The sequence below is a fragment of the Rhyacophila brunnea genome, unplaced genomic scaffold (genome assembly GCF_057557595.1).
Source record: "Rhyacophila brunnea isolate RB1 unplaced genomic scaffold, BYU_Rbru_1.0 scaffold_18, whole genome shotgun sequence".
NCBI classification, from domain to species: Eukaryota; Metazoa; Arthropoda; class Insecta; order Trichoptera; family Rhyacophilidae; genus Rhyacophila; species Rhyacophila brunnea.
Genome location: NW_028232837.1, coordinates 1,777,793 through 1,838,740, shown reverse-complemented (window position 1 = coordinate 1,838,740; position 60,948 = coordinate 1,777,793). Strand labels below are relative to the sequence as shown.

At 33.8% G+C, this 60,948-nt stretch overlaps 2 protein-coding genes across 2 annotated transcripts; both read right to left on the bottom strand.

Moving 5' to 3' along the window:
- Positions 1-229: 229 nt before the first annotated feature.
- On the bottom strand, positions 230-41,642 carry LOC147073100 (trypsin-1-like). Its single transcript, XM_085945194.1, has 7 exons — positions 41,260-41,642; positions 15,381-15,486; positions 13,344-13,506; positions 11,987-12,192; positions 9,620-9,825; positions 8,384-8,441; positions 230-2,366 (listed from the first exon to the last, which is right to left on the bottom strand). Exons 1-7 carry the CDS (start codon positions 41,332-41,334, stop codon positions 2,245-2,247), a joined length of 936 nt encoding a protein of 311 aa, XP_085801320.1. The 5' UTR covers positions 41,335-41,642; the 3' UTR covers positions 230-2,244.
- Positions 41,643-54,517: 12,875 nt separating this feature from the next.
- LOC147073099 (uncharacterized) lies at positions 54,518-54,940 on the bottom strand. The gene has a single exon (XM_085945602.1). The coding sequence runs from the start codon at positions 54,938-54,940 to the stop codon at positions 54,518-54,520; it is 423 nt and encodes a 140-aa protein (XP_085801728.1).
- Between the last annotated feature and the right edge of the window lie 6,008 nt (positions 54,941-60,948).

Genomic DNA, 60,948 nt, shown 5'->3' with positions numbered 1-60,948 from the left:
TTTGAGATTTTTTTTTTGATGTATATCAAATTGCAAGCTTCGTATTTTTCCGCTAGGTTCTCTGCTGGTATGCCTCTCCCCCTTAAAGTGAACAAATTTTCAATGTGGATTCTAATCAGTACGTAAGTATTACTTTTTGGATGTCTAGCACAATCCCAACCAGCAATTCCCCAATAATGATTTCTCTTAAAAACCACGAACGTCCTATATTTGTATTGTTCAATATATAACAAAATACTGTGATTCTTGGTAGAGTGTGTGATATCTTGACTTGTTTGACATGTACTCGAAACGATAATTAAGTAATATTAAATTTCTAAAATTCTAGTGATGAATGTGAAATAAATGTGTGGTTTTAGGAAAGGGTTCTGTGTTGTTTTATTTTATTTATTCATGCATTTACCATTTTCATAAAAAAAACGATTTTTTATTTTCTTTTTTTATATCTCGGGTAAGTATATTATTAAATAAATGTAATTTTTGAAAAATGCTATTTTCTACGATAAAATATCTTTAAGTACGATTCATAATATTACATAATCACTTCGTAATTAAATAAAAATAATTATTATTATAAATAAGTACATCATAAATACATAATATATTGCATCAGTAAAAATATTAAAATACTCTAAAAATATTTGTAGTTAATTTAATTACTGACCTATCTAATCAATTAGCGAAGGAAGTATGGCGTATTACCACGATCACTCTATAACTTTCTAGACCAGTGGTTCTCATGTGCGGCCACCAACATCATTTTCAGTATTTAATTTAATTAACTGGGCTAACGTTAAATATGCGTTATTGGAAATGAGTCATGACCAAGTACTTAAAAACCTAATACCACAGTTGAAAAATTTTAGTCGAAGTTATACGTTGACCAAGAATCAAGTCAATTCAAAGAATTGGCAACAATTGCTTTATTAAAACACAATAACTGCTGACCTGTTAATTGTTTTTTAATTACCACATTTAAATAGCATGTTAATTATGTATAATGGCCAGGTAACGCAAACAGCACTAAATGAGTTAATATTGTCGATTTTTCCTACTACTGTAGACTGTGAAAAATCATTCAGTGTAATGCACTTCATAAAAAGCAAATATCGAAGCCAGTTGACAGATGTAAACTTAGAAGCAGCCATGCGGCTCGCATTGGAAATAAATGAGTATTGAGTAATTTCCATTTGCATCATTTTTAAATAAATAGATAATATGTACTAAACTGTTTAAATGTTTTTTTATTAAATGGACTATTTACAAAATAATTTGATCCATTTATTTAGTGGATAAAATTTAGCTTTAATTTTTTCAATCACAACAAAAGCGAAATTTGCTGCGGCCACCAGACGTTTTTATAGAACTGTCAATGTCAATTGTGAGGCCACAGTTAAATTTCACGTGAGAAACACTGTTCTAGACTCTAGAGTGGTAACAATAGGTATACTGTCACGTGGACGATGACGAAGAATAAGAAAAAAAGATAATATTTTTAATATAAGGACACACAAGCAGTGTACTTAGAATTATTGTCTTTTAAATCCTTTTAAATTATCGTAGTTAGATTACTGCAATATGAAGAGGGTTTTTGAAGATGGACGTTTTATGTAACATAATAACTCAATTGTGTTAAAAAAAATATGCTATCCCATATCTGTGCACCAACCCATCGAATGGATGTAGATGTGACTATAATTTACATATTTAATATTAATATTGTTCGACTTTTAAGTCACCTCGACATCACCTAGCGACATCTAATGTAACTAAGTTGAACAAGCATTATTGACTTTTAATTTCTGATGTAGGTACATATTATTAATTTATTGGATGTATATTTTATTTAAATAATTGAGGGTCTAAAAATCAACGGTTTTCCACCGAGATAGCAGTTTTATCATCAACTAAAATGAATTAAAGTATTTTATTTCCAATTCACAGATCACATTCCATGAAATCATGTGTATAAAACTCATTATAATAACAATGTGTGTAATTTGAATGCGAATAGTTATCAGACCCACAATTATATAATTAATATGTATACATAGCAACTACATAATATCATATAATATAATAAATATAAAGTTTACACGAATATATATTGATATTTTACTGACCAATTGCAACCAGAATTTACTAAGTAAAAGCAAACCCAGTTGAGACTTCATGAAAGTTTTTTTTTGACTTATAGTAGTTTATAGTAAATCTAAATTTTAAAATATCGTTAAATTATTGGTGTCAGCCGGTACAAAAGCAACTGTCAGCTGTATTTTCGAGGATCCATGGAAGGTATCTGGTGACTCTGGAGTACACTCCCGGATAACCTTTTCTCGCGCACCCGTTCCCCCATGAGACCACTCCTGGAAACATGAAAATAGCATATTATGACATAACATATCATTATTATGATAATATTGTTTGGTTACTTCTTAATAATTAGGTAGATAATGAATAAAACGTTTTATCTTGTCGTTTTCGTTCATTCGATTTATTTAAGGCGAATCCTCTATCTACCAGAGGCACCTAGCGGAAAAATATGAAGCTTGCGATTTGAGACATTTTTTGATGTAATAAATTAATAAATATGTACTTATCTGAAAACAAAGTTTAAAAAAAACTTACATGTTTAAAATAATGTTATAAATCTTATTATTACATATTATTTTATGGTCATATTTATTAATAAAATTTAGTTTATTAAGTTTTCTATAATGTCATAAGAGATTTTTGGCTAATTTATAGTTTTAATATTTTTTATATTTAAAAAAAAACATCGACTTTTATAAAAATATAAATGTGTATAGCTTGTACCCTTGTACGGTAATCCTTTTTATTTATTTTTAATGTTGTCAGATACATATTTAAAACTAACACAAATTTTAAAATATCAAAAAAATGTCTCGAATTGCAAGCTTCGAATTTTTCCGCTAGGTGCCTCTGGTAGGTAGAGGCCTTAAATTATATAAACTCATACTTTGACTCATTTTCTTCAAAATGGCCTCTGCAAAGAACCCTAAATTTAATGTCGAGGAAAGAATGAGGAAGAACCCAACCGAAGGGTAACAACCCAAAATTATATTACGATAATAAACAACCGTGAAAATCTCAAATAGACATGAAATTAGTAAACATTGACATAACATTAGAAAATTGCCCTCGCCTCCTCGCTGACCATCTATCAGTGACGAGGGGTGGAGGTAGGCTGTTAAGATCCGACATAAACAGTGCACACTAAACTTTGTCAGTCATAGTTATTTGTTTTCTTTGATCTTCGAATACAATTTGAAGATGGTACTGGTTAGTTTTTAAAATTAAATTAAACCCTGCGAAAATCATGTCATAATAGATTATAGTCATAAAATACTGGTATATCCATAAAATATCTAAAATTATACAATTAAATCATACATAACTTTGAATATTTTATAGATAGAATATTATTTTATATCCATTATAGTTCTCTTTGCCTCTAAATTTTGCCTAAGCCAAACAACAATAGTTTTGGTATACTTTTAGAGATACGCCAAAACTGTGCACACTTTTTCAGCCATACTTTATTTTTATTAATCGTTATCGTTGAATTACGAATACATAAAATTACATCTGATATTGGATAGGTTTTTTCAGATTCATTAAATAATAGATAAAAAATATTCTTCTATCTATAAGATGATGTATGATTTAATGGCATAATTTTAAATATTTTTATACGCAAACGAATATTTTTTTACTATTATTTATACACGTACAGTTTTACTGGATTTTAAAAACTAATCAACACTATCTACAATTTATTTGTAGTCTTATTTCATTGAAAACAAATACGTGTGAGTGAAAAAGTTTAAGGCTGCGCGCACACGGCAAAGCGAAGTTTCGGATTCATCCGCCAAACGACGTTTACGTTTTGTTTGCGAGCCGATTGCGTTTTAAATGCGTGTCAAATGCGTCAATATTTTGACGATGCTGTCCAAGAGAAAACACGGTTTTCAAGGGGATTCATAAACGCCTTTTTTTGAAACTGCACCCTGCTGCGAGAGTATTTATCTTTCATTACAGTGGCGTACAAGGGTAAATAAATCAATATAAAATCAGTACATAATATTGCATTATACCTACATTTATTTTCCCACTATTGCTTCTTTTGGAGCTGGACTGTTTTATATCGAAAGCGTTTTGAAAATTACCTATTGTTGAGCCTATTATATACCATCATCATCAATACTATCGACCGAGGGTACTTGATGGAGTTTGAATTTAAATTCTAATTGATTTAAGTTTTGTACTATTATTATTTATTAATAAAATAAAAAAAGATTATAAGTTAATACACGAAGAAAGGGTAAAAACCTTATTACCTAGATACCTACTAAGTAAAGGATTAAGTACAAAAACATAATATTTTGAATAATTTGAATATTTGCAGTATTTCTAAAAACCTGTTGTAAATACTATTAAATACATTCGGTAGGTAAGCAGTTTTACAAAATATAATAAAAAGTTGTGACACAGCACAGCTATGAGAAGAAGTATTCCACGAGAAGAAAGGCTCGCCATATCTTTACGTTAAACTAAACTATTATTATTTATTTTGTAGTATGTACTTATTTAATTAATTTTTTTATTAGTTGACACTGTCATCTTCTATAGATACACTAATAATAATATATTGAAGTGAGAATAATGAATACCTACCTACTACTATTGATTAATACTACTACTAACACGAAATTACCTGATATAGTCTCATTACAATAGCTATCTTTTTAATATGTAGCTATTGAATTCTAAGCAATAATATTCTATTGGAAATATGAACAGATTTTAAGGGGAGATATTTCAAATGTTTATGAATAATATGTTTTAAATGTTTATTTAATAAAAGATACAATAGGTATAATAATATATTACATTGTTCTAACAAATTATATACAAAAAACCTATAAAATATTTTAATTAAATTATATCTGTTTTCCCCATTGCATTAACACCACTGTGAAATTCTTGATGACACTAATTAAGAAAGAAGGAAGATTTTTTAAATTTTTTCGGACTAAAGTAATAAATTATGTCATACAATATGTGCCTTATTGTGTTCGACAAACAAGAATTTATTTATTGCACTATCCGAAGAATTAAAAAAAAACTTTTTTTGTCGCCAGTGGCGAACTAAGAAAAATAAAATATAAAAATATAATATGTAAACATTACCTACATAATTATTAAGTATTTCTTTTTTACCATTTTACCTATATTTATTTTTTCCACTATTGCTTGATTTGGAATAGAATTCTGTTATATTATATCGAAAGCGTTTTTTAATTTGATGATATTTTCATAGTGTAGAAATTATTTTTAATGACTTTCATGCGGATTTTTGTTAGCTATACGCAAATGCAGACATAGTCCAAATAAGCATTAAGCATTCAAGTGAATTTTTCTGGTTGCAAACAATTCATCATGACTTCGACAACAATAACAATACAGAACATGATAAAACAGAACAGCCAGGTTTTCTCCAGGTGTTCTGTTTTGTCACTGTCCTGTTTTGTCATGGAACCATTTTTTTAATGAAAAATACCCACTCATCCGGTCATGAGTTTGTCATTGGTAAATAAAATTTATTAGGCCTTTCAGTGGGTCTATTCTATGCTTATCGACCGCTAAAGTGATAAAGTGAAAAATATTATCAAACTTAGGGTAGGTTTGTATCAAAATATTAGCACTTATTGTAACAATTACACGAAGCCGGTTTTTATTGTTGCAATAAGTGCTATATTTTAACAGCACCTATCTTGCTGCTGTTAAAATATCGCACTTATTGCAACAATAAAAACCGGCTTCGTGTAATTGTTACAATAAGTGCTAATATTTTGATACAACCCTACCCTAAGTTTGATACTATTTATCAATTTAGTGTTCGATAAGTATAGAATAGACCCACTGAACATAATTATGTGGTTAATCAGTAATATTTCTTAATACGCGCCCCCATAAATTTCAGCTTTCAAAAGTTCAGTCCTGGCAGATTTCTTGAAACGGCTTTGTTTTAAAAAAATACCAAATACCTACCATTTTTGTTTTTTCGCTAACCCTTTTATAGAAAGTTCTTTTACTTAAACTAAATAACAATTAGTTTAGTTCAGACTACGTTGTGATTAAGACGTTATGGATTGTGACACGGATTCATTTATTGTGGCGATCAAAAACCACCCATGTCTTTGGAACTATAAGTGTGCAGACTATAGCAATAAAATAATTAAACAAAATGCGTGGGTGAGTTTGTGTAAAGAAATTATACAGGATTTCGAGGAGAAGGAAAAAAAAGAGAAAACTGCAATTGGTAAGTGTTTGTTTGAAAAGTGGTAAGTGTTTGAAAGGGTAATATTACAAGACACCTGCATTAAAATTTACATATTAAAAAGATAGCTATTGTAATGAGACTAAATCAGGTAATTTCGTGTTAGTAGTAGTATTAATCAATAGTAGTAGGTAGGTATTCATTATTCTCACTTCAATATATTATTATTAGTACCCGTTTCCATTTTAGTGTATCTATAGAAGATGACAGTGTCAACTAATAAAAAAATTAATTAAATAAGTACATACTACAAAATAAATAATAATAGTTTAGCTTAACGTAAAGATATGGCGAGCCTTTCTTCTCGTGGAATACTTCTTCTCATAGCTGTGCTGTGTCACAACTTTTTATTATATTTTGTAAAACTGCTTACCTACCGAATGTATTTAATAGTATTTACAACAGGTTTTTAGAAATACTGCAAATATTCAAATTATTCAAAATATTATGTTTTTGTACTTAATCCTTTACTTAGTAGGTATCTAGGTAATAAGGTTTTTACCCTTTCTTCGTGTATTAACTTATAATCTTTTTTTATTTTATTAATAAATAATAATAGTACAAAACTTAAATCAATTAGAATTTAAATTCAAACTCCATCAAGTACCCTCGGTCGATAGTATTGATGATGATGGTATATAATAGGCTCAACAATAGGTAATTTTCAAAACGCTTTCGATATAAAACAGTCCAGCTCCAAAAGAAGCAATAGTGGGAAAATAAATGTAGGTATAATGCAATATTATGTACTGATTTTATATTGATTTATTTACCCTTGTACGCCACTGTAATGAAAGATAAATACTCTCGCAGCAGGGTGCAGTTTCAAAAAAAGGCGTTTATGAATCCCCTTGAAAACCGTGTTTTCTCTTGGACAGCATCGTCGAAATATTGACGCATTTGACACGCATTTAAAACGCAATCGGCTCGCAAACAAAACGCAAACGTCGTTTGGCGGATGAATCCGAAACTTCGCTTTGCCGTGTGCGCGCAGCCTAATGTGCACTATTTATGTCGGATCTTAGCAGCCTACCTGCACCATTCGCCACTGTAAATCTATACCCTAAAATGTTATGTAATTTTATTTATTTAAATTATAATTGGGAATCACTGATCTATCACATCCTAGAGCGGAATGCAGAAACATTTGTCATAACTAAAATTTCCTTAGCAGAAAACACTATGCAGAAACATTGTCTTTAGTTAAGATCATTTCTATTGAAAATAATACCATATTTAAAAATTATCTTTCCTATAGTTTAGGTAAATTATTTTATAATTGATTGTTAAACGGTGACAAAAATATGACAACTGCATTTTATAAATGCAATAACTATAAATACATATTAATATTTAATTATAATACTCTTATGTTTCCGTTATAAGTCATTATACGTGATTTCACAGGCACCGCAAGATATTTTTTTTAACATGGTAACACTAGCGTCAAGTGTCATTCTTCACCTGGCATTTTGTATTTCTGCGGGCTGGCGTATAAAAGTAAAATAATATTCTCCAAGTACATGCCAAACGAATTAACACTATCAATATCCATATTGAGATACATTGTTAAATGAATTTGAGTGTATGGACTGTTTTATAGACATGCGAATTTATTTTGACAGCAGCTGTCAGTGGTAAATGGTAATACAGAAGGGGGAGTGTTCATAACAAAAGTAGTCCATCGTTAAGGATTCCTTAACTCTATACTCAGGATTGTCTATAGTTAAATCATGCTTTTCGGCGACTTATCCTTAGGATCGAAATCTTAGATTGTGCATTCCGCTCCTAGCTTTGACGTTGACGCCTTGACGATTGGTTTCCTTCGATGTTCTTCAGTGCTATGACCAGCATGTATAATTTGCATGTTACATCGCGCATTAGGGCTTTAGGCTGTTCTTGTATTGATGGTCAATATTTATCTCATGCAAATCAGAATATTTGAAAAACGTTATGTTTATTAACGTACAACATGCTTACACAATGGAATAATGTTCAAATTGATTGACAAATATTTACCGATGACTTCGTATTTATGGTCAGCTCTTTCGCTCGCCAGGGGTCCTCCACTATCACCCTGAAAATTAAAATTATCACTATTAATAAAATCATCTTCCTGTTTCGTTTTCGTTTCACAGAGATCGAGGGATATTGCAGGGCATTGTATAAATTAATTTTAAAACATTTTTTTTAAATTTACTGAAAAGCAGACTTTTACAAATGGTCTCCGCCAACACTATAGTATCGTTTAAAGATGACTGTCAACAATACAACAAGTTCATAATTAGTTATATTATTACGTTTATAATTAGTTATATTGTTTACATGGTATAATTCCGTTATAATGGTTTTGAAACAAAGTTACTTTTGTTAATTCTACTGTATTGAGTTATTTACGTTGACAGCTGTTTTTGGCTATAAACCTATTGCTTATAGCTCATAACATGACAGCTCGAGCAATTTTCTATTTAACACACCTGCGAAGCTTTTCTATATTATACAAAGCGGCTATCGACGGTAGTTTATCACATTTTTGTATTGAGGCTGTTAATTGTTACAATAAGTTACCCGTCTAAACTGTCAAAAAGTTTTAACAGTCCCTCTCTTGACTGTGTTATTTTTTAGAGCTAGACAGACAGTTTTAACAGTTTAGACGGTTAACTTACTGTAAAAATTAACCGCCTCAATACATAAATATGATAAAGTGATAATAATTGTCACTTTAGCCGTCGAAAGCCGCCTTGTGTATAGAATAGCTTCGCTGGTGGAACTGTCGTTAAAAGTGTTATTTCATACTTAACCATAGAATACATAAAATATTTTCGATTTAAGTGTTAACCTGCAGTAAAAGCTACAACTGCAGGTAAGGTATCCATGGCTAGGCTCAAAGCGGAGTGCATGGATATGGGGAATGTCTGCTGAAGATGTGTGGAGGATTCGCGCCAATGTATTAGGCTAGGTAGGTACATAGTTTTCCCCCTTATTTTTAACACTACAATTGGCTACGAGGCCTAATTACGACAATGAAACAATAACAAAAACATCCAAGCTTGGGAAAATGATAAATTTGATACCGCCATGCTTAGAATTAGAGCCCTGGTATGAGAAACCAGTGCCTCACGAATTGGATTAAAAGTATAACCTATAGACATACGGTGTTCAGTTACGCCGACTATCTTTAGCTAGCTGCAACGTTACATACGAACGGTATGGGAAATGTAGTCCGCGTAGTGTGAATACCAAGCTGTAACGTACTTGACAAGAATCTTTTCCGCCGGTCTCAGGATATCCTGCGCAGAGCATGTTTTCGGAGATCATGCTCTCTTTGTAGCTGGTATTCTTGCATTCGTCGTTGGTCATCACCGGTAGATCGACTTCTTGGAGTATACAGGAAGGTTTTCCGTCTTCTTTCAGAGTACCCCATCCAGCCACAGTTCCTACTGAACCTACGTACAGGACTTCTGAAATATAAACAAATAGTTTTTAGTATATCCACTCTGTAATATTTTAAAAAAATCTGCTCATCGTTGAGTGAGACAGACATGATTTCACAACGTTTAGTGTAAACGTATTGCCATATAAAATATAGTGGTGTTAGGGATTGCAATACCGAATGAAAAGACCAATACCGGTATTTCAGTATTTCCTATTGAATACCGGTATTTGTATTCGGCATTCTACTAATAAATAGTATATATTATGTAAAAAAACTCTTTAAAATATTAATATTTTATAGCATGTGTCATTGCTGGTCACCAAGGACGATGAAGGGCCACGGAAGCAAACCAGACATCGCGTAACCCGACAAAAATACAGTCCTGTTAAGCCCTTTATGTTAATTAATACAATGTTTCCACTTTCAATACCGGATATTTCGGTTTTGTCTGATTTTTAAAACCGGTATTTTAGTATGGAAAAATACTGGGACACCGGTTTTGAAAGGCCGGTATTGCAATGCCTAAGTTGTGTGTCGAAAGGTATTTTGACGTGTGGTTTTCAAATATTCATTTTGTTTTACTCAACCGGCTTAGGCAGGATTATTGTACCTTGATTTAGGTATAGTACATTTACTTGTTGAAATATCATGGCTAGTTAGGAAAAGCTATAAAATCACCTGATTATCGTGAACATGAATACTTGAGATAGCAAGGAATTCTTTTCTCAAAATCCGACGCCACCTTCGCAATCGAAGCCTTAACATAGAACTTAAATTGGGTATGGTTCGCTATTATGTTCTATAAATTTAATCCGTCTCTATGGTATGGACTAGTATGAAGGTATGGCTGTGATTGACATCTCCAATCGAATGGGAAAGAATCGAGAAGTTATATGGAGTGGATATTAACACCAGGAAACAACACTACCTACCCACCTCGTCCACATTATTGGAGGAAAAACAATACCATTCCCCTACTTGTCTTACAAGAAAAGATCAATGATAAACGTAACAGAGAACGACGCCGCACTCCGTAGCTTAAAGTACTCACGCACATTCTTACTATTGGTACACACGTTGATCATGTTCGAATGAGCGTAAAACCATCGAGCAAGAACGTGCGTGAGTACTTAGCTTAAGAACCTCCATGATCGGTACGAGTGCAGCTTCAGTGACTGCTCAATAGCAGATGATTAAGGAAAGGTGGTGTTCTACCACCATCAGAGGATGGCACGATAAGAAAAAGAAGCAGCGAGAATTAATTATATCGACTTATTGAAGATATGAATTGAATAACAACTACCTAATTCTACATATATATTTTAACACTACAACATACTATGAAGCCCAATGAAAGTAGTGTAATTAAGCCTCAATTACATTGAGCTTCTTTACGAGCTGTTTATTGGCGAATTTACAATCTGCCTGTAAAGTCGCCCAGTGTAATCATCGAATAAGCTGATAAGCAGGTTGTAAACACTCTACCGAGAAAAGTTGAAAGCCGGTCAACTTTACACGCTACACGCCGGCGTGTGGGCCTACTGCGTCTGCGCTGTAGAGCGCAGTACCAACCTCCCGGTAAAAAAACGAACTACGTTCCGTCAAAATAGTCGCTGGCTTGTGACTTCTCAGCGAACGGAAAGTTTTGTGTGTAATCATCAAATCGCAGTAGCTGAATCGCCCGCTTTTAAATTCGCCAATAAACAGCTCGTAAAGAAGCTCAATGTAATTGAGGCTTTAGTTATAGAAAAGAAACAATCACAAATACCCTGGCTTTGATTAAATCACATTTATTAAAATATATATTGTGACCTCAACGAGATCGAACCCGGAGATCCCAGATGAATAGCCAGCGCCTTACGCAATAGACTACGAGGGCCATGAAGTTTTATAGTATATATTACTATATATGATGAATGTAACGTCGATTACTAAATAATACACATAGGAGGATCGGAGATTGTAAATGATGCAATATCATTTTTAGATGATTAGTAGATGATAATGTAACTTTGGGCTCAATGTTATGATGTTGCTCGCACGCGATTATAAAACGCTACGAAAGAGATAGAAATATATTTTGTTGCATTCACTGCAATAATTAGTTTACTCATGCGCCTGAATGCATTTCCGTCTGACTTTTTGTTATACTTTAAATAAGCCAATTGAAATAAAAATTCGCTTACCTTGGTCCGTGGGCAGACAAATTGGATGTAGTTGTTCACTCAGTGGCACCCGCTCGTTCATTCTCAGCAGGGCGATGTCATTGTCGAAGTTACTGAAGCTAAAGTCATGGGTGATGGCCCTGATGACGAACCTTGTCTCCGGAAGGCTCGTTTCGTTGCAACGGTCGTGCTCGCCGAACGTCACTCGGATCATGAACCACATAAAACTGGAAAAAATAATGTTATCCAATCAATCTTTGGGCGACCATATCATTCGGTTACTGGACATCAGCGATGATTCCAAAAGTAGCTAGTCACTCTAGAAACGTCAACACTCCATCTTTTTACAGGGATGGGATGCGCCAGGCTATATTTCGGGATACTCCTACTTGGTACGAGGTGCCTCTTCGATACTCTTCCGAGACAAAGAGATGGATGCAGGCAGCTTTCACCTGAATCAACGTGCGCTTCCGCACTTAATGAGAAGCAGTATATGAGGAAGCAAGTCACCCATTTAATTTTATGTTTATGGCGATAAAAATCTAGCAGCAGAACAGATGGGGTGCCTCCAGAAAAGGCAGACACATTTGTTCTTTCTAATCATGAAGTGGAAAATAAAGATAACTGCTTTGACTCATGATGGCCATACAAGTTATTCTTGAGTGGTAATTTGTGGTTCGTGAGCTGCGAGTGTAAATATCTCTTCACCAAGTATCTTTTCGTTCTCATTATTATTTCTTTGCGCTTCTACCATGCGCCGTTTTGGGTAGGTGCTCCAAAGACATTCAATTCATATCATATTGTTAAAAACTACATAAAACTGGCGAAACCTATTGCACCTAGCAGTGGCGAAGGGTGGAGGTAGGCTGTTAAGATCCTAAGAAAGTTTAATGTGCACTTTTATGTCGGATCTTAACAGCCTACATCCACTCTCCGCTACTGGCACCCAGTGAAATTTCCGATTAAAATTGGTGGGTTTTATTATATTGACAACGAATATTATGATAATTTACATCAGTGTATGAAGGCCGATTATATTCAGGTCGGGGCACAAAGCTGCAAATTTTTAACGTAGTGCTAGTTGTCGCTTATTTAAAAAATGCAATATGGTTAACTATTAATATTCAATCAAAATCTTCATTTACTGTGAACAGGTTACTGCATTGCATTCGAAGATAATAAATAACTAGCACTACCATCGTAACTCAATATCCAGTGCTCTAGCCTAACTATATCCTCTGGGAATGTCCTAAAAGATGTACAAAAGGAAAGATCTAATAAATTCAGTCCATCCAGCCTTAGGACCCATCGGACTGTCGGACTAATCCTAGTCGGTTTGACCACTTTTAGTTTTATCGCCTGTTGCAATGTTCCTCACCCTTTGACGCAGTGAGCAGCTGTCAAAACATATCGATCGCTGATAAGGGCTCCACCGCAGTAGAATTTGTTGAAGTACGTCAGCCTCGCCATCCAGGGAAATTCGTGAGGAGCAGCATCCTGACCTCCCACCACGCGACCAGCCTCGTTTCTTTCACCGCAAGCTGAAATAGACATAGTTAAAATGTTAGAAGTTTGTTTATTAACTGAACATATACACATTAACAGATCAGTTGATAACTATTTCGGTATCACACCATTGTCAATAGGTACCTACTAGTTATAATTCGTTAATTTTAACATAGAAAGACGTTGAGTTCATGGTTTATAAACAGCGGCTTAAGCGTCGTAGGTCCCAGGTTCGAATCCTGGGTATGTCAAGTACACATATTGTTTTTCAATTTTGTGTATGAGTCAGAGTATGGACCTAATAGGTGAGCAAGTGGCTGACATCCATTTCTCGTTAAAACAACATCTGGCCATACAAACCTCCACTCTGTGGAGACCCATATGATCCTATTATGATCGGACATGGTCATAAGAAAAAAAAGAAGAATAATAGGTATACACTTTTTTTTCGACCATGTCCGATCCTAATAAGATCATATGGGCCTCCACAGAATGGAGTTTTGTATTAACAGATTTTGTTTTTACGAGAAATGGATGTACTTGTTCAACCTATTAGGTCCATACTCTGACTCATACACAAATTGAAAACAATATGTGTACTTGGCAGACCCAGGATTCCTACAACCCACGACGCTATTATAGTCCGACGCTTAAGCCGCGCGGCCATCGTGGGTATTATTAACTTTTATATTTATTTTAGAAAATTATAGAAAATCACATAAAAATATAAATATTGGAAGCATTCAGAATGATAACAATGTAGATATTTTAATGATTATCATATTATATTTGTTTTGTACTAATTTTTAATTTAATTTAAAATAAATGAATGATAAACGACGTACTAACCGAGTATGAAATAAATGTCGTTTCTCAAATAAATACCACGTACTTTTTTAAATTGTATCAATTGAACGACTTATTATTAAATTACTTTTATCAAATGTTATGATCGAGAAATAAATGTTCGAAACTTTGAGTTTGAAACGAAAAAAGAAACTTTCCACCCTTGATCTGATATTTAAACTTTCGAAATACCCTGGTACTTTACCTGTAAAAAGAATATTAGGCATCTCCACAATCTTTTCGCTTCTCAACTCTACCCGTAACGGAATCTACGAAATTCACCGGGGGAAAAATAAAATGAATTTGATCTCAAACGGATTCGAATAGCAGAAAATTTGGGTTGGATGTGTTAAAAAAAGAAATAAACATAAAACTCGAGAATTATCGAGAATGCCGATAAATCAATAAAAGAAACTGAATACGTGCATTATCGAATCTCGAGAAACTAAAATAAACTTGTTTTAATACTTTTCTGCGTTTTATGAATCGGTTTGATGGTTTCGATCAATTTTCCTTGGTACAATTTGCAAGGTTGGTTGGTACACATTTTCGATACAATTTCAAGAAAAATCTTATACAGATAATTACAACATATCACAGTCTCTTCTTGGTCGTACACTCATGGCAGAGGATCGTGACCACTTTTTTATTTTGCCACCCTTTGAGCAGAATGAATGGTACCCCCCCCCCCCCAGTCAGCTCTTTCACTTGGTCGCTCCAGCGCGCAGGCGCTCTTCTTCCGCGTCGTTTTCCCTGGAGGCCACTCAAAACCACTTGTCTGGTCCGCGCCGGACAATATGTCCAAAAAAACTGCAGAATGCGTCTAAGACATACTGTCGAGAGCCGTTCCTTTATCTGCAGTCTGTGGATGATTGACTGATTCGTCCTGTGTTTCGTCCAAGAGATACGAAGCATTCGGTGCCAGCGCCACATCTCAAAGGCATCGATTGCTTTCCGTTCCCTTGCCTTCAGGGTCCATAACTCGACTCCGTAGTAATTTTAATGATTTTGCTTTTACAAACCATGTACCTATTAGTAAATTTTGAGGAAATATTATACTTACTACACGAGCAAGACGCCGGGGGCGAATCATGAAGTGGAGGTCTGTTTCCCCATACTCCTCCCAGGAATGTTCTAAGGGGACCGTTGCCACTGCCCCATGGTGTCGCCTGAAAATTTTAAAATAATATATGAGTATTTTTTTAAAATTAACATGACTATTTGAAACTGGAGCTTGTGTGTCTGTGATGATCTTCTTTTTAACTTCAATCGTCTTCTTGTGTATGAATTATGAGAAGATAAAATACCACACTTGAGTAGTAATAAAGCGTACGTTTCTATTTTAAAATTTCTGCTTCGATGCGATAGACCTTAGGGACAAAGCACACTACACCACCAGCATTGCCAACTTAACATTTTCCAGACCTAGCATTTTTCGATAGGCATCATGCATTAAACAGCTTTAAATGGGATGAAAATAAGCTAAACTTTTGATTTATTTATTCTGATATTTAATGAAGGTAGGTCGGTACTTGAGAAATAAAACAATACAATGAAACAATAGGAGTATTCTTGGCATTATAGTGATATATTGATATAATATATTATAATTTAATATGTGCTTAGGCATGTGGCATCGGATTGACGATTATCGGGGATCCACTTTCTGGTATTATCTAATTATTAATTATCGTAGGTAAATCTATCGTTTTTCCTGTCCAATAGCTTGTTTTCGTACCCCGTCTGGCATGATTTTGTCACCGACCGCGTGGTGTACAATGTTGCCTGTACACCACATATGCCACTTAAGGTGTGCTTTGACCATTAGACTAGTTTAGTGATTCCCAGTCAGTAAGATTTATTTCTAAGGCTTTGTAATTATTAAGCATAACTATTATTGGTTTGCCTTCGCCGGAACCTTAAATATTTTGGGCATATTATAGCCTGCGGAGAAAATGACAATTTGGGATATTTTGTCACCAAGGTTGTACAACAAAGGTCAAACAGGATGAGGAAGAACTCCTTTCAGATGGGCGAATCAAATCAAGAATATCACTGGTTTTCCATTGAAACATGTCATGTGTGCCGTTGAATGTCGGTAAGGATAGATTCAAGCCGTGGAAAAAACAAAATAATCCAGCCCATGAAACTTAGTCAAGAGATCCAAAATGAAGAAGAAAAAGATAATATTAAACAACATATTGCAACATTTCACTATTTAGCAATAAGTAGGTTTTTTATAAAATCAATAAACATGCATGTCGAAACAATTGACTACTTGAAACTTATAGAGGTACAAACTATTTTTAAATGAATTTATGGTAAATAGAATATTCTACTTTTTCATACATATTACCATAAAGTTTTTCAAACATGGCGTACTATGGTATGCCTGTACCTGCATTGTACATATCGAGTTTAATTAATAAGAGTATATTTTTCCAGTCATAAACATAAAATCATCACATAATATAACGAGTGCCTTATTAAACTTAATTAAATATGTTATTACAGAACAATAATTTTATGATTACTTTATAAACAAATAAACATAGAATTTGCATAAATAAGAATAAATTATATTATACAATAACTTTTTATTCTTTTCGTCCCATCCCAAAACGGAGATCGACCACCATCAGTGCAATCTTTGCTTTACCATCTGCTATCCAGAACAGTTTGGTGGAGGTACTCTCGTATGAATGACAGAAGTTATCAAGTCACGAAATGCGGCGTCGTCCTCTGCTACGCTTAAGGTTCAAATACATTATGATGCGCACGTCGCGTACTGTCATGCTATCATGGCGACAAATTTAGTCTATGATTTCGTCATTCTTCAGAATATTATGTTGAACGATCACTATCTCTATAAATTCAATGACGGAGAGTGCCAACTCTAATGTATTAGTATTTTGAAAATTATTATTCATTATTCATGCTAATAATTACAATGCATTTTAACAGTTTTTACGTGTGCGTACGTTAAAATTACTTGCGATATTGCATCCATAGATAATATTTTGAAAAGAACCCAACCTGCAGACCGTAGATAATAGACAACATTCTTATAGAAAATACATAATGCCAACTGCTAAAAACAAAAAACACCAGATTGACTTTCATACGGGTGTCGGTGCAGTGCGGTACGCGTGAGGTGACCTCATTGTTCTTCTGGTGATTTCGGCAGATTTTGCTAACTGACAATGTTCGTTTAAACCGTTGAAAGGTTCAAAATGTGCTACGGAATGGAAGCATTAGTCTGATAACATTTTAAATACCAAGAAAAACGACATTTTTCCCCGTAGCGGCAGTTTAATGTGACAGCATGTGATAGTACGCGACGTGCATAATAATGTATAACAGCATTACCGTTGACTTTTGTATGGATGACAAGTTGTGAAATGCTGTACTTTTGTCATGTCATATCGTGGCCGAGGTACTGTAGGTTTCTGACTTTGATACTCACTACGTCTTCCGAATCTGGAATGCCCGTATTGGGGTCGCAGTCTTAAACCATATATTTTAAAGTCACTCCAAACGAGCCCACACTTAACACTCTGGGAATTGCAGGATGGAGAAGACGGTGCCCCGTTGGTTGTAAGGCAGTTTGTCGCAGGACACCTCACGTAGCAGGCGGTATCCATCTGGAACCTCCAGCCTTACGTGGACGTCTTCTAGAATCTGATCGTTCAGTGTTTAAGCAATCGAACTCAAGGATCAAATGATTGGCGTAAACGTGCTTCACGCACTGTACTGTATATTCTGTTTCGGATTCTGTCAATTCTACAGGCTCCGTGCTCTTAAACAGGGCTCCGCAAGTGGCGATACCAGGAATCGTGCTAAGTTTCTCCGCGTACGCCTCTTGCTTCGATATCTGCTGAGGTTTGGGTAAATTGTTCTAAGTAATCATCATTCCTTCTGTGTTGTTCTTCTGGGTATTCTCCTCGGCCGCTGTTTTCTGGGCTGTGATCGGCACTGTTTTGATATCGAAGACGACCGATGGGTCATTAATAATGTGCTCCTTGAGTGCCCGTTCCAATGCGGTAATGGATATCTGAGGAATTTCTACCACGTAATTGTTTATTAGTGACTTTTATTCGCCTTCTAAAATAGAGCTGTAGTAGGTGGCGCGATCTCTAACTTCATCGTCCGTGTCCATCTGATAGCGGGCGAGCAAGACTCTAATGTTTGCAGAACTTCTTATTTCCCATTCTAGTCCAAAGAATTTTGAGGATGCGTGTATACAGCCATATCTGGAACTCATCTCAACTCTCAGTGACGTCTCATGGTTTATCTCCATACCATAGAAAAGGATCCCCATGCCATAGGAAGGGGGCAAAAATTCACAACGGATTTGCTCGAATAGTAAAAAAAATCACCTGCGCCACTATTTTCCTCAAGAAATATTTACATTTTAATATGCATGGCTATGCGATCCAATTTGATGTAATATGATGATTGATGTAATAAATGATATTCATGTGTAGAATTTTATTTTATAATCATTTTAAGTGGTTTCCTGACTAAAATGGCTATTTATACAATATGGCGAAGGGTTGCATGTTATTTTTCTACTACAAAAAGAGGTCGCGATCAATGATGAGTGCTTCATAATATTATGATGATGAGAGCCGACAACTCAATAAATCAACTGGATTAATTTATCGCTGAAAATAGACAAAATCACCTTAACTCGGGGGTTCCGCGGAAACCATTTAAGGAAAACTACTGTCGAAAATCACACTGCCGTTAACCTTAGCGATAGATAGGGGGGCCGCCATACATCCTGGCCAGGATGTGGGGCCATGATCTCAGATCTAAGTTAAGGTCGCGATCGTTGAAAGGCACTCCTTGCTTTCACTTTCAGTGTTGTTTTAATTTCCTGGGACTGGTCCCATTTCTCATTGACTCATGTTTCTAATTATTTATAGTGGGTCACATGTTCAATCATTAAAAATACTGGTTTAGAATAATCGCTCTAATACTCAATGTCTTTATATTTGATTGTATATAATAGCAATAAAAGTAATAATTCGTTTTGTGTTCGTTGCGGTCGATCTTGTATTTATGGTTGTTGATTTTGGTTGCTATGGTTTTCTACTCTTATATTTTCCGCCTGTCGTCAGTGTTGCCATCTCTGTTGCCAAACAGGTATTCTTTATCGTTTTTATGGTGTGGATACTTTGGCCATAAAAAAATATAATCTTGATACTATATACCTACTTGATACACCAAAAGAGAAAACAATAATTTGGGAATACTCATCGTTAAACGAAAAAATCGAGGTTCAACGTGGAAGAGAAAAGTCGCCATACAGACGGTGGAAGGTGGTGCAGAGATTGCTGAAGAGACATAGTTAGGGCATTCAAAAGGTGACTCATTGATATTAATATTAACAAAAATGAAAAATAATATTAACAAACACCAACAACTGGTGGAGCCAAGGCCTGAACAAAAACGATTCATAAGTGCGAGTGAGAAAGTATTCGGCACTCTTATAATCTCTGTGACACGCGCTAGAGTAAGATAAAAGGTTTACAGATGTGTGAGATGTTTTGCTGTGGTGTCGCCGCCAAATCGTAGTTTGTTGTTTAACTAAGCATCGATAACCTGCGAGCGCGTGTTGCTAAAATTGATATTTTTGTGTTAAACATAAAGTCAATGGTAAATATGTTTAGTTAATTAAGTAGAAAAGATGGTTCTGTGTGTTGTATTAAAATGTGCTAACCGTACTGATAAGCAAGAAGATGGTACTTATTATGTTTCATAGGCAAGTTGGTACATATTTGTGATAATTTATTTGTATATTATTATATATTTTAATATCAGTGACCTAGTGCTTCTTTAAAATAACTTAAATTATGGATATCTTTACCTAATGGTTGTATTTTGACCGCTTAAAAATACTATATAACGTAAAAAAATAGAAAATTAGATTTTAATTCTGAGCGTCTAGTGCGAGCACTTTGGGCGAGCACTAGTGAAATGGTCTCAAACATTTTTGCACGAATGCGTTCGCTCGCCCACAAACCAAACGCACGGCACGCAGCTTCATTTAGCAATGCAACGGGTGGCGTCTAGATGTATCTATAGTCTAAGGGTGGAACCCAAAACAGCGAGTAAGCACATACAGTACACTCTCAGTAATCCGCCGCTCGATTATCCGACAACTACTATAATCCGCCGTTATTTTTACTAGTAAAAAGCACAAAATCAAACTCTATAATTCACCGGTATTCGATTGTCAAATTCAGTAGTCCGTCGCGTACAAGTATACAACGCAGATGAGACGGGTTTATTTTGGAAACTTCTTCGTAAAACGTACGTTCATCGCGAAGCAAGTGATGTACCAGGGAGGAAAGTGCCCAAGGATCGCATCACAATAATTATGTTGTGCTCCAATGCAACTGGGATATACAAACTGAAGCTTTTGGTCATAGGGAAAGCCAGGAATCCTAAGCCATTCAAGAATATCTGCCTCACTGAACAACTGGTTGTGTGTGATTTACTGTTTAATATTTAGTTAATAAACTTAGTTTATATTGTATAATTTAACAAATACTTGATTTAAATTATAAATAAAACCGTAATTTGCTAGTACAAATTTAAAAAAAAAATATTTTTACGAAATACCTGTTTTAATTTTTACCATATTTTGTATGTATGCACTATAATCCGCCGCTTTCTCTCATTGGACACTTGTCTGATTTTTGGGATGGCGAATTACTGAGAGTGTACTGCACCTCCAAAGAGGTGGTGCAGTTGCTGTTTTAAACACTTTTATTTTGTTAACTGTCAATAATTCATGGTGGAATGCATTGTATTGTTGTTTAATTTAATAAAACGCATTTTTTTGTGGTACTTATTCCACTTTTAATCAATAAATTAAGAACGGTTTCGTCCACCTCAGAGGGTAATTTTCAACTGAATACTTTTTTTTTTGGGTAATGTCAATGACATTATTAATGGACGACGCACTCAATACAGTAGCTAGCAAGTAAATTCGCGCATTCGCATGTATAGGTAGACGTCACGCAATATCATTATGCGATATCACGCATCGGGAATTTATAGCAATATGACCTTTATTGTAATGGCGTTAGAGCAGTGTTTCTAACGTCAATGTTCATTTGAGCGAACCCGTTCGAACCGAACCATTCGGCAGACCCAACAAAAAGCATCAGGAATTTATAGCAATATCACCTTTATTGTAATGGCGTTAGAACAGATTATGCCATTCGGCAGACCCGACAATAAAGTGAGTGTCATTTTCTTTTCCAGATGATTCGTCCATATTAATGTCATTGGGTAATGTTTGTTTAATGGGTAAATTTTATTGTCGTCTTAGTTCAATAAAAACAAAACGTATGACTGACAAAGTTTAGTGTGCACTATTTATGTCGGATCTTAACAGCCTACCTCCACCCTTCGCCGCTGTATTATATCATGTAAGTTTAGATTTTTTATCATTGTTATTTTGTTTTATTTTTTTATTAATATTGTTGTTAACCTATTTATTATTTCCCCATGTATTCTTTATATAATATAATAATATGATCTTTATTAATTAAAATAAAATTGAATGCCTACCAAGATTAGTATAATAATATAGTATTTGAACTGTATTCTTCATTCGTATGTAAATTTATTAACAGCTCGCATTCTAGTATTCGCAAAATTTTAAATTAACTTGATGTCACAAAAATCCAGGCGTCTAATTTATATTATAGCAACGATATTGATCTTGTTAAATTTACTACATGTGAAATATAATACTATATGACGTGAAGTATAAATCGTAATACATTATAAAAACACAGTGTTGGCATATTTTGCTCGGAGGAACATCGCAAAAACTGGTTGGAATATTATAACTGTGCATTGTTTCAAGTGAGTTTCGTGAAATTTACAGTAATTTCATCCTTATTATTATACTATCGGAACGTCGCAATATATTTTTTTATTACATTTAGTCCGTGACACAAAAAAAAATAAGAAAAAAAACTGTTTTGGACACGGAAAATAAAGTCAATAAATATTTTTTTTGTGTTTGAAAAATCGAAAAATTATTATAAAACACTGGTTTAACGGGCAAATAAGAATAAATCATGAACATCTGTCTATCTATAACATATAAGAATTGGTAACGATTTACATAAGATTTCGATACAATATAAAGTTAAGACTCAGCTGAACAGGAACAAGGTCATTCATAGTTTAGTCAGAAATAAACCTCAGCGTTGAAAGGACGTCATTTTAATTCAGTCTAACCTCAAAAACCTCTAACCATCGGGGATTTATTTTAAGAAACGCAATAATTATTAATTACAATTCTCGGTCGAACGAATATCATTATTATTATTCCCTTCAAACATAACATGTATGCGACGTAACCTGAAGCCCGCCGAACGAATACAGGGCTGTCAAAAAATTTAAAGTTAAAAATAGCTTACTGTACAGATGGAATAATTACATACTTCCAAGCGTCAAACGGCATACAACATTCATCTAAAATAATTATGAAAAGACTAGCTGATTATGTTATGTTATTTTTGTATTGTTCTTATTTTTTTGCTTATCAAAATATTTCACACATTATCTGATGATGTGTATTTTGGATATATCGTAATATGTATCTGGTCTCATTAAAATTGCTATTAAGTTGATATAACATAGGAAAATCTGTAAATCATTAAAATGTTCATTTCGTTATAGTTTTTAATTAAACCGGTGCAATTACATATTAGATTTAAACACTGTTGTACTGTGTGACTTTTATAATATCAGATAAAACTGTAGGATGTCAGCAAAAGAGTAAACAAAACCCAGCTCATGGGATAACCGAATGGTAAGCAACTGTATATATTATATTTTCCCGCCAAATTGCACACAATTAAAAACAATTTATCATAAAAACAAGTAAGACGTCTTCGACAGCCCTGGGTGATTGATTCGATAAAGTCGGCAGTTTTTTTTGTCTTGTTCTCTGCGATCGCTAGCTTTGAATAAAAAAAATCTATGGGTGACCATTTTTTATGAGTATAAATTATTTCTTGCATTGGCTTTTATTAATTAATAATTATTGTACCTACCAACTAAAAGTAAAGTTGCGTTACTTGTTTGTAAAAGTGTCAGACTAAATTAATTAAACTAATCGGGTAAGTAATAAAAAGTCATTAATTGAGTTAGCATTTACTTGGTAGAATTCCATTTTAAAAGAAATGAAAATATAATTAATTATATTTTCATTTCTTTTAATAAAAAGTCACTTTCTTTTATAATAAACAGACATCACTATATTAATTTTTTTTTTAAATATGCATTAGAATTAAACAATATGTACCCATTTTTTTTTTTAAATAGTTATGTAATAGGTCTTACATATTCAAAATAAATACTATTCATTAATAATGTTTTTTGGATAGCACATGAAATAAAGATGTAGGTAGATATGTATTTCAACATCATCTCGGACAATTTCAGGTTAAAACGTTATTAATATATTATTATTAAGTTTATATCGTGGCTATCCATCATATTGGTTGCAATGTTTTCCACCAAACACCTGATTAACAAATTGAATTTAGTAACATTTACGTATATTAGAAGATATCATTTTTTGGTCACCCCATATTTTATACACTTTGACAGTGTTATGATTTAAATTAAATAAGAGATCATTATTATTACTTTAGACCAAAGCATTGTCGGCGACCTTTGCATATTACCAGTAGAGCAACAATTCCGGACCACATGTAAAAAAATCATATTTTCAATTCTCAAGGGCAATTCTGTAGAGCGTCCCCTTAAGTTAAAATGTTTAATAATATTTATTTATTATTAACCATGTAAGTGTTACGCCGAATGTGCGAAATTGACTATTACATGAAATGAGCAAAATTTTGCCTAAATCATGAAAAATGCAAGCCCGTTGTCTTATTCATGAATTAGGCAAAATATCTGCTGAGTGCGTGAATTCGGCAGTAATTTTTCTGCCTAGTTGATGCATTGGGCAAATTAGATAGTAGCGCTACGGTGGTGTTTTTTGCAACTAAACCAAATGTGTTAAATGCTCATGCATTGGTCTAAATAGATGGTCGCGCTCCGGTGGTGTTTTTTGCAACTAATCAAACTAACCAAATGTGTCAAATGCCATTGATTATATAAAAATATACCAATCAATAACTACAATGACGTTCATATCCATTTACTATGCCCAAAAAAATCTAGAACTATAATATGATAACGGAAGAATTTTATTAAAAGGTATTTTCGCGATTTGATTCGTGCTTCGGTATCAATCGGGCAATGGTCGATTGTTTGTTTGAGATAGTATGATTTGATAGTTTGTTGACAGTTGTTAGCTAACCTCAAAATGGACATTCAGTTGAATTCAGAAATACAAAACCTAACCTAACCTAATAATAATAATATTATATTATGTCCAATTATAACTAATAAAACCATCCTTATTAAATTTACTTTTTCTATTGTCATGTTGACAGTTTAAGGATTCCATACCCTGGCGAATTCACGCACTCGGCAGATAATTTACCTAATTGATGAATAAGGCAACGAGCTTGAATATTAAATGAATTAGCCAAAATTTTGCTCATTTCATGTAATAGTTAATTTCGCACATTCGGCGTAACATAAGAAAAAATATATTTAAAATAAAACTTTAAACGCAAGTATGAATTAAAATGAAAAATAAATTAATTCAAACACAATAATTATTATGTAGACGTATTCAACTTACTCAATTACTCAATTCAATTACCACTTGAACTGAGTCGAATAGCTACTATAAACTTATCACGTAAACGTGAAGATCGATTGTTTTGACATAAAATAATATGACGTAGTTAGAGCGATACCGAGAGAAAACGATGCAATAGTCTTCATATAAGAGCAATCGGACATGATAATGGTAATGATAATAAAATGTACCCTATGCAATTCGTGAGCAGTAGAAGAAATCGCTATCAGCGCAATTTCACGGTTAAGTTGTTCCACTAATATTTTTTTTTTTGGAATTATTAATAACAAACTATGTCCTTCCTTTTGTTTCATATACCTTGGATCTCTTGTAACTCGACATAATAATATTACAGAAGAAATCAACAAGAGAATCATCTCTGCGAATAAATGCTACTTTGGCCTATTAAGACATTTTAAGTCCCGCATACTATCTCGCCGAACTAAAAGCACTCTTTGCAAGACACTTGTAAAACCAGTGCTCACCTACGCATCGGAAACCTGGACATTAACTCTGCGAAATGAACGAGCCCTGAACATCTTTGAAAGAAAAATTATCCGCCGTATATATGGACCGATCAGGGATGGCACCAATTGGAGGATAAGATATAATGCTGAGCTGTACGGACTGTACGAAGATTGCAGCGCTGTTCAATCAATTAAGATTGGGAGACTGCGATGGCTAGGTAATGTGCACCGTATGAATGACAATGAACCGGCAAAGAGAGTGATGTCCAGCAATCCAATAGGGCGCAGAAGAAGTGGGAGGCCAAAGATTCGATGGTTGGATGGAGCTGCCAGTGTCTGCCGTATTCTGGGGATACCGAATTGGAAAGCGGCCACACTGGATAGGGACAGGTGGAGGGAGTTGTTGGAGGAGGCCATCACCCACACCGAGTTGTCGTGCCCCTGATGATGATGATGATCTCCTTAGTTTTTCGTAAAAGGTGGTTGTTAGTAATTTTGAATAATCGAAAACACCCAGCCTTTGAGAAAAACGCATAAATATTGTGTCCTCACCGGATCGAACCCAGAATTCTCGGGTAGAAGGCCAGCGCCTTACACACTGCACCACGAGAGCCGCCCACTAATATCTATTGTGTTTTATTTTAATTACTGCAATATATTTCTACTAAGAATCAACAGTTAACACAATAAAATAAATTAATATAATATTGAAATCAAGTGAAATAACAAAATATACATTAAACATACATAATGTTTGAAAACACTTTCTTGTCTTCTTTCTTTCAAGTCTTTCTGGGAAAAGTTTTTTCTATTGGTTTTAATATATTTTCTCAGAATTGTTTTCAAAAATTATGTATGTTCAATAATTAGAATGTTACATTCTTAAATCTTGTGAATTATTCGTTGAATAAAAAAATAATTAATTAAAAAAATATAGATTATCAGAAGATTATAAATAAAAAAGGAAAAATCACAACAAAATCAGCATATATTATGAAAAACCAATTGAATAGGTACTGACACCAACAAAAGTTTCTTTCTTTGAGGAAACCCCTTAAGAACTGTGTATACATAACAATAGCATGTAACCATTATCGAGCCGATTCATATAAATATGAGCAGGGTTGACTGCGAGGCACTATTTAAAAAAAATGTGAAGAGTTGGTTATGTGGATTTTCTTACATCCAGTTCTTATAATTGTCGGTAACCATCCACTATACCAAATTATTTTCTCATTTTTAATCCAGATAAATACTTATATATAAAGATACTTCAATTCCCAGACGTCGTCAGGATCTCCGGACATTTTAGTATGAACGTATTTTTTGTATTTATTGAATAATTCACCAGATTTAAAATATTAAATAGGTATAAGGAATGTTACATTTTTAAATCTTCCGAATTATTGAATGAAATAAATATATTCATTAAGTATAAACTTTATCATGACGTGACCCTGTCATGTCCTCAATCCATCAATATTCAACTCTCGATAGCACACCGTACCGTTATTAATAAAATTACGTTAATAATAGGTGGTAATAGTAATTACTGTTAATTAACCTGATATGAAATCGATAATTCATCGGAGCAACGTCGAAAGTGAAATGCATCGTAGTGATGTGAGATGTGACGATCATACTGAATGAAAGTGCTCGAACTAGGCTATCGTCACTTTCGGAACGCAACATTCACCTACTGCCCTCTTTCCATAATAGTGCAACTACCAGTAACGACATGTGTAAGTACAGGTTATTTTTATGTATTTTAATATAATATAATAATTTCCATAGAGGTACTTATAATATAATACATAATTAATGTACACAATGTCTATCGATATCGATACTAGGGATTGCAATACCGAATGAATATATCAATATCGGTATTTCGGTATTTCTTATTGAGTACCGGTATTAATACCGGTATTCTTAAAAACTCATTGTTGGAAAAAAGAAATACCTATCAAGAAATATAAATATTAAAATCTATTTAAAATATTTGTAGTGTTCGATGTGTTCGATGTGTGGGTTATGGTGTTGAGGATGATGATGAGGAAGTCGAAGATGTATGCAAGAGCGAGTTTTATTTGCAGCGTAACGGTCGGTACGATAGTATAAATACAATGACAGTACATATTACGTACTGAGATAGTTACGAGCCAGGTACTTAGACATTTTGATAAATCAGTATTCGTAATTTATACAGTTGAAAGTAATACCTAAACATTATATTCCAATACATAATTATATTGAACGAGTCAGCGGTTTAAATAGGAGTAGCTGTGAATTTTATTTATTATTACAGTCATAATATAATATGATACTATGGCAATGGATATTAGACTAATTTTCCATTGCGATACCGTATTTAATATCGCCAATCAATCTGCTGATACATGTAAACAGTTGTTTACCGGTATATGAGTCCCTAGTAATTTATTATTGCGGTCGAATAATTTGATACTTACATTAAAATATATATTTTTGATCAATAATATACTGACAGCTACATATTATTTTTTTGCAATCTACCTACATGTATTATGTTGACCTATATAAATATGTATAGATCATAATATTTTAGAACTGCTTAGTTTTACAAATAATACTAATGCGGGTATAGAAAAATCTCTCTCAAATTCAACGTTTGTTGGATGTACGATGTACTATCAACGTTGAATCAATAGTTATGCAGTAATTTAATGTATTTGACACGAATGTTTTTTTTTTCAAAATATGTTAATCCATCGCGACAATTCTTTAGGTATATTTGAGGGATTTTGTTTTAATATTATGTAACTTTTCCTGGTTTCAGTCAATATATTTGCAGCATAAAACTTATACACTATAAATTTAATATGCAATATAATCTTAAATAATGAAAAAACTAATATAAATTCATTTTCGAAAACATAAACGTGATGCTTTCTTAATATCGAAAATACCAGTATTTCGGATTTTGAAACCGGTATTTTGGTATCGATAAATAATTGAATACCGGTTTTAAAATACCGGTATTGCAATCCTTAATCGATACGTTGGCAATATTTTTAACAGGAATATTGGACATTTTTAAAATCATGATTTGATTTTACATCACAGAAAATATTGCAGCGAATCATGGCACTTACCTTACGAAGGCTCAGAGCAACCAGAGCAACCGTATACTGAGCTTCAAGAGCAGATGTTTGCGATGGATTCTGGGTGTGAGGTGACTTTAGAACTAACTTTACTTAGTCGTATTTACGAAAGCGAACCAAACAGCCTATCATCACGCTGAGAGTGAAGAGGAGACGTTGGATCTGGTTCGGCCACGTGCTCAGACGCCTGAAAACAACTTCAAAAGGCTTGCCTGTTCTTCAAACCAAATGAATTCCGGCATCCTAGGAGACTGCTAAATACTCTCTATATAGTGTATAAGGCGGAACTACGGGGTGCTGGTACAACCAGGAATGACAGAAGAAGACTGGCGAGCGATAGGGATTCTTTGAATCACCGTGTAGTGTCCATATACTCCACCTAACGGGTGGACATGGCAGAAGAAGAAATAATAGATGAATATTTTTTAAATCGTATAACATATGACTGTTGTTTTAATACATTTTAAAATTCATGTACATGACTTATTCTTCTTTCCTAGGCTTTTCGGGAATACGAACTCCGCGATAAATCCGAAACCTCTAGGAAATAAGGAAGACTGAGACACGATGACCCCAAAAACGAAATAATATAATATTAATACGATATAATATTATAACCTATAGTCCGGGTCAGCAAATCCTGTAAGGATTCCGGAAAAATAATAAATTATTGGTTGTGGTAAATATAAAATCAACTAAAATTAATTGGGCCATTAAGACGCATGTGTCATGCGTTTGTCCTTATTATTTCGCGGTTTGAATCCAAATGTAAACCAGGAAACGGACACACTGCGAATATTTGACCTATTTATTGAGAAAGTGATTACTCCAAAATTTTGTCACAATAATAAAAATCGGATATTATAATCTTTATAGGTGGCAATCCTGTTTCAATTCCTATTTTATTATAAATACCCCTTACTTAATTTTCCTGATCTTTCCCTAGAGCTGGATTTACGATAGGGATAAAGGATCTATCAGTTGCAAAAGATGGTGGTAGGCTGTGAAGATCCGTTATAAATATCAAACGTTAAACTTTTCCATTCATACTTATGTGTAGTATGGGTATGAGTTGGGTATTTCCCGAGAAAATCTCAATCTCGAGATTCGGGATTTTCCGAAATGATGATATTTAGAATTCTCGAGATTCGAAATTTCCAGAAAATAATTCTCGAGAATTCTCGAGATATTGACAAAATTAAAAAAAACGTGTAAAAAATCGTAAAATAAGTATAAAACAGACGAATTCCAATAAAAATGTTTTTTTTTTATTTAAGTCTTGGCTGCGTCTGACAATCGCGTACGCTTTTGAGATACAAAATTCCCTGATGTTGAAAAATTGCGCTCATTTTGAGTCGACGTTGGCTTAATTGTGTTAAATGCCCTGACCAGTATTTGAACGTTTTGTGTTTTCTGTCTACTTTTTTCATAAGGAAAAATTGTTTTTTTTTCATTAATATTTGATAAAAAAGAAATCCCGGATCTCGAGATCCAGGATTTCCCGACATGTTGAAAATTTCAATTCTCGAGATTTGGGATCGAAAATCTCGAAAATTTCTCGATAATTATCATAATTTATATGACCATAAATTATTTTAATCGAAATTTAATGAGGTTGCCAGCAACTTGTTGCCAATGTGGACACCGCTTAATACGTCGTTCATGGGGTCCCAATATGCTTTAGCAAGGGTCTCTTCAAACGTAAAATTTACTATATCTATCCCATATCATCATCATAAGCCGGGGACAATCCACTGCTGGATGAAGGCCTCCCTAAGCTTCTTCCAACTCTCTCGGTCCTGTGTCGTTCGCTGCCACGTATTTCCGCCGAAATTTACCAGTTCATCAATCCAGCGGCTTTTAGGGTGACCCTGTGGCCGTTTCGTGCCCCTTGGGTACCACTGGATGACGGCATTTGTCCAGCGGCCGTCCTTTCGGCGAGCAATGTGCCCCGCCCATCTCCATTTCAGCTGTTTGGCAACGTCTATTACATCGCGTACTCCTGTCTACTTCCTAATCCATTCGTTTCTCTTACGTATATCCCATATATCCCATATACGAAGACGAATACAAAGACTGCAATTTGCTTGTAAAACTTATATAGAAGACATCAAGAGAAGAAGAATAGAAAAAGACTTGAACAAAAATTATCTGTTTATATTTTATTAATAGACAAATACTGCCGAACATTTTATTTTACAAATTAGAATATGATACGTATATTATACGCTATTATAACTTATAAGCATATAATGTATAGAGTATCGAGTTGGAAGAGCTGATTGAACAGCAAACAATCATAAGATACTGTAAGTCCCAAAGACTTCGATGGGCGGGACATGTGGAGAGAATGCCTGAAGTTAGAGCGCCAAGGATCATGACGAAGTGGCTACCCCAAAGGAAGAGACCCAGAGGCCGTCCAAGAAGGAGATGGGCTGACGCCGTAGAAGTGGACTGGCTTCATGTAGGAAGACCCGGTAACTGTAGAAGTGTGGCGAGAGACCGGAGTGAGTGGAGATCGATTGTGAAGGAGGCCAAATCCCACCCCGGGATGTAGCGCCGTGGAAGAAGGAGAATAATAGACTTTTATACTGCCGAACACTTTATTTTACAAATAAGAATATGATACGTATATTATACGCTAATATAACTTATAAGCATATAATGTATAATGTATGCTAATTCTGAACGACTGTTCACTATACAGGTTTATTTTAAACACAAAAAATGATTAAGCAAACCAATTTATTACTTCATCGAAATATGTCAGCTAATGTTTTCTAAAACATATGTGGAGATACACCTACATAATAATATAGCCAGGATCGAATTAATATCAACATCTATGCATAATTAAAGGTACAATGATTCGATATAATACAATAGTTGCATATATTACTGTACAAATTGTTTCTTGTTACTAAGGAAATGGAATTTTCCATAATCTTAACTCGTTTTGAAAAAAAAACTGATTAGTTACTCGTTATGTAATCTATATTTTATTTAAATACAGGGCCGGTCTGTGATTTTTTGGCGCCCCGAGTATATTATGTAATATTACAAGGTATTTTATTCGTCTGTTCAAATTAGGGGACGACAACTTCACGTCCCATGTGGATTCTGTATAAAAATTTGTTTCATCAGCCCTTCTAGTGTATGCTTTTTTATGGTGCCATCCATCAAGGCGATCTTAGATTTGTCATCTGCTACCCGTAACAGTTCAGTTAAGCTGCACTCGTGCCAATCACAGAGGTTCTTAAGCCACGAAATGCGGCATCGTCATCTGCTACGCTTACCATTTATCTTTCCTTGAATGACAAGTTGGGGAATGCTGTAGTTTTGTCCTCTCATAATGTGGCCGAGGTACTGTAGTTGCCTGGTTTTGATACTATGCAGAACTTCTCAGTCCTATCCCATTCGATTGAGAACTAGATCATTATTTGTTACCCGGTCAGTCCAGGGAATTTTGAGGATGCGTCTATACAGTCACATCTCGAAAGCTTCAAGTCTCCGTTACATCTCTTGGTTTAGCGTCCATACTTCCATGCCATAGAAAATAATTGAGAGAACATAACAACGTACCATACGCAATCTCAGACCTAGGTTAAGGTCTCGATTGCTAAGAAGGCAAAGGCGTGGGTCATTTAAATATTATTGTGGACGATTTCGTTTATATTTTTATTCTTTGTATTGTTCATACAACTTTTTCATTGCTATGTATCTAAATTGCGCTGATTAATACAAGAATAATTATTAACAAACTAAGCAGTACGTAATGATTATTTTATTATTTTGATCGGTACCCAGTTAAACTTATTATTTATTTACCCTTTTTAATGTTGGAAAATATTGTAAATATAAAAAACATACTCTAGTTTTATAAGTTTAATTTATTTCTTACTATTTCCACAGTTACAAAAAAATATAATTACCATATTGATAATTAATCTTTAAAAAGGAAAATGTGATCATTTAGTTCATATTTCTCAGATTCAGTGGAAATTGAATGAATTAAAACTTTTTTATACAACTTAGGTATGTTTCTAAATTTAGCATGAAAATTTGATAAATCTCGGCGCCCTGGGCATTTATCCGATTTTTCCAACTAACGCACCGGCCCTGTCAAAATAAAATTGATGCTACACCAAAAATATTAAGATTAGCAAGAATTCTCCAGATTATCAATAAATTCAAAAATGTATCTATATAAAACATTATTGAAACCATAATTAATTCTTGGACGGTTCAGAGACATTAATTACTGTCATCGTTTCCTAGAAGTTATAATTATTAGAGTTTAAAATCTTGCAAAAGATCTTTGGCCCCATCGGGGTAGATAGCATCTGGCGATATCGCCAAAGACATGAACTCTAGAAGCATTTCGATGAGTCTGATATAGTCAGATTTATCAAAGCCACGTGACCATGTTAGTAATGACTAACGAAGAGCGCAGAGAGCCATCAACTGAACAAAAATATCAAAATTTAGAATTAAGGAATATACTTGCAGCCACCAATACCATCCTGGGCATGACCGCCACACCCCGAAGCGAGCCCCAAGGCTATTATCTTAGGTAGGCCCTATTACCTATCGCCAAGGTTAAAGCAGTGTGATGCTCTACAACTAAGCAACAAAGAAGGGTTGAAAATAAATGTAACAAAGACGAAAGTTATGTTCAACTGCTTTGCGGGCCTAAAATAGATCCTCAATAATTCCTTAGAAAAAAGCATTAAAACAGTTTTTATTTTTGTATTTTTTTTTATTTCTCAACATAATCTCCTTGGAGCTCAATACACTTGGTTAGACGTTTCTCAATTTTTTTTAAACCGTCAGAAAAATAAGTTTTCGGAACGTCCTCAAAATAAGCATTTGTCCGATCGATGACTTCTTCATTTGAAAAAAAACGTTGTCCACTTAGCCATTTTTTTAAGTTTGGGAAAAGGAAAAAGTCACTGGGGGCTAAATCTGGCGAATACGGTGGGTGGTCGACCAATTCGAACTTCAATTCTTCAATTTTAGCCATTGATCGTAAACATGTGTGAACACGGGCATTGTTCTGATGAAAGAGGATTTTTTTCCTGTTTAAATGAGGCCGTTTTTCTTCAATTTTGTTTTTTAGCTGGTCCAATAAAGATGCATAATAATCCCCTGTTATTGTTTTTCCTTTTTCCAAATAGTCAACGAAAATAATTTCACGTGCATCCCAAAATACAGTAGCCATAACCTTACCAGCTGATTTTACGGTTTTCGCCTTCTTTGGACATGGTTTGCCTTCGCAATCCACTGCTTTGACTGTTCTTTCGTCTCGGGAGTATAGTGGTGTATCCATGTTTCATCTACAGTCACAAAGCGACGAAAAAATTCATCCGGATTGCGTTGCATGAGCGACAACAGGGCTTTAGAGGCCACCACCCTATTGCGTTTATTGTCGACTGTGCGGCACCTATCTTGCAGAAATATTTTTCATGCCCAATTTGTCATGTAAAATAGAAATGACGCTACCTTTTGAGATCCCTGTAACCTCAGTTATGTCACTCAACTTTAATCTTCGGTCACTTAACACCATATCGTGGATTTTATTGATCATTTCTGGTGTAGTCACCTCTACAGGACGTCCTGAGCGTGGTTCGTGAAGGAGCATATATGCCGTGAACTAAATCCAACTCATTTTTTATTTCCTTTGCTGTTAACCCTTTTATATTAAAATGTTTAATAACAGCTCTAAACTCAATTTTCTCCATTTTCCATTTTTCCATTTTCCACAAGCAAATTTTTTTTTTAAATGTACGAGAAACACACAACAACCCGACCAATCTGATTGAAACTTCGCAGCATACTGAATCGGTAGTGCCGCTGCATGAAAACAAACCGCTTACAGTACTAGTCGCGCCACCTGTCGGCTTTTCTAAGTTTCTTTGTTTTCATGCAGCGGCACTACCGATTCAGTATGCTGCGAAGTTTCAATCAGATTGGTCGGGTTGTTGTTTTTTATTTTCGTACATTTAAAAAAAAAAATTTGCTTGTTTACAAAAATGGAGAAAATTGAGTTTAGAGCTGTTATTAAACATTTTAATATAAAAGGGTTAACAGCAAAGGAAATAAAAAATGAGTTGGATTTAGTTCACGGCATATCTGCTCCTTCACTTGCAACTATTTATAGCTGGTTAAATGAATTTAAACGTGGTCGTACATCAACAAAGGATGAACCACGCTCAGGACGTCCTGTAGAGGTGACTACACCAGAAATGATCAATAAAATCCACGATATGGTGTTAAGTGACCGAAGATTAAAGTTGAGTGAGATAATTGAGGTTACAGGGATCTCAAAAGGTAGCGTCATTTCTATTTTACATGACAAATTGGGCATGAAAAAAGTTTCTGCAAGATGGGTGCCGCGTTTGCTCACAGTCGACAATAAACGCAATAGGGTGGTGGCCTCTAAAGCCCTGTTGTCGCTCATGCAACGCAATCCGGATGATTTTTTTCGTCGCTTTGTGACTGTAGATGAAACATGGATACACCACTATACTCCCGAGACGAAAGAACAGTCAAAGCAGTGGATTGCGAAAGGCGAACCATGTCCAAAGAAGGCGAAAACCGTAAAATCAGCTGGTAAGGTTATGGCTACTGTATTTTGGGATGCACGTGGAATTATTTTCGTTGACTATTTGGAAAAAGGAAAAACAATAACAGGGGATTATTATTCATCTTTATTGGACCAGCTAAAAAACGAAATTGAAGAAAAACGGCCTCATTTAAACAGGAAAAAAATCCTCTTTCATCAGAACAATGCCCGTGTTCACACATGTTTACGATCAATGGCTAAAATTGAAGAATTGAAGTTCGAATTGGTCGACCACCCACCGTATTCGCCAGATTTAGCCCCCAGTGACTTTTTCCTTTTCCCAAACTTAAAAAAATGGCTAAGTGGACAACGTTTTTTTTCAAATGAAGAAGTCATCGATCGGACAAATGCTTATTTTGAGGACCTTCCGAAAACTTATTTTTCTGACGGTTTAAAAAAAATTGAGAAACGTCTAACCAAGTGTATTGAGCTCCAAGGAGATTATGTTGAGAAATAAAAAAAAAATACAAAAATAAAAACTGTTTTAATGCTTTTTTCTAAGGAATTATTGACCCGTGGCATCTTAGGCGGAGGAGTGAAGGGGAGCGATGTAGTTAAAAACTACCACTTCTACCCATTTCACCCAGAGACGTCTGCTGCGGATATGTCTAATTATTTAAAAAAAACTTGAAAATTGTAACGCCGAATTTACAATTGCAAAGCTAAAGTCAAAAGAGGACTACGCATCTTTTAAGATAGGGATCCCTGTTAAACTGAGTACGTTGATTCTAAGGCCTGATAATTGGCCACGTTACTCATTCATTAAAGAATGGGTGTCAAAAATTGAAACACCACGGCTGCCAACCAGCTGATTTAACAATGAAAATAATAATTGCCCAAGGCAATTATTGTTCTACTACCAAAACGTACGTGGCTTAAAGACAAAAGCTGTCGATTTTTTGAGAAATGTTTTGGCTGACGACTATGATGTCATAGGGTTAACTGAAACATGGCTTAATGACAGTGTTTTTAATCGCGAATATTTTGGAAGTGAGTACTTAGTCTTTAGGAGGGATCGAGATTCCGGCGCAGGCCACAGGCAGGGTGGAGGCTGTCTTTTGGGGGTTAGAAGCATGGAGGGGTTGAAGGCCGAACGTGTCCATGCTTTAGAGACTCCAAATGAGGACCTTTGGGTGAAACTAACCTGTGATGGAGTCACTATTTACGTTTGTGTTGTATATTTTCCTCCAGCCAGTGACGTGGAGGTGTATAAATGTTTTGTTGAGAATATGCTATCTAGTGTCAACTTGATTGGAGACAGAAGTATTATTGTGTTGGGAGACTTTAATCTAACTTCAGCGCGCAACGGTGAAAGGGTCAATAGTGACCTGGAATTTATGTGCGCTGTTTTTGGATTTTCTCAGTACAATGATATTTCTAACTCTAGTAATGGGCTTCTGGATAGGGTATTCAGCAACATCAATTTGTCAGTTTCCCGATGCATGTCCCCTCTTGTACGGGAGGATGACTATCATCCTACTTTGGTTTTTGTGCTCAGGTTTCGGTCGATTCGCCCGCTGCGAACTGACATACCCTCACATGAAACCGATCGGTGCAGGGGATGGAAGTTTGAAGGTGGAAACTTCGAGCTACTTTACTCATTAATGAGTGAAGTAGATTGGAGTGAGTTGCTCGGGATTTGTGATGTAAATGAGGCGGTACAATTCTTTTCTAATACTGTATATAATGTGTTTGATGAATGTTTTTCAAGGAAGTCGCCATGTCGTGGTGGAAGGCGATACCCGAGGTGGTTTTCTCGAGAGATTATTGGGGACATTCAGATCAAGCATTGCTATCACAAAGCTTGGAAGGCTGAGCATGGTCAACGCGACTATGAAATGTTTAGCTTTTATCGCTTGAGAGTGAGGCAAGCTGTTCGAATGGCCTATCGAACATATATGGAATCGGTAGAAGATTGCATTCGTGAAAATCCCAAATCGTTTTGGGATTATATTAAATCATTAAGAAGGGATGGCGGGTATGCCGATTCGATGAGTTGGAAAGGCGAAAAGGTGACCGGACATGGAGTGGCAGAAGCATTTGCTGGTCACTTCAGGTCTGTCTACGCAAGTAGTATTCCTTATTTGGATGTTGCCTCTGCGTCAAGACAGCCATCATGCGGTGCCCAGTCCATCGATATTTTTCCAGTTGATGAGAGTGATGTGTTAAAATTTATTAAAAAACTAAAAAATACTCACTCTTTGGGACCTGATAACGTCCCTACATTTTTTTAAAGGGGTGTGTTGATTTTGTCAAAGGCCCACTTGCATATATTTATAATCTTACAATGGAGACAGGTATCTTTCCGGAAACGTGGAAGATGTCGAAGGTTACTCCAATCCATAAGAGTGGTACAGAGTCATCAGTGGAAAATTACAGGCCAGTAGCTGCACCGTCTTATGTACATATTTGTTTAATAACATATTATCTATCTCTTTTTTATGTCATGTTGTGAACGTCTTAAACTTATAATTTGTAATGTCCACAATATGTAAAAATAAATAAATTGAAATTAAATTGAAATTAAAATTGAATTGAATTGAAATTATATATTTTATATTTTATATTATATACTTTATATTTTTTTTTGTATTAACACTTCTACTGTACTACACACATAATACTGATCTATTTCATTGCTTATATAATACTGTTTTAATAATATTTCTTTGTTTCTAAAATGTCATGTTGTGAACGTCTTAAATTAATAATTTGTAATGTTCACTGTAATGACATTGTAATGACACCCACGGTGGCCGCGCGGCTTAAGCGTTGGACTATAAAGCCGTGGATCCCAGGTTCGAATCCTGGGTCTGGCGTGAACACATATTGTTTTTCAATTTGTGTGTGTCAGGGTATGGACCTAATAGATTGACCAAGCGGCTGACATCCATTTCTCGTAAAAAACAAAATCTGTCAATACAAACCTCCACTCCGTGGAGGCCCATATGATCCTATCAGGATCGGACATGGTCGAAAAAAAAATGTTCACTATAGTTAAGTATGTAAAAAAAAAAAATTTGAATTTGAAATCGATTAGAGGAGCAATTCACCAATTTCTGCTCCACGCCGGTCGCATTGAAAATTAGACAACGCAGTACAACAGCCCAAAACAAAGCGAAAGAGTCACCGGCAGAATAATGAAAGTCTTTACCTATGTGGTTTGTAAGAAACGACATGAATATGTACGTGGTTCGCATTTGATTTTTTCGTCTTAATGTTTTCATAAAAATATAGGTAGATAATAATATATATGTTTGAAAGCATGAATTAGATATTCTCTGTAATAAAAGTTAATTTTGGTATAATCTAATTTAATATCAAAGTCTAATAGCGCAATTTTCAACTATAATAATAATATAGTTTTGCTATATACTCCATTCTTAATTTACTGTTATTATGTTTACAAACGGACGTGTGCTACCAACGTATACATGTGAAACAAACTTCGATATAAAAAAAATCAAAAATTACGAACGAATTAACGTGGCAAGGAAAGGTGCATGTTGAGCGTAACGTGCAAAGATTATAAAATAAACCAATGGATAATGAAGCACAACAAAATAATGGGCTGGCATGTCGCTCGGTAAGTGGTCAACCGCTGGACAAATGCCGTCATACAGTGGTACACAGGCGGCACTAAACGCAGCTAAGACCCCCTGGATAGACGAAGTCATAAAGTTAGGTGGATATACGTGGCAATACGAAAAGAGTGGAGGGCGCTAGGGGAGGCTTTTATCCAGCAGTGGATAGACCCCGGCTGATGATTATGTTTACACGGCATGCTTAGCACCAGAGACCATTCTTAATATCCTCCATTTAATTTCCAACTTATTGTACTATTATAATTAATCACTTTTTTATTCAACGAATAATTCACATGATTTAAGAATGTGACATCCTAATTATTGAACATACATAATTTTGAAAACACTAAAAAGCGCTTCAGAGAGTACTATAAGAGCCATTAGTTAAAATTTGTCGTAATTAAGTATGGTACCTTTAGCATAATGGTCTATGTACATGGGCGCGAAACCTGAGAGATGCAGGTTCGATTCCTGCGGGGTGTATAACTTTTTTCAAAAAAAAAATCTATTGGTTATAATGTATTTCCTCAGAAGTGTTTTCAAAATTAAGTATATATATATTATTGTATTAAATTTATTGATAAGGCCCAGTACTCATATTCAGTTGTAGAGCGTTATTTTTTGTTTTATATTAGTTTTGATCTAAAATGCCTCTGTAAACTTGGGTTGGCGAAATCCTTCGAGCATTTTGTAAGATCTCGGCAAATCTTTACCTGGATGACATACATTAGTTTAATTACTATAGAGATGCATACATCAATAAGTAGCATGGTGCTGCAATATAGTGTACCTAACTTATTACCTTGTGTATTTTAGTATTTCTGCAACGAATATGTACAACACAATCTTACTCCCAAAAGTTATATTATTTTTTACGTCCCTTCCGTAATTTTCTAATCCCTTATAATGTAACGCCCCTAAATAATGCATGATCTGCCTACTTGTATTGGACATTACTGGCGGTAGTCAGTAAACTGATAATTAACTAATACTTATTTTAGATTAGATTTAGAAGGAGCTTCTTAACTATAGACCACATTCACACCTTGGAACTACTGATTGAAAAAAAATATCAAGAAAAAAATACTTCTACATATAAATATATTAATTTCCTGAACATACTGAACTGTAACGTGAGCATACATATTTTAAACATCTTTACAGAAACAAAACGAACACTGCATAGTAGGCGACTATGCTCATTACTGCGATACTGACTTCTCAACGCATGCAATTGGTGCATTACTTCATCCACTGTTGCTGCAATATTTCATCTCAAAAATAAAACTCTCGTTAGTTAGGTACTTCTTCGACACGATATCTCAGATCAAGCTAATTTTTAAACGCTGCATTATTTAAAAATATATCTAAGTATATTACTTTATTACGAAAAAGGTTTTGTGAATTCTCGCAGAGCCCCTGGCAATGCTCGCTGCTGTAAACCGTAATAGGGCTTGTTCATCAGTGTAATATTCTACAAACTTCTTGATTGATGTACCTATTGAGGACTCATTCATGATCAGTGCTCGAAATAGAAAATCTTACGAACCGGAGCGCTGAATAATCATTCAAAAATATCAAATTATGTTAAATATTTTTCGGATGCCTAATAATCCGGGATTCATTTATACTTGAAGGGGCTCTGCGCTAATACATATTACCCCCCCCCCCATACAACATTAAAATGTAGGTTTTTTTTAAATGGGTACATTACTCATTTTTGCAAAATCACTTATTTTTCGTCAATTTTCTTAGAATTGGGCTATTATCTTCATAATTGTAGAAGCTCGTACATTTGTGTATTCCTTCGCTGCAAGGTTTTTTTTGTGATTTCAAATTATTTTTCAGGTTCCGGAGACCTACTAAGGTCCTGGACCTGTAGCCCCTTTAGCCCTTTTTTAAACTTATCCGAAGTCCGAACAGCCTATATTATATTATAGACCTTGTAGGACTAATCATTAATAAATAACATACATACTTTGTCAGCGCCGCAGGTGAATTTTTTTCCCACGAATCAGTTCTTACAACTTTAAAAACTACATACCTACATGCAATATTATCTCAATAACATGAAACGGAACGCAATAAGAATCCACGAGCCGGAACGGTATCTTTTAGAATGTCACGAACAGGAACGGCGCTCCGGTGCGTTCCGGTATATTTCGAGCCCTGTTCATGATCCCAGATATTGTATAAAGTCAAGCGAACCACTTTAATTATGAATAATGCCATAAAAGGCAAAATCGTTGTAATAAGAAGATGCATAATGTGCAATATTATTATAATATTGAGACTTAAATAGAAAAGGAATCAATTTGGTTAAAATCTCTAGTTATAAACAAAACACATAATATATCTCACCATGTAACATCCTGGAAGAAGAACTGCAACCACTAAAAACAGAAGGCTTTGACAGATCATATTTTTGTTAGCCATTGTTTTTTTTTATAATAAAAAGAACCACTTATTTAACTGCAATAGTTATATTATATATAGTAAATTGACTGTTTATAACTTCACACTGTTACGTTTTTAATAATCAGTATTTTTCACATATTTTCACTTTATTTAAGGTAGTTACAGCATTTAAAACTCATATTATTAATTGTATATTATATTGAAACGTTTATGTATAATGTGTGTTAGCTGTTGAACTGTTTTTAGTGATTGTTATAGTTTAGTTATTCAGTTCCTTTAATTTAAGACGCAGATTTAGTGTCACATTGACTGATGAAGCCGATATTACTTTAATATCCCGAGTCGAGGACCGTTTTCAGCGAAAAATAAGGCGTTTTTTTGTTTTAAACAATCAATTTTGACCGGTCATTAAATTATTCTTGGATCAGGTTTGCTAATATAAAATAATAACACGCCATTAACATAAATCTAAACGATAATATGGCGCACACTTGAATTTCAGGATTTTCCACATTTATTTGTTATTCGTTTCAACGTATTTTGCGAAGGAGTTTTATTAACTTCAAAAGCGATTCAATGTGTCTTCCAGCAAGTTCTTTATGACTTTCATAATTCTCAATGACAATGAACTTTACCCCGTATCTCGTAAGTTCAAACCACTTGCGAGCTTTTATTTAATTTCCAAACACCATTTATAATATTACTTCCTACTGCATTCACACACAAACATACTTATTCGATTCCTGCTTTTCTTATCCCGAAATCTCCAAAAACTTTTTTTTAAACATCACTAAAATCTTAAAATTCCCTTTTTTATATTCACATACATCTAAAATAAAATCATATTATAATAAAAAAATATAACGGCTATCAAATATATTTTTTAAAAATACAAAATTTTCATTTTTTTTTTAATCAAAATTGTTATGGTAATAAATACGAAAATTTACATAAACGCCGTGTTTAGTTAATTAATTTACATATTTTATTAAACTGATTAAGAAATATATTACATCAGAGAATACTTTTGAATATTTATTTTTATTTTGTTTTATAAATTTTTTTTAGCGGAGTTCAACGGAGTAAGTGCAGTGTAATTTCGCGACCCGTCGAGGATTTGAACTGGATGCTCGAGAAAGTGAACCAACGCACCATGGAGTCGCAAAGAGTGCGCGAACGAGTGTCGGAATGTTGACGGCAGTTCGGTTGAAACCCCTTTTCCCCCGCCATTCATACAGAATCATACACACTTTGCAATACAAAGCAGCGTCCACACTACACACACTGCATTTAAGTTATATTTTGTTAAAGTTTATGAAAAATATACTATACAATTAATCAGTATCAAGCATTGGAGGAGGGTGGAAGTATGCTGTTAAGATGGTCCACACCAAACTTTGTCAGTCGTACGTAGTTGTTTACATTGAATGAGGACTGCAAATTAGTTTTTAAAAATCTATTAAACCCTGCCTAACCAAGACATAATAGATAATAGTAAAAAAAAAAGTATAAAATATTTGGTTTAGATAAGAGGTTTGATTTGGGCGATAACATGTATTTTAAGAAACTAACCAACACCATCTGCAATTTGTACTCAAATAATTAATTAAGTATGACTGACAAAGTGTAGGTACACTATTTTTGTTGGATCTTCCCAGGCTACCTCCACCCTTCCTCATTGCTATCAAGCCTTTCACGTGTACGACAGATCTTTTTATTGTCATTATTTTAATGTTAGCATAATCAAATCTAACCCTAAGTCGTTTCTTGCTATTTTCTCTTTCGTAGCTTTTGTCGTCAAACAAACCTTTTTGGTTTGCCATACATGAAACTCACGTCACTCTATTATTATCTCTCGGATAATCAATATGTGTACTTGTCAGACCCAGGATTTGAACCTGGGAACCACGACGCTATAGGCCGACGGCATCTTGGGTGTAAAAAGTATATTTTAATGACAAAATTATTCATAAAATACGTTGTATTAATAAAAATATATATCGTCACCTCAATACTACAACTAGATAACTACTTGATATTCACTGTTTTTGAGATAGCTATTGAATACGATTCTACATTTCCTTCTCTACAAAATGATAAAACTAGACAAGTCAGAGTTAATGGGAACTGTATTAATTTTGTGTTTGAAAATATTAGATAACTTTAAAACCATAAATGCATTAAATAAATAAAATAATATATTATCTACGATATGTTTTCATAAAATTGAACATTATTTAATTGTTTCCAATTAGAAAAACACAATTTTCCATTTTTATTTTAAATAATAATTATAGTCTAGATTTCATCGTCATCATCCTGAATCTATTCACTGCTGGATGAAGGCCTCTTCAAGCTGCTTTCACTTCTCTCGGTCCTGTGCATTGCGTTGCCACGTACTTCCGCTGAACTTTATCATTTCATCGATCCAGCAGCCTCTAGATCTACCTTGCGGACGTTTTGTATTTCTTGGATACCACTGGATGACTAGATTTGTCCAACAATTGTCTCTTCTTCGAGCTATGTGTCCTGCCCATCTCCATTTAAGGCTTTTAATAAACTATATTACATCGCAAACCCTTGTCTGCTTTCTTACCCACTCATTCCTCTTTTTGTCCTTTCGCGTCATGCCCAGCATGCACCTCTCCATACCACGTTGTACTACTCTAAGTTTTTGGATCTCTCCTTTACTTAGTTTCCATGTTTCACACGTATATGTGATCACGGGAAGCATACGTTGGTTGAACACTTTGCGCTTTAGGCACATTGGAAGGTCACTTTTGAAGACATTATTCAGGCGGCCAAAAGCACTCCAGCCCAGCTTTACTCTGCGAACCATCTATAGACACTTTTTGTCTATCTACAGTCTAGATTTATATTATGTCAATCAAGTATGTAAAGTTTAAATTTTATTTTCCCAACAATGACCAAATCAGATTTATCTAGTTGTAGTATTGAGGTGACGATTTCTTTTAAAGGTATATTTTTAGCCAAAAAATATTTTTATAATATTTTAATGTTCCTCGATGCGTTTTTGTTATTTTATGTATTAAATTACATGTTTAGCTAAAAATTTTACCCTCCGTCTTTAGGAAATAAAAATAGGAATGGTTAATGCTTCCTCTTCAAAATTATAAAGAATTAATATTATATTACAAATAAATGTACAAAATTTACACACTTCCGACATTTTCAATTCTTTTTGCCTGTATTATACTTATAATATTACCAAAGTTTGTACATACTAATAAATGCATTACATTTTCATAAATCTTGATAATATCTATGATTCTTCCCATAGTAGAATTTGCTAAATTGCAGTAGGAATTTTAGTTTATATTGACAATTTTGCAAATGTAGTGTGCGCGGGCCTTTACCGAATTCGCGGCCGAACTTCGCCTCGAATGTCACGGCTCTCCCACTGACAAGTCAAGTTTAATAGCTCAAACCGCCAACTCAAAATAACAATATTTATTATTGTCCATTTATGTATTTATTTCTTCCTTTCTTTCTGGTTTTCTTTTCTTTTAAAGTATTTTTATGGCCGCGAGGGTTAACGTGGTCGTGCATCGGTCATGCGAAAATTTTCAAAGCTTTCACAAAAAGTACTTGCAGACTTAAACGATATAAGACAGGTCCACTCCAAGGAAGTTATCTGTCCCCATGGGTAATCGTAAAAAAACCACACCTCTTTTCAATCATAAGCACATGGAAATATTAAATGTCGATTAAAGATCTTAGATTTTTTTTAAAACAATTTTTGTCCAAAATTCAGTGTTCACGCTATGTGTAAATATCGCGTTTGCGTGTATCGTGTGTAAAACTGTACAGTTCACTGAGAAAGAAGAAAATCATTTTATCTAGGTAGCAATACTTCATTCATCGGACTGGTTTTTAGTAAAAACGAAGCAAATGACTTATATAGTGCGAAAACATCTCCTTGACTACGTGTTAAAACTGTGAACCAACATGCTCCGCCTATTTTTAACCGCACTTCCATTATAAACTAACAAGCTCCACCCATTTAGTCGCCAACAGCGCTTCCTTACGTAGCCAAGAAGATGTTTTCGCACAGTAATAACTTATTTTATTGTGTTATCTGTAAATTCATGGTGGAAATGCATTGTGTTTTTTTAATAACGCTAATAGCTTATAATACGATTATTATAACAAATAAAAAGGGGATAACTTGAAATCGTTTTTATTTATATCAAATTATATTTTGGTATGGTCACAATATTGCAGCTTGATTTCATGTAATTACAAATTAATGATCTCCGGACATATTAGATACAAATATTGTCAGTAGGATTTTTCTTTCAAACCTATCAATTAAGTCCAGGATTCACCTTCATGTACGGATGATTATTTTGTACACCAACATGCTTTCTGCAAACCCATATGAGCCTTAGGTTATGTAGAAGGGAGAAGTAGGTATGTCATATTCCCTGAGGAGATTCGTTTTTTGACTTCGATAGACACATCATTTTTTTGGTGATGTTGAAACCAAGGTATGCGAAGACGTCCACGATCACTTCAAAATTTTAGTCATTTATTTTTTTGTAAGTACTACCACCATACTAATACAGTATTTTGGTTCGAATAAATATTTGAACCAATCGCGCCTATGTAGAATTGATTTTCAAAATCTAACTAATCGATTTTACTCCACATACTCTTTGGTGACGTATTCAATATAATATAACAAAAAAATATATTCGTAATGTTTAATACACAATATGAATTCCTATATTTTAATTAAAACCTTGTGACCACGTGGTAAATTCAATTTTAATTACACCTAACCACCCCTAAATATGCATCCCCGCTAGCGGCTAGACCAGTGGTTCTCATGTGCGGCCACCAGAGGATTTTGCTGCGCTTTACAGAATAATATTTCAAAAATTTATTTATAAAATTATGAAATTGGTTGAATACACATGACTTGTGAAAGATCATTCAGTGTAATGCACTTCATATCAAAACAAATATCGAAGCCAGTTTACAGATGTAAACTTAAAAGCAGCCATGAGGCTCGCATTGGAAAAAAAGAGTATTGAGGAATTCCCATTTGCATTATTTTTAAATGAATAGATAGGTATGTACTAAAATGTTCAAATGTCTATTATGAAATGGACTTAAAATAAATTGATTCATTTTTTTGTCAATAAAATTTAGCTTTAATTTTTTCAATCACAACGAAAGTGAAATTTGGTGCGGCAACCAGACGTTCCCATAGAACTGTCAATATCAATTGTGCGGCCATAGTAAAATTTCACGTGAGAACTACTGAGCTAGACCCTACGTCAAACCTATAAAGATATCGAAGTTTTCGAGGACTAAGGACCGTATGTATGAGATTACCAAATTCTTTATAAGCTATTTAACCAATTTTCTACCATATAGCGTATAGCACTGTTGGTGACGTAAGCAATATGACGTCACACGTCATTCAAAACGGCTGCTTCATCTGTCACTTTCAAGTGTCATTTTAACAATGCATTCATTACAACAAACGTTTGCTTGAGGCCCTCGTTCATTTTGTAGACTCTGTAAAACATGTGCGAACTTTAAAAACAGTTCCTAGTCATGCTGTTTACAAAATACGTAAAATTTTGACCCATAGTCTATAATCTAGATAGTAGGTAACTGATACAATGCTCTCATATTTCGCTCACAAAACGCAGTATTTCTCATGGAGAGATAAGGTGGATTTACTTAAGATTACGATAAAATACCTCCGCTAAACGACCGCTAAGATATATATCTACTGCTGTATCTGGCATTAAAATATACAATTGGAAGCATTCTGCATTCTTCAAAATATTATGGTACCTACCTACCTAGTTAATTGTAAGATAACTTTAATAAACAAGGCAAAACTTTCAAATACACAGGTAACATCAATAGTGTCATACGGTGGTTGGTATAAATAATAATATTATACAGAGATCATTACATATTATTATCTAAATCCATTTTCATTTCTGTCATTTATTCTTATTCCGTTTTGACATATAAATAATAGAAGCTATTCAAGTGAAGTTAGTCATAATATAACTATATGTATAGCCACCAAATAGAAATTTTTACTGGAAATACATTATCCTTTCGTACAGTAGAATTATAAAATAAATATGATAAGATAACTGATAAATTATTTAAAGTTCATAATAATTATTAAATTTATATGGTACCGTTCGCACACTTTCAGACACATTTACAATTTCAAAATTTTAAATTAATGGTCGGGGAATGAAATTTTTTAAGTTTGCCATTATATGGACGCCATGACACATTATGACGTCACATCGTGACGTCGCTAAACAACGGATTACATTTTGCACTCATGCATACAAATGAGCAGTATTTAGCCTATAAAGTATTTGGGAATCTCATGCATACGACTCCTAGGTTTCAACGCTCAGCGTTTAGGTATCTCTCATGCCAATTTCTTTTGCAGTGGATTCTAGGATATCAGAACACCTCATGAATAAGTCATTCCTGTAATATTGAAGTCATCGACTACTAGAAGATTAACGATTTTAATGGCACTACTATGAATTCAGGCGTTTCTGATAACTGGACATCAATAATAATATTTTGCTTAGCGAAATATTTTAAACTTCTACGATTTTGCTTTATAATAAATATTATTAAACATTTATGTAAATAGATTGTTTGATTTATCTATTAAATATCTTCCTACGTCTTATTTTGAACAGTGCATCACGTTTTGACGCTATTGACCCCTAATATTATAAATAATATAATTTATAACCATCGTGTGAATCATTTATTATTGATAATCTGTTTTGTAAGGAATAATACCTATATATTATAAGCTCAATGTATCGTATATATATATATATATATATATATACTTATAGCACATATACCTACCAGTGGCGAAGGGTGAAGGTAGGCTGAAGATCCGCAATAAATAGTACACACTAATCTTTATCAGTCATGCGTATTTGTTGTTATTGAAATAAGGCTACAATTTACAGATGGCGTTAGTTAGTTTTTAAAATTCAGTTAATCCCTGCGAAACCAAGCCATAATAGTTTTGTATATTTTTGGCGATACTATTATGCTCTATTTGGTATACTATTGTGCTCAGTAGTGAAATAATGAAAAGAATGTCTTGCTTCAATGCGCGGCGGAAGTAAAACTTAATTACGATTCTTAATATGCAAATTAACCATAGACCAGTCTCGAGAAATAAAAACAGGAATTGGCATAACAGCTGGTATCTTTCTCAAAATGAGACGGTTACTTAACAATCGAGATCTCAACCCTGAGACTACGCATGGTTCATTGTGATGTCTCCCCAATTTTATATTACATGGAGGCAGTAGCAAATGGTGGAGGTAGGCTGTTAAGATCTGCCATAAATAGTGCACAACACACTTTGTTAGTCATACATACGTATTTGTTTTTATTGAACAAAGGCTACAATTTACAGGTGTTGGTTAGTTTTTAAAAATCCATTAAACCCCGCCTAAACCAACACATAATAGTTTTGGTATATTTTGTGCGGTAAAACAAAATTGTGCACTTTTTCATTCATACTTATATGTTTTCGTTGGATTAAGAATACGTATTACACATATTGTTGGTTAATTTTTTTAAATTCATTAAGCCCTGCCCAACCAAACTATAATAAATAAAAAATATTAATCTATCTATAAAATATTCAAAGTTATGTATGATTTAATTGCTTCATTTTAGATATTTTATAGATAGATTAGATTTTTTTGACTATTATCTATTATGGCATGGTTTTACAGGGTTTAATTTAATTTTAAAAACTAACCAACACATCTTTAAATTGTAGTCTTATTTCAATGAAAACAAAATACGTATGACTGACCAAGTTTAGTGTGCACCTTATATGATGGATCTTAACAGCCTACCTCCACCCTTTGCTACTGCATTAAGGTATGTAAGCTAAAGCAGGAGATGTCACACACAGGTGAGGCTTTTGAGATGTGGTTGTATAGACGTAAAAGACCCTTAAAGACCTGACAGAAAAAATGGGATGACTCCACCAAAGTCAAGCATACATATATGTTTTTTTTTTCAAATATCAAATGGCGAACGGAGATAACCGCTTTGACTCCAGATCATTACACCAGTCAATTCTTGACTGGACATAGCGGCTTCGCTGGCAGGCTCTTTGAGCTTGGTCTTGTTACCCGTCCAACATGTCCATGTAGCGGAGAAATACAGGATGCAAACCACATCCTCTGGGAATGTCCTAAAATGTGTACGGAGAGGGAAGAGCTGCTGAAGTCGGTTCAAACAGCTGGCCAAAGACCAATTTAATTGCATTTAGAAAATTTGCGACGTCATTCTGCTAACGTGAAGATCTCTTCACTTAGAATGTTCGGCAGTTTTGTATTAGCTTTAATTTGTTACATACTACAATTTTTAATATTGCCTCTACGTGCTCATCTCTCCCATAGGTACCTTAACTTAAAGTCATCTAAATTCAGTCAAAGCACATTTGAGTGCATAGCGACCTTAGTCTTAAATAACTGCTCCTGAGACATTCCCAGTCATTAAAAGAATGTTGCTTCACACCCAAACGTGAGTTCCCGTGATACGCCCGATTAAAACCGGGTGTGGTGCGGAGCGGGTGTGGTTTGGTGGGTCCATTAACTTCAATATGGCTGTATAGACATGTGGTGTTCGATGTGTGATCACTTTGGGAGTCGTCGATGTGTCGTAGGTTATGGTGTTGAGGATGATGATGAAGAAGTCGAAGACGTATGCAGGAGCGAATTTTATTGGGCGTAACGGTTGGTACAATAGTATGTTACAGCAGTTATGTTACAATACTAAACTTATGATAGGTACGGATCCGAGGTCCGCATCTCGGTACAATCAGATGTTGGGCGAAGCGATATAGAGACTGCGATGGTAACACACTGGAAACGTATATTCGAGTGACATTTTGATAAATCAGTATTCGTAATTTATACAGTCGACTGAGAGATAAATTATTCTTCATTATTTATACAATAAAAAGTAATACATTAACATTAAATTCTGGTACATAATCATATTGGACTAATTATAGAGTCAGCGTTTTAAATCGAGTAGCTTGTGAAATATTATTTATTATTACATTCGTAAGAAAATATGATACCATGAAAAATGATTATTCGGCTAATACACCGTAATGATATAATGCGCTGTTATATGTAGCTGTAATAATATACCGTATCTAATATCGTCAATCAACTTGCTGATCTAGCTAAGATTTGTTTACTGGAAATTGATTCCCTGGGAATATATTATTGCAGAATAATTTGATACATTAAACAATAGATATTTGATCGCTACTATACTAAAGCTACACAAGTAATACCTTAACATTATATTCTAGTACATAATTATATTGAACGAGTCAGCGGTTTAAATACGAGTAGCTGTAAATTTTATTTATTATTACAGTCATAATATAATATGATACTATGGGAATGGATATTAGACTAATTTTCCATTGCGATACCGTATTTAATATCGCCAATCAATCTGCTGACACATGTAAAGAGTTGTTTACCGGAATATGAGTCGCTGGAAATTTAATATTGCAGTCGAATAATTTGATACATTGAAAATAGATATTTGATCAACATCAATACTGACAACTACAGACATATCCTCAAAAATCCTTGAACTGACAATATGACAAATCTTGACATCCTGAAAGGAATGAATTATGGCGCTCGGATACCTTGGATTTCGTGATGAATTTCGGTCTCATATTCCTTTCTTTCTAGATATTTTACGCTACAACATTTTACTTCAATAATGTATTATTTAGCACGTTATTGATTTTAATAGAAGCTTTATGATCACTTCTCTAAATATTGCATTTGCAAAACAAATATCCACATAATCTTCACCGCAAAATAGACATTTAGCAGCCTATTCTGTTTGCTTTAGTGTTTTACGTATATATGTGAAATGCCACCGAAATGTACCACATATATTATTAAAACGCCTCTCAACTGTCACGTTCTGAAACCAGTATGCCAAAATGGTAATAATTTCGTTTTAAAGAGGTCAGGTTTTAACGAAAAAGTGTTCCACAAAACGATTTTAAAGTCAATTTATTGCAGACGATACAAAACAGACGTGTTATTGACAACAATGTTTTAGCATTAACAAGTTACTGCATGATGAAAGCTTTCAATGCCTAAGCGGTTGTCAAACCTTTTCACAGTACGTCCTCCTAATTCAAAAAAAATCAAGACTTATCTTACTACTCACAATAGTTTTTTTTTTTTTTTTTTAAATAGAAAACGTTAATTATAATTTTTACCATGTTCGACCCTAAGACGATTATATAGGCCTCCACGACCGTGTCCGGAAACTTGTACGTATGCAGTTCGCCGTATCACACTTCACCGTGAAATGTTATATCGGAAATATATGGCCGTATATTAAAAACCGTCCAACCTCTTTGAGTCCTATAGTTCTTTCGACCATGTCCGATCCTAATAGGATCATATGGGCCCCCACAGAGTATAGGTTTGTAATAACAGATTTTTGTTTTTTACGAGAAATGGATGTCAGCCACTTGCTCAACCTATTAGATCCATACCCTGACAGACACAAATTGAAAAACAATATGTGTACTTGCCAGACCCAGAATTCGAACCTGGGACCCACGGCGTTATAGTCTAACGCTTGAAGCCGCGCGGCCACCGTGGGTGTAGTACTGACATAAAATCCATGTCTAAATAAAACACGGCTCTTGTCGGTTTATACATTACAGAAAGCCAGTAGCAAATAAATTTTGTAAATAGCCGATATACTGGATTATTTGTTAAGTTAGATTAGGTTTTAAATCTTGAATTCATGAATTTTGCCAAAATCACCTATGAAAATTGAATTATCGTTCATATCGAATCAAATAAAATTGGACACGGCGAGAGATTACGTTCCTCAATTTGAGAACCACTTGTTACAGGCTATAATTGTTTACTAGTGATGTTTAATTCTTTCAGAAAGATCGATTATTAGAATCGATTCGGTCCAAGTATAAAATCTATTCTGCAAAAAATCGAAAGAAAAATATGGATTACTTCAAATAATATAGAATTTTTCAGATATAGGGTTATTTAATTTTTCGTAATACAAAATATTATTATAAAAAGAAATCGTATGCGTATTTTATATAAGAAATTTTGAAGGTTGCATTGGTAACAATTTCATCATTTTATTCTTCTATTGCCTGCCCCAAAAGCAAAATGGCCGTTCGCGTTCTGGTTAGAGATGGGAAAACTGGTCGATTTTGAAGACTAAGTATACTTACTATCAGTATAAAAAAAATACTTAGTATAGAAACTTGTGCCAAAATACTTACTAGTATTTGGAATACTATATAGAGCGTTTGGCGTGCGTATGCGACAAAAGTTTCATACTCAACTGAAACTAAAACCAACTCCATATTAGTATTTTGAAATACGTATCGGCTCATTGAACTCAGACTGTGTATCGGCTTCAATAGAATCGCTAAAAATACGCTGAGCTCCGCTTGTCGAAAAGTCCTATTTATTATAAAATTTTTAACATATTTTAAATTTATGAGTTGTTTTTCTGTTAGGTTACAATATTATTGCTAACAAAAATGAATAACAGTGATTTTTTTTTTAATTTTAAACATGTTTTGAGCGGTAATATACCAAGCCTACACCTGTGCGTCACCTCACCACTGTGCGGCGACACAAAATTTATGACCTATTATTCATACATTCGAACGCAATAGACTAAAATATACCTATATTCGAGTGCCATCTCGTTCGCACGCATTTAATGTCAATAGTGTTGAAAGTCTACCAACTGGCGAGTGCACAGAACAGCGACTCGCGATGATATCATCACAAGTTTTTTGGAATAAGTTTATTGGGCCACACCTACTGAGTAAGGGTAGTTGCATCCGAAACTTGAGTACCTACACAAACTGGTGACAGTATTTCCAACTCACCTCTAGTTCTGGTTTAAAGTTTGTTGCTTTGTTTACATGACTTACGTACGCATTTCTTGACGTCTTACGTGATTATCCTTCTCAAAAATAACGGTAATTAAATATTGATTTTAGCTGACTAGATAAATTTTACGAGGAAGTATTTTCTACAGGTATGTAGAGCTAAATTTTATATTCAGATCTCTGCATTGATATATGAGATACATGAACATATCAAATTGATACTATCCAATCTTACAAATTTAAATATTCAAAGCTTATTTTGACAATACACATAGATTCATGTATATAATTACCTATCTAATTGGGTGAATATGAAATAATAATGGAATCTCACACTATAAGTGTGAAGTTATCTTCAAATGAATCTGCAATGCAAAGTCACTCAAAGCCAACTTAATCAGTAAACAAGTCCTTTTTTGCTTTTCATACATTTAGGCTGCACCTAGAAGGTTTTTTTCAACATCTTTAAATCTGCTTCAATTCATCACATAAATAATTGTTAAGTTAATTTAATTCAATATATTTTTGAAATCGTAATAGGTACAATATATTGATGTATAAAATACTGAAAAGGGGTAATAAATCGTTTATAAGTAGGTAATAATATTTTACTAGCTTGTAATATTTTTAAAAATCCCAATCACTGCCTTTTTCCTGCTTTTTATAAATCTAATGTTTCAATATTTTGACGGATTTGTACCGAAAACTTCGTAACATAAATGACAGCGATTGTAGATTTTTTTATTTGGAAGCAATTGAGCTTTTCTCTGAATGGAAGGCTATTCTGCTTTACAATGGTTTACAAAAGTATACATACACTTTTTTAACTACATACATAAATAGTTTACATTATTAATAATACAGAATTACATTTTTGTAACACTACACACTAGACATTTACGTTACATTTTTTGAGAAATTCATGCACAATTTTCATAACTGAAATATTTGGTTTTGGCAGGAACGAATTAATCGTGAAAGGAGGGTATAACCTGCATTTTCCCAATCTATTCATTAACACCTCTCTCTCCCGGTCATAGGCATCACATTGCCAGATAATGTGGTTAAGTTCTTGAGTGGGATGTCCACACTGACACTGAGGGCTATCTACCACTTTAATTTTGTACAATGATTCGTTGAGACTGTAATGCCCTGCCCTTCTCTTCTCTTCCTTGTGTGACATATCCGTTATCAGACGTCGGCGATGAATTTGGCCATTTGGCCCCTGTCCGTCGCTGCTCTGAATAGGGATGGAGTGCTGAGCTCAAACCAGTCCCTGAGGTTTTTGAGCCAGGACGTTCTTCTTCTACAAGGGCCTCGCTTACCGGAGATCTTCCCTTGAATGATGAGATGTAGAAGACGATACTTCTCGGGATGCCGCATGATGTGGCCAAAGTATGCCAGTTTCCTGGTTTTTATTAGTTTCACTATTTCTTTGGTCTTTTTTATCCTTGACATCACCTCGACATTTGTAACTTTGTCCTTCCAGCTGATACGAAGCATGCGCCTATACACCCACATTTCAAAAGCTTCAAGTTTTTTGAGAATCTTTTCTGTGAGCGTCCAAGCCTCTACTCCATATAAGAGGACCGAGAAGACGTAGCATCTCACCATTCTAGTTCTGCCCTGCCCTGCCCTGCTTCTAGCTATTGTCACTATTACAGCTCGCTTTATTTTACAATGTTTACTAAACCAAGTTTTATGAGAATGGAAGCGATCTGGTACTGAAAATCAACGCAAAGTAACGCAGGCAAAATATTCATACATTTTCGTGCAATAAATTCCCGATTTGTTTACCACTTTAAAAATAACAATAATATATTTTTTTATATTCACGTCGATATTATTATGCGAGTATAATATTAATGACAGCTATCTGGAGAAGTTCCAGGCTCAATACACCACTGTAATAATTGTATAGTTATAATGTAAAATCCTAAATGGGTAATTTTTAACAGTAATTATATTGTAAGTCATAAATAAAAGTAAATGATCATTTTGAATCGATTCACTTTATTAATAAAAAACCGATCCAAACAACGTTGTAAATCGCACATCCCTATTATTTTATACCTGCCTTAATAAATCAATTAATGTTTATAACTATATTAAAATACAGCATCAAAACCAGAGGTTATATTATGACAGGTTTTTTTTTTATCAAAATCAAGGAAAATAAAAATAAAAATATTCTTAGAGATGAGCCTAAATGTATGAAATTGAAGCAAAGAAGGACCTTTTGTCCACTGATTAAGTTAGCTACAAGTAAGCATTGGTGATGCCAATTGGGAGGGCATTAACTCTGTTCAACCAAATCGCTTCGGATGTAGTTATATTCCACCAACGTGATGATGAGTATAGGTGGATGTTGTTTTATAAATTCTTAAAATAGGATCTGCTTAGCTCATACGATGTACTTCCTTGTATCTAATTTATATATTTTTTTGTATTTACACTTTTTTACTGTTTAATAACTTAATACTGATATATATATATATATATTTATATAATACTGTTTTATTAATATTTCTTTGTTTCTAAATGTCATGTTGTGAATGTCCTAAATTAATAATTTGTAATATTCACTACCATATTATGTAAAAAATAAAATAATAATATCTAATAGATAAGCAGCCAATAATGTCTACTACACTTCGGCATTATTATTTAGTTAAAAATCCGTTGAAATTTGTGTAAAACTGTTTATAACTTCAATTGAGTAGGTAATCATACAAAATGGCAGCCATTGCGTAAGTAAGGAAATCGAAATGATAACTGCGCGATGGAAATAATATTAACTGTAGATTCAGTGAATTTTACGAACCGGAGCTCTCGATAATTTTACGAAAATATTAACCTAGTTAATCTAATTTTATGTGTATTTTATAAAAACAAGTTTTTGTTATATGGAATATTTAGCTCTGATAGTCAAATTATTTTTTCCACGAGACGGGGTGATAATTTTGAGGATCTTATGTAGCGGAACGGCGCTCCTATCCATTTCGAGCCCTGGATTTTATCAACTTAACCATGCGTCAAGCATTTGCAAATAATTTCAAATGTAATACAATATAAGTCTCCTTCTATTTATAGTCAAAATTCTTTGATAAAAACATATTTTTACCACGCCATATTTAAAAGAAATTTAATCGGTCAACCAAAATGGCGGGCCCTTTTTGACGTGAGACAAAGAAATGGCGTGCTTGTGCGTGTCGGAAAATGCATTCCGACGTGTGGGATCCATCTTGCATGTTAAAGATACGCAGCATTCCTGCCAATACGGCGATAGGTGATGAGTAAGAGGGGTCAATAACATCGATTTAATTGCCCGAGCGGCCGCCGTGAGGTCATCTTGTCACGTGGATTTGTTTATTTTTACAAAAAAAACCTTGCAAAGCCTGGTAAAAGATGCAAAATATAAAATATTTATTATATTTTTTACACAAAAACAAAATATTACTTAACCTTATCTTCTTCCTGGTGCTACAATTCTCGGCTGTCTCAAGTATAAACGCTGTATACATAATATTAGGTACTAAAAACAAAACATTTTATATCATAATAATATGTCAGTGGCGAAGGCTCCATACTAGGCGATTATTTAAAGCCTACCTTCTAAGAAAAATAGACTTAAGACATTATAAAGTTGAAAACTAAATAGAATCAAATTCTAATGGATTTAAGTTTTGTACTATTCCAAGTGTACAAAACTTAAATTCATTAGAATTTAAATTCAAATTCCATCAAGTACCATCGGTCGATAGTATTAATATTATAAAAAGAACCATCTGTCGTCAGAATATTCAAGTATTAAATTTGTATTAGTGGTGAAACAATATGCGACAGCACCACCTGTGTTCAACTATTGTATTTACAGGATTATGTTGTTAAGAATTCACATTTATTTTGTATGACCTCAGCCCCGTCTACCTAAATGTATGCAATACGGTATGCTCGAAAGGCGTAGCTTAAAAGCTTTGCGCATAATATTATTGTATATGACTGCAGCTATGTCCAAAAGAATTAATTATAAGATAATTTAAAAGAAAGATTTCTATGGCATTCAATCGCAATAATAAAAATAAATTTTGTCTAATAATTATTGATGTTTATAAATTTTTAGGAAAATATAATTTTAAACTCATCACTAAATTTTATATCGTCAGTAATTTATTGAAATTTCATCAATTTATTGTGTACATTATTCGTCAATAGTAATACTTATCGTATCATCTTCTTATTTCTCGTAAGTATACCTGACAAGTGTGCTCTTTTCCTTTAATCTTCAGAGCCAACCTCTTTCCAAAAGACACCCTTCGCCACTGTAATATATGTACGTAATAATTGAGAATTCTGGACGTTCACAACACGACATTCAGATTTTTTTAAAATAACTAGTTATATTTAGGGATTCCAATCCCGGGATCCCGAGCTATTTTCGATACCTATGAATCCCGGGATTGATAAACATAATCCCAAAACTTTCGGGATTAATTTTTTTTATCATTTTTTATAGAAAATAAAATAAATCGAAAATAATATAACAGAAAAAATACTTTTAATAACAAATAACTACGTTAGAAATAAACTGAGTTTGAATGAAATTTGATTTATACCCATGTGTAAGTAGCCGATTCATTTTATTTTTTCACATAAATTGATAAAAATGAGAAAGATTGGAAAAAAACAAATAAACTGAGTTTGAATGAAGTTTGATATATATTAAACCCAAGTGTAAGTTGCCGATTCATTTTATTTTTTCACATAAATTAATAAAAATGAGAAAAACAATGCTTTGCACTTTTAACAAAGTAATTCCACCATGATTTCATACGTTTTACGGCAGTTTCATATTTAGCTGACTAATTAGATTTTTGAAACCGAAAGGCCATAAGTACACCATGATTTGCTATACTATTTTAAATCTCGCTAACCCATTCATTAAGTCTTTACTATCAGAAACAACAATCTCATATTAAAATCACATTATTATTTATATTACAATATTATTTACTCCATTAAACTTATGTGTTTCCAAGATTGAACGTATACAATATTAACAATAAAATATGTCTTAAGTAGTATAAATTATACTAGATTTATTTTTGACCGATTTTACCAATGTTATTTGTAAATATAAACATTTTATATTAACAATGGAAAAAAATGCCAATACCGGAACCAGTCCCGGGATCCCGGGATTGTCAAATTGTAATCCCGAAATCCCGGGATCAGAATTTCGGCTCGGGATTGGATTTCCTAGTGTGTACATTATTCGTCAGTAGTAATATCGTATTATCTTTTTATTTCTCGTAAGTATACCTGACAAGTGTGCTCTTTTCCTTTAATCTCCACAGCCAACCTCTTTCCAAAAGACACCCTTTGCCACTGTAATATGTGTACGTAATAATTGAGAGTTCACGACGTTCACAACACGACATTCAGATTTTTTTTAAATAACTAGTTCCTATAATATCTAATCAATCAACCTAAATAAGAATATTATTTATTGTTTATCGTTATACTACACTCAAAAATCTAGAAACAGTGGATGAGCTTGTATATATCTTGGATCAACCATTGGTGGAAAAGCAGAAATAATAAGACACACATATATGACACGTCTTACCAATGGACTGGCGGTTTGCGAAGCCTCCAGAAAAGGCGACGCAGAGGAAGAGCGTCGGTGCACTGGAGCGAAGAAGTGAATGAGCTTACTGAAAGGGGCCTTCACTCTGTGAGTTTCAGCTGTCCAAGTCTTCTTGATGTGTCTTGAAGTGTTGTTTTTTGTATTTTATGTATCACTAAATTCATTTATTTTTGTTAACTCTCCATGCCGTTCTCTCCCATGGCACTTTTTATTAAATTACGTCTTTCAATAAATTCAGTCAAAGCTCAATTGAGAGCGTGATGACCTCAGTCTTGGGTATCTGCTCCTGAGACATTCCCAGGCGTAAACAACTGCTGATGCTTCACACCAAACGTAAATACCCTCGATTAAGACTGAAAGTGGTGCGGGGCGGGTGGAGGGGTCCACGTTTGTGTTGTCCAAGTCTTCTCAAGACCTCGTGGATTGTGTACATAGCCCAAATCGCTGATTACTTCTCCGACATTCCATGCACGTCGCCGATACAGCTCAGTGCCATATCGTCGTTGAAACTAGAAAATTGTGTAACTCCAAAAACACTACTTTACAGGAGAGACAAAAAACATTATGGTTTCCTATACAAATGTATGGTTTTGGAGTGAAATCATCCATGATTTAACAATGATACAATTTTTCTGGAATTAAAAAATTTGCAAGACGGATAGATATTATCAACGGCCACTAGATGGCATTCAAAGTCAATTTTCGATTAAAACGGAGTTACACAATTTTCTAGTTTCAACGACGATATGCCATGTGATTTTTCACTTTCATAACTCCACTCCAGCTTTCATATTGGATGGACTTGACTCAAGCCGCTTGAGAATAGCTATTATAGATACGTAACTCCAATAAAACACCCAAAGCATCCAAATTTGTCTATATAAATTATATTTTTAAATAAATACATCACAAAATAACTTATGAATCTAAAAAACAACTCTTCACAAACAAACAACCAACGTTTTATCATTTGGTATGTATTTTTTTAGATGTCATGAATTGCTAAATTAATTATTATTATAATTATATAAATAGGTACAAAGCAGTATCTCCATAACATTATTTATAATTTAATATTATCATTCTATATTATGTAGTATTATTTTATTTCAACCCTACTTATCATAGTACATTTAATTTATATCTAAAGATGGTAAAACCATATTTATTAGATTCAATTTATTTTATATTCTATTGACTATCTCCCTACTTCGTGATAATATCTCAATAATTTATTTAGTTATAGTAAATTTTCAATAGACCTAGCAGCTATTTTTTTGCATTAATATTCTGAAAGTTAGGTGTGTTTATTTAAAAACTAAATTTTATTATTTGTACCTCGCAAATAAATGAAAAATATCTCGTTCGTAATATTTTTATCTACGAACTTGTTTATACCTAATAACAACATATTTAAAATTTGAATCGAACATGTTTTTTCATTTTAGTTTGTACAATTATGGATAGATGTCAGTAATCTGTAAAAAAATCATTTCTATTATAAATAAAACTATAATAATTAAATAAGTTATATTAATTGTATAAAATTAGTAAGATATAACTGTTGATATCAGTCTCATATAAGAAACGTCAGTCGTCATAATTATCAATAGATATTGTTTTATATTACAAAATACATTCGATATAATATTATGTAGACAATACATTATTTTCACATCAGGCTGTCATCGTAAAATGTATTATTCATTATTTATATAGCAAGTAACAATATTAGAAAACTCTTGGCTATATTATGTCTTACCTAGATATTAAATATTTCTTTCTAAATTGATATTTTAGATGAATTTAGGTAGCCAGTCGATGTCACACAACTATTGAAATTGTTTTTCTCAAAAAATCTAATGGAAAACAAATGAATGTTTCTTATTGGAACACTCCCAAAATTGAACAATAAAATTTAGTATACCTAATATTCAGCATTCAATTTTCCCTACATAGCTGTATTTTAAAT

What these genes read in the sequence shown, in the direction of transcription:
- LOC147073100 (XM_085945194.1), bottom strand. Translation starts at nt 41,334, where the DNA reads ATGGCTAACAAAAATATGATCTGTCAAAGCCTTCTGTTTTTAGTGGTT. An exon ending in GCGGAAAAGATTCTTGTCAA is followed by an intron (nt 8,442 to 9,619) that starts GTACGTTACAGC and finishes TTTAATTTTCAG; the next exon opens with GGTGATAGTGGAGGACCCCT. An exon ending in CCATAAATACGAAGTCATCG is followed by an intron (nt 2,367 to 8,383) that starts GTAAATATTTGT and finishes TCATGTTTCCAG; the next exon opens with GAGTGGTCTCATGGGGGAAC.
- LOC147073099 (XM_085945602.1), bottom strand. Translation starts at nt 54,940, where the DNA reads ATGGTGAGATGCTACGTCTTCTCGGTCCTCTTATATGGAGTAGAGGCT.